This window comes from Mustela nivalis (assembly GCF_964662115.1).
Source record: "Mustela nivalis genome assembly, chromosome: 2".
Classification (NCBI taxonomy): domain Eukaryota; kingdom Metazoa; phylum Chordata; class Mammalia; order Carnivora; family Mustelidae; genus Mustela; species Mustela nivalis.
This window is the reverse complement of record NC_139021.1, coordinates 26,419,849-26,491,937: the sequence shown is the minus strand read 5'-3', so window position 1 is coordinate 26,491,937 and position 72,089 is coordinate 26,419,849. Positions and strand designations below refer to the sequence as shown.

Sequence of the window (72,089 nt, the reverse complement as noted above, 5' to 3'; positions counted from 1 at the left end):
GTTCAACATCTGAAAATCAATGTAATGCATCACATGAAGAAAAGAAAGAACAGAAATCATGTGATCATATCAGTAGATGCAGAAAAAACATTTGACAAAATGTAACTAATTTATGATTTTAAAAACTCTCAATAAAATGGTATAGAAGGAAAATATCTCAACATGATAAAGGCTATAACTGACAACCCTACAGCTAGTATTATATGCAATGATGAAAAGCTGAAAGTTTTTCTTCTAAGATTAGAAACAAGACAAGGATTTCCATTCTTACCACTTTTATTCAACATAGCATTGGGAGTCCTCACTAGAGGAATTACACAAGAAAAATAAACTATATCCAGGTTGGAAAAGAAGAAATAAACTATCTTCATTTATAGATGGCTTGATATTATACATAGAATACCCTAAAGACTCCATTCAAAAACTCTTAGAAAAAACAAATTCAATAAAGGTACAAGATAAAAAATATCAATAGATAAAAATCAGTTGCATTCCTATATAATAACTATGAGAAATTAAGAAAAAAATCCAATTTATAAATTAAACTATGAGAACTATTATAAATTAAGTAAAACAAAATCTAATTTACAAATTCATCAAAAAGAAAGTACCTAAGCACAAATATAACTAAAAATGTGAACCACCCGGACATTGAAAATTGTAAGATACTGAAAGAAATTGAAAAAGGCTCAAATATGGATTGAAAGAACAGTATTAAAATATCCATACTACCAAAGCAATCTACAGATTGAATGCAACTCCTATCAAAATTCCAATGGCATTTTTCACAGAAATGGAACAAAAAAAAATCCTAAAATTTGTATGGAACCATAAAAGGCATGAATTAGCCAAAGTAATTTTGAGATATAAGAACAAAGCTGGAGACATTACATTTCCTGATTTCAAACTATATTGCAAACCTACAGTAATCATGTCAGCATGGTGCTGGCAAAAAAACAGATACATAAAACAATGAAATAGAATAGCGAGTCCAGACACAAACCCACACACACATATGATCAATTAATTTGCAACAAAGAAGCCAAGGATATATAATAAATAAATGTATGATGTTGGTAAAATTAGATAGCCACTTGCAAAGGATGAAACTGGGCCCATCTTACAACTCACACAAGAATAAACTCGAAATGAATTTAAATCTTAATGTAAGACCTATATCCACAAAATTCATCAAATAAAATCGAGCAGTAGGGACTAACATAATAAAAAACACACAAATAAACAAAAAGCCATAGAGAGTAAGCTCCTACATGGTCTTAGCAATTATTATTTTTTTTTAGATTTTATACCAAAACCAAAAGCAATGAAAAAACAAATACAAAGAGGTGGGACTTTATTAAACTAAGAAACTTCTATAGCTAAGGAATTCAGCAACAAAATAAAAAGGTCACTTACAGAATTGGAGAAAATATTTCTAAATCATGTACCTTTCAAAGTATTAGTATCCAAAATATATAATGATCTCACATAACTCAATAGAAAAAAATCCAATGAAAGACAAGAAGCTCTAAATAGACATTTTTCTAAAGAAGACATGCAAGTGGCCAATAGGTAAAGTACTGAACACTACTAATCAGGGAAATGCAAATCAAAAGCACAATGAAATATCACCTCACACCTTTTAAAATGGTTACCACCAAAAAGACAGCAACTAACAAATGTCGGTGAGACTGTCTACTTATGCACTACTGCTAAGAAGGTAAATTGGCAGAGCCACTGTGGAAAACAGTATGAAGATTCCTCAAAAATGAAAAATAGAACTATCATATGATTCAGCATTTATACTTTGGGGATTTTCAGGAAGCAAAATCATTGTCTTGAAAATATATCTGTGTCCTCATGTTCATTTCAGCATTATTTACAGGAATGAGTATCCATCAACAGGTGAATGGATAAAGAAAATGTGAGATATGTATTATATATATGCATATGTACAATGGAATATTATATGTATTATTATACTGTAACATTAAGATATATAATGGACTATTACACAGCAATAAAAAGAAGGAAATTCTGCCATTTGTCACAATGTGGAAGGATTTTGAGGGCAGTATGCTAAGTGAAATAAGTCACACAGGGAGAGATAAGTACTGTAGGATCTCTCTTATATGTAAAAGAGCTCAAATACATAGAGTAGATTTGTGGTTGCAAGAGGTGGGGGCTGGTGGGTGAGCAAAATGTGTGAAGGTGGTCAAAGGTACAAACTTCAAGTTCTAGGATAAACATGTAATGTAATGGGATGTAATGTACAACGTGGTGACTGTAGTTAACAATACTGCATTACATATTTTAAAGTGGTTAAGAATAGTTCTTAAATTCTCATGATAAGAAAAAAGATTTGTATGTGTAATGATGGATATTAGTTAATTTTTGTGGTAATCATTCTGCACCACATTACCTATTGAATTGGTAAGTTATACACCCAAAACTAATATGTTATATGTCAATTATCTCAATAAAAAAGATTATGTGTATTTTCAACATACATATATGTACATATGCATACATATGCATATGTGTGTGTGTGTATAAACACTGTGGGGTTTTTGTGTACACACACACACACCCCAACAGTGAGGTATTGCTATACACATATTGGAATGGCCAAAATCCAGAACACTGACCCCAAACCCTATCAAGGATATGGAGCAACAGCCCAGGGGCACATTGATGTGATTCACTGGTGTTGGGAATGCAAAATGACACAGCATAGCAATTACTTACGAAACTATATTTTTACCATACAATCCACCAATCATGCTTCTTAGTATTTATCCAAGGGAAATGAAAATTTATGTTCACACCAAAACTTTCACACAGATGTTTATAGCAGATTTATAATTTCCAGAACTTGGAATCAACCAAGATGTACTTCAGTAAGTGAATGGGTCAATTGTGGTGCATCCAAACAGTGGAACATTATTCAGGGCTAAAAAGAAATGAGTTATGAAGCCATGGAAAACACGGAGAAAACGTAAATGAGTATCACTAAGTGAAAGAAGCTAGTCTGTAAAGACTACAAACTGTACTATTCTAACTGTGTGACATTCTGGAAAAGATAAAACTATGTAGACAAAAAACCCAGTAGTTGCTAAGGGTTGAGGTGGTGGGGGGTGAATAGGTAGAACATAGACGGTTTTAGAGAAGTCATACACTCTTTGTGATACAATAATAATGTGTGCACATCACTACGTGTTTGTCCAAACCCATGGAAGGTACAATACCAAGAGTTCATAGTAATGGGAAGTATGGACCACTGGGTGATTATGATGTGTCAATATTATCTATCTACCATTTTGATAGGAGACTGATAATGGGAGAGGTTTGTCATGGGAAAGTGAAGGGAGACTATGAGAAGTTTCTATTCCTTTATCTCAAAATTGCTGTGAACTTAAAGCTTCTTTAAAAAAATTGTCCGACTAAAAAATTTAGTAAATAAAAACTAGGTCTATTACTTGTCAAACACTGTTAACAGCCTAAAAGGGTGTTTTCTAAGACTTAAAGATACTTTGGATGGTGGGACATGATACACTTGGCAGTTGAATACCCGGAAAGGACAGCTCCTTGTTACAGCTTTAGGAAAGAGTATGCTGCTGTGGAAGCTCCCACAGTGGTTTGCACCCTGAGACAGGCTAACAGCAAACTAGAGCTGTAGGGCATGGTTTATGTATGCCAAGTAGGGTGGGATTAGCAGCTTGTGCTGGCAGGCTTCCTGTGGATTATTTAATTGGAATAATTTCACAGGCACAGGGTTTAGGGGCTGTCCCTAGTCATTTGACACCTGTCTTGGGGTAATTAGAACAGGTGTGCAGTGTGTCTTACACTAGAGTGTGAAAGCCTGATAAGGAAAGTGGTTGCCATAGTATCCAACCAACAGTTCAAATAGGGGAACTGACCTGCCTGAAGCCAGGGCCTTGAAACTGTATTAGGAGAGCATTTAAGAAATATCAAACTCCATTTAAAAATGCAAACCAGATTTAACAGAAGAAATTCACAAACATATCTGATAAAGGACTCCCATCCAGTGTATAGAATGCTTTTCAACTCAACAAGAAGAAGAACAAAACATCAATAAAAAAAAAAAATCTGCAAACATTTGAATAGACACTTGTACAAAGAAGATCTAAGATTTAGAAATAAGCACATTAAAGGATGTCCATTAGTCATTAGGGAAACACTATGTAAAACTACAATGAACCATCCTCGTTGATATTTAGTAGTATCTAACACCAACATCAAGTATTAGTGATGATCTAATAAAAGAAGAATTCACATTTTGCTAGTGAGAATTCAAAATAGCTTAGACACTTTGCAGAACACTTTATAACAGCTTCTTATAAGATTGTTGAAAATCCTTTCCTAAAAACTACTCAAGGTAAATGAAATTTTTTTTCTCCCACAAAGATTTGTTTCTAATATTCCTAACAGCTTCTGCATAATATCCAGATGCTGGAAACAAACCTCATGCCCATCAATTTATGAAAAAATGAAGAAATTGTGGTCAATCCTTATAATGCAAATGTACACAGAAACAAAAGCAATTGAGCCCTGATTAACTACTGATACCCCTAACAACATGGATCAAACTTAAAGAATGATGCTTAGTGAAAGCAGTCATACACAAGACTATCAACTCTATGGTTAATTTACGTGGTATTTTGGAAAAGGTAAAATTTCAGCATCAGAAAGCAGAGCAGTGGCAACCAGGAGCCTGTGGTAGGGAATAGAATGGTTTGACTGCAAAGGACATGATGCGACATTGAGCAGCAGAGGAAATATTTTCATGCTTCTCAAGCTCAGAGTGGTAGCCTTTTAAAAAACTGGTATTTCTACATGCACATTATACATTGAAAAATGCTGATTAAAAAAATAAGCCAACCACAACTTTTTTTTTCTGCAATGACCACATCCAATTCCTTTACAGAATAAAAAAATTTACTATTTAATTTCTAGTCCTAACTTATAGCATAACTCAGATTTGGCATCTAAAGATGTAACTGTAAGTCATTTAATAACTGTCCAGACCAAATCACTGATCCCTCTTTTGTAACTCTTCGTTTCCTCCCATTTGTAAGAAAGTCAGTTTTGCACATATATTCCTATATATTACTAGATTTTAGACTTTTTGAATAAAATACATAAAAGATTTTGTAAACTACAGAATACAGAACATTATAAAAATTAGTCACCATTATTTAGTATCCTTTAATACAGGAATTTTTCCTACTCTATTGTATGACAGTAGGGATGCATACAACATGGTTTTTTGCTTAATAAATATATGTTGAATTTATTTAAAGAAGTGATTGGGATTCTTATTTTTATATTTGAACTTTTCCCAAGTTGCAACATTTAATTTAGACACAACATGATAGCATTATCTTAGGGACAAAAGCCGAATAGTTACTAACAGTGAGATCCTGTTTTCCTATCGGTTTTAGTCATCATCACATTTCCTCCAAGTGAACTATTTATTGAGTTTCAGCAGCACTGAGTGCCAAAGGACAATTAAATTGATCCTCAACAAATTACTAAGAAACACTTCCTTGATTTTAGTGTTTCCCCTTAATTGTGAAGCCATGGCAGCTCCACAAATAAATGGGTAGCTTAGACTCGATGGCTAATAATGTGAAAAGCTCACATTACCTAATGTTGCTTCCAACATCTCTATTACCACTTTGGATGGAGCCAAAAATAGACGGATAAAGACAAGAATAGTTGCTATATTCTTCACCATAAAGTACATTTAATCCTTTGTAAATGCACACACACATTAAAATATTAAACCTATGCTTTTAAAAAGTTTTGTCCTGTTCAATCACTTTGACAGGAAGGATTTGGTCCTCATAAGCAATTTGGAAAGTAGATGAGAAAATTTCATTTTATAGATAAGAAAACTAAGGCTCAAAGAAAATATGTGTGTGTGTGTGTGTGTGTGTGTGTGTAAATAAAATTTTCCTTGGGGGGTGGTGCCCACAATTCAGCTTTAATTTCAACACAAAACTAATTACTGAAAAATAATGACTTGGTTTTCCAAAATCTAAGGATGAGCTATATGGAAGTAGCTCCATATATAAAATTTCCAGCATTTTATCAGCAATGCCAACCACGTTTCTTAATTCATAACACTGAAAATAAATTAAGTAATAATTACTCATCCTGAAAGCCTATGTCCCAAAAAGCATGTTAAGCAGTTTATATATTCAGTCTCATTAATTCTTACACCAGCTTTGTACAATAGGTACCATTACTCCCCAGTTACCTTCTACTCCATGAGCTCCTTCATTCCATGATAAATAAATTCTATGTGTTAGCTTTCTAAAGCTGTTATGACCAAGTACCACAAACTTAGCAGCTTAAAAGAATACAAATTCATTATCTTACAGTTTCTGAAGGTCAGAAATCCCACTATTAGGGTGTTGGCTGTCCTTCTAGCTTCTCTAAGGAAGAATCTATTTCTTCGTGTTTTCTCTCTGACAGTCTTCCCTAGTCACGTCCCTTGACCACAAGCCAGAAAGTATTTTCTGCCTTTAAGGATTCATAATTAGATAGTCTATCCACCTGGATAGTCCAAGCTGCTCTTTTCCCATCTGTAGACATTTAATCTAACGACATCTTCCAAGTCCCTTTCCCTGTGTAAGGCAACCTATTTACAGGTTCTAAGGATTAAATTGTGGACATCATTTGGAGTCATTATTCTTCTATCACACCTGCATCATCAATTTTGGGGACCACTCCTTAGGTTCTAGCTAAACTGAAACCTAGCTTTTTTCTGAAGGCATTACTTTTCACGAGTAAAATCTTCACAAGGAAAAGCTTCTTCTACTTCTCATACTCTAAAAAAAACCAGAAGTAGAACCTGTGTCCTCTTGGTTCCACACTGCTAATCCCTGACCATTATTTAAAGTATCTATTCTTGGGGTGCCTGAGTGGATCATTCTGTTAAGCACCCGACTCTTGGCTTTGGCTCAGGTAATGATCTCTGGGTCCTAGATTGAGCCTCACATCAGGCTCCACACTGGGCCTGGAGCCTACTCAATACTCTCTCTGACCCTCTCCCTCTGCTCCTTCTTTCTTTCTCTCTCCCTCTTTCTCTTAAAAAAAAAAATAAATAATAATAATAATAATAAAATGAAGAAAACATCCTTATGAGTTTCTCACCATCCAGATATAAAATTACTAGCCCTTTTTGTAATTTTCTTTCCCAGTTATTAGGTTTACTCACCCAGTTATTAGGTTTACTCTCTTTCCCAGTTATTAGGTTTACACCCACAGTAAACTTCTTTTTTCCTTTTTATTTATTACCATGACCTCATTCTCAACCTTGCATGTCAATCTTCGTGGTACTACTGACATGCTGATTCTTTATTTTTCCTTCTTTCCTGTTTGTTTTTGCCTTTTTGTCTGCATTAAAGAGAAAGTATGATTTTCATAGTTATGAGCACCAGTGAGCAGAAAGAATTGGAACATTTTTTCCAATTGCTATTATGTCTTTTCTGATTCCCAAAGACTACAGTCAGGGAAGAATTTATACAATTATCGATGGACACATTCTAAAAAGCAGATAACGACAAATGAGAGAAAGTGCCGACCTAGGGCACTTTGGGGGCGGGAAGCACGGGTCCCCAACTCACCAGGAACACCAGGAATGGTGAGATGAAGGACGGGTGAAGGTGGAATTGGGATCGACGGTATCCAGGCCTCCAAGTGCCGTGGACACCTCCGTGGGGCAACGCACTCGCAAGGAAAGAGAACCATGCCCGCCTCTCCCAGGTGGCTCCTCCCCAGAGGTCACTGGTCCTTCCCCGCAAGAAGGATTTGCATGAGAACCTTCACTGTCCACACACCAGAACTAGCCAGGCCTGCTTTTCACTGCGTGGGGAACCAGAAGTCTCTCCCCCATGGTGAACAAAGCAGAAGCCATGAAGAGTTTAACTATTCTCGCTTTTACATGATTTAACAAATATATATTAAGCAACTTCCACACACACACACAAAAAAAAATAAATAAAAAAAATTGACAAAATATTTCCATCAGAGTTCAAGGAAAGTATCTTTGAAGTTAGTCTTCTCCAACTATTTCCAGGTGAGTGTCACCACGTCTCCTTCCCCGCAGGACCTACCTCTTTCTTTGTCCATGGCTGGGTTCCTATTTTCCAGGTGAATCTTTCAATAAATCTTGCCTTAGAAATCTCCAGCACCTCCAAGGGAAAGCCACTCACATATATAGGAGTGGATCTTGTTGCCTAAATCCATTTCCTCCTTTCCCATCCATTTACACAATTTGAGTATGAATATTTTTGACTTAGCTTTCCAAGTAATGACACCCTTTGTTACTAAAGTCCTGTCAGTTAGCATCAGGTGGAGAATAGGGCTTAGGGTGGTAGTGGAGGAGAAGGTAGTGATAGTGGTGGAATGAATTCTGGGACACTACCATTGAAATAGCTATGAATCCATATTCATTGTTATTCTCATCTGTAAGAGCTTAAATCAGATTTCATTGATTAGTGCCCCTGTTGGCTCAAGCATACACAAGGACAGAAACTCAGGTGAAAGGAGACAAGATTTCATACACATGCATATGGAAGAAGGAAAAGTTTCCTAGTTTGAAAAGTTGTCTACAATTCCCTGTGAAGAGAGTAATTCCCATCGCTGTGTAAGATATTGTTCGGTTTGCTTTCATCCCTATGAAGTCTCTTATATCAGAGCAGGGAATGTAATAAATTACCTCTTATTAGGTTTCTCCTTGGTTACCACAGGAAAGGTCCTGCTATTTTCATTCTAATAAGGACAAGAGAACATATGTTACTATACTCAGTTTTCCTTTGGATGCTGAGGACCGTACGGAGAAAGGACAGTCATATGATCCATATATATGTTAGATTCTAACTTTTCTGCCTAATATTTACATACCATTATGCTGCAAATTGTTAGGGATCTACAGTTTTTCAGTATATCTTTCACCTGCAATTTGAACAACTTCACTGAGTTTTCCACTGATATGTATGTCTGCTCAGTATATTTTACATGAAAATGATTAAAGAAAATCACTAGGGTGCCTGAGTGGCTTAGTCAGTTGAATGTCAGACTCTCGATTTCCACCAGGGTCATGATCTCAGGGTCATGAGATCCAGCCCATATCAACCTTGGTGCTAATTGTTTTATTTCTCATGAGAGTGCTTTCTCTCTCTCCAATAAATAAATAAATCTTAAAGAAAAGAAAAAGAATCATGGATGAACTTCCCTTACTGCAACTACCCCACAGTTGTTTTTTTCTGATTCCTAACTACAATTACAGCCAAAATCATTGACAAAGTTGACCAAACTTTCCACACTGCTTTGCTTACTGATTATTTACTCCGTATGACACTGAAATTGGGCTTATGTCCCCATGATGTACCAAAACACTCTTCCCCACATCACCATTGGTCTCCATGTTTTAAAACCAGTAGACATCTCAGCAGCGTTAAACTTCCCTTTACAATATTATTTTCTTGGGGTGCCTGGGTGGCTCAGTGGGTTAAAGCTTCTGCCTTCGGCTCAGGTCATGATCTCAGGGTCCTGGGATTGAGCCCTGCATCGAGCTCTCTGCTTGGCAGTGAGCCTGCTTCCCTTCCTCTCTCTCTCTGCCTACTTGTAATCTGTCTGTCAAATAAATAAATAAAATCTTTAAAAAAGAATATTATTTTCTTTACATGTCTTAACCTTTTCTCCTTATTGACCTTTCCCCTGGTGATTCCTTCTCAGGGTCTTTTTCAGATTTACTGTCTCCTACCAGTCCTTTAAGTGTTAGTGTTGTACTATAGGCATGTTCTCTCCTCAGTCTACAACTCTTGTAGGATGACTATACCATGTAGATGGCTTCAGTTGCTCTCACTGCTCTAATGATTCCCAATTCAGCGTCTTCTATTCAGACTTCTTGTTAAACTTAATTCTTATATCCAATTCCTTCTGGCTAACATTTACATAGGACCCTCTCAGGAATCTCATTCCTAGCAAGTCAAAAATAACTTATTTCTGTTTCACACCTAAAGCCTATTTTAAAAACAAAACAAAACAGTGTATTCTATATAAAAAGTGATCCAAACTAACAGTAGGCATTATAATATTTTTGGACTTATTTTGAATGTTTAAAGTTGCTAATTGTTTTATTTCTCACAAAAACATACTCTTGAAGTGATTGTCAGTTTGTTAGGGAAACTTCCAACAATAGTATATTTGTAATGCACACATTATTAAAGGAAACTTACAGTTCATGGAGAAAATTGAACAAAATGAAAGATTCTGAATACAGATATTTCTATTAAGTGTAACACAGTGTTGCAAATTAGGTGAATGCATTATCTCAGCTATTACTCTGCAGGACTTGTGACTTCCTTAAGGAAACGTTTATTTTCCAGTACATAGATTTATTCCACACTATGTATTTTATTTCAACCTATCTGAAAATGCTGAGGACTTTGGTAAAGTATCCTGGACTTTGGGGACACACAGCCTTGAGTTCAAGCCCTATTTCTATTACCTGCTAGTCTGTAATCATTAGAATTGTACTTAATTCTTCTTAGCGAGATTCCTCATCCATAAAATGAGGGCACTGATATTTAACTACAAGCTTGATATAAAGATCATGTCGCCTTACTAATCTTGCCATGTATACAGCTAAGTGCATATATATGAAACTCAAAAAAAAAAAGGAGACTGGGGGTGCCTGGGTGGCTCAGTCTATTAGGTCTCTGACTTTAGCTCAGTTCCATGATCCCAGAGTCCTGGGATCAAGCCTTACATCGGGCTCCCTGTGCAGCCAAAAGTCTGCTTGAGTCTGCTTCTACCTCTCTCTCTTCTCCTCCCCCACCCCGTTCCTGCATTTATGCTCTTGCTCTCTCAAATAAATAAATAAAATCTTTTTTTAAAAATGGAAACTGTGGAGGAGTCAAGATGGCGGAGAAGTAGCAAGCTGAGACTGCTTCAGCTAGCCGGAGATCAGCTAGATAGCTTATCTAAAGATTGCAAACACCTGAAAATCCATCGGCAGATCGAAGAGAAGAAGAACAGCAATTCTGGAAACAGAAAAACAACCACTTTCTGAAAGGTAGGACCGGCGGAGAAGTGAATCCAAAGCGACGGGAAGCTAGACCCCGGGGGGAGGGGCCGGCTCCCGGCAAGCGGCGGAGCAACCGCGCACAAAATCAGGACTTTTAAAAGTCTGTTCCGCTGAGGGACATCGCTCCAGAGGCTAAACCGGGGCGAGGCCCACGCGGGGTCAGCGTGGCCTCAGGTCCCGCAGGGTCACAGAAGGATCGGGGGTGTCTGAGTGTCGCAGAGCTTGCGGGTATTGGAACGGGAAAGCCGGCTGCAGAGACAGAGCCGACAGTAAGCTCACAGCTCGGTGTTACCTTGAACCGATCGCAGGCTCGGTGATCTCGGAGCGCGGCCGGAGGTCAGGCAGACGGGACTGACTGGGCGCTGTTCTCTGAGGGCGCACTGAGGAGTGGGGCCCTGGGCTCTCGGCTCCTCCGGGCCGGAGACCAGGAGGCTGCCATTTGTATTCCCGTCCTCCAGAACTCTAGGGAAAGCACTCAGGGAACAAAAGCTCCTGAAAGCAAACCCGAGCGGATTACTCACCCCGGCCCCGGGTAAGGGCGGTGTAATTCCGCCTGGGGCAAAGACACTTGAGAATCACTACAACAGGCCCCTCCCCCAGAAGATCAACAAGAAATCCAGACGAGACCAAGTTCACCTACCAAGGAGTGCGGTTTCAATACCAAGGAGAGCAGCAGAATTCCAGAGGAGGAGAAAGCCAAGCACGGAACTCATGGCTTTTTTCCTGTGATTTTTTTTAGTCTTGCAGTTAATTTAATTTTTTCTTTTTCTTTTTTTTTTTTTTCTTTTTTCTTCTCGCCTTCGGGTAAAATTTTTTTTTTTTAACTGTAACCTTTTTCTTTTTTAACGATTTTTTACTAGTTTATCTAATATATATATTTTTTCTTTTTTACATTTTTCTCAGGTGTTTTCTTTTTAAAAAAATTTTTATTTCTTTTCTTTTTTTTTCTTTTCTTTTTTCTTTTTTTTTCTTTCTTTCTTTTTGAACCTCTTTTTATCCCCTTTCTCCCCACTCATGATTTTGGATCTCTTCTAATTTGGTTAAAGCATATTTTCCTGGGGTTGTTGCCACCCTTTTAGTATTTTACTTGCCCCTTCATTTACTCTTATCTGGACAAAATGACAAGACATAAAAATTCAACACAAAAAAAAGAACAAGAGGCAGTACCAAAGGCTAGGGACCTAATCAATACAGACATCGGTAATATGTCAGATCTAGAGTTCAGAATGACAATTCTCAAGGTTCTAGCCGGGCTCGAAAAAGGCATGGAAGATATTAGAGAAACCCTCTCGAGAGATATAAAAGCCCTTTCTGGAGAAATAAAAGAACTAAAATCTAACCAAGTTGAAATCAAAAAAGCTATTAATGAGGTGCAGTCAAAAATGGAGGCTCTAACTGCTGGGATAAATGAGGCAGAAGAAAGAATTAGTGATTAGAAGACCAAATGACAGAGAATAAAGAAGCTGAGCAAAAGAGGGACAAACAGCTACTGGACCACGAGGGGAGAATTCGAGAGATAAGTGACACCATAAGACGAAACAACATTAGAATAATTGGGATTCCAGAAGAAGAAGAAAGAGAGAGGGGAGCAGAAGGTATACTGGAGAGAATTATTGGGGAGAATTTCCCCAATATGGCAAAGGGAACGAGCATCAAAATTCAGGAGGTTCAGAGAACGCCCCTCAAAATCAATAAGAATAGGCCCACACCCCGTCACCTAATAGTAAAATTTACAAGTCTCAGTGACAAAGAGAAAATCCTGAAAGCAGCCCGGGAAAAGAAGTCTGTAACATACAATGGTAAAAATATTAGATTGGCAGCTGACTTATCCACAGAGACCTGGCAGGCCAGAAAGAGCTGGCATGATATTTTTAGAGCAGTAAACGAGAAAAACATGCAGCCCAGAATACAATATCCAGCTAGGCTATCATTGAAAATAGAAGGAGAGATTAAAAGCTTCCAGGACAAACAAAAACTGAAAGAATTTGCAAATACCAAACCAGCTCTACAGGAAATATTGAAAGGGGTCCTCTAAGCAAAGAGAGAGCCTACAAGTGGTAGATCAGAAAGGAACAGAGACCATATACAGTAACAGTCACCTTACAGGCAATACAATGGCACTAAATTCATATCTCTCAATAGTTACCCTGAATGTGAATGGGCTAAATGCCCCTGTCAAAAGACACAGGGATCAGAATGGACAAAAAAACAAACCCATCTATATGTTGCCTCCAAGAAACTCATTTTAAGCCCGAAGACACCTCCAGATTTAAAGTGAGGGGGTGGAAAAGAATTTACCATGCTAATGGACATCAGAAGAAAGCAGGAGTGGCAATCCTTATATCAGATCAATTAGATTTTAAGCCAAAGACTATAATGAGAGATGAGGAAGGACACTATATCATACTCAAAGGGTCTGTCCAACAAGAAGATTTAACAATTTTAAATATCTATGCCCCCAACGTGGGAGCAGCCAACTATATAAACCAATTAATAACAAAATCAAAGAAACACATCAACAACAATACAATAATAGTAGGGGACTTTAACACTCCCCTCACTGAAATGGACAGATCATCCAAGCAAAAGATCAGCAAGGAAATAAAGGCTTTAAACGACACACTGGACCAGATGGACATCACAGATATATTCAGAACATTTCATCCCAAAGCAACAGAATACACATTCTTTTCGAGTGCACATGGAACATTCTCCAGAATAGATCACATCCTCGGTCCTAAATCAGGACTCAACCTGTATCAAAAGATTGGGATCATTCCCTGCATATTTTCAGACCACAATGCTCTAAAGCTAGAACTCAACCACAAAAGGAAGTTTGGAAAGAACCCAAATACATGGAGACTAAACAGTATCCTTCTAAAGAATGAATGGGTCAACCGGGAAATTAAAGAAGAATTGAAAAAAATCATGGAAACAAATGATAATGAAAATACAACGGTTCAAAATCTGTGGGACACAACAAAGGCAGTCCTGAGAGGAAAATATATAGCGGTACAAGCCTTTCTCAAGAAACAAGAAAGGTCTCAGGTACACAACCTAACCCTACACCTAAAGGAGCTGGAGAAAGAACAAGAAAGAAACCCTAAACCCAGCAGGAGAAGAGAAATCATAAAGATCAGAGCAGAAATCAATGAAATAGAAACCAAAAAAACAATAGAACAAATCAACGAAACTAGGAGCTGGTTCTTTGAAAGAATTAATAAAATTGATAAGCCCCTGGCCCGACTTATCAAAAAGAAAAGGACCCAAATAAATAAAATCATGAATGAAAGAGGAGAGATCACAACTAACACCAAAGAAATACAAACAATTGTAAGAACATACTATAAGCAATTCTACACCAACAAATTTGACAATCTGGAAAAAATGGATGCATTCCTGGAGACATATAAACTACCACAACTGAATCAGGAAGAAATAGAAAACCTGACAAACCCACAACCAGTAAGGAGATTGAAACAGTCATCAAAAATTTCCAAACAAACAAAAGCCCAGGACCAGACGGCTTCCCAGGGGAATTGTACCAAACATTTAAAGAAGAACTAATTCCTATTCTCCTGAAACTGTTCCAAAAAATAGAAATGGAAGGAAAACTTCCAAACTCATTTTATGAGGCCAGCATCACCTTGATCCCAAAACCAGACAAGGATCCCACCAAAAAAGAGAGCTATAGACCGATATCCTTGATGAACACAGAAGCGAAAATACTCAACAAAATACTAGCCAATAGGATTCAACAGTACATTAAAAAGATTATTCACCAAGACCAAGTGGGATTTATTCCAGGGCTGCAAGGTTGGTTCAACATCCGCAAATCAGTCAATGTGATACAACACATCAATAAAAGAAAGAACAAGAACCATATGATACTCTCAATAGATGCTGAAAAAGCATTTGACAAAGTACAGCATCCCTTCCTGATCAAAACTCTTCAAAGTGTAGGGATAGAGGGCACATACCTCAATATCATCAAAGCCATCTATGAAAAACCCACGGCAAATGTCATTCTCAATGGAGAAAAACTGAAAGCTTTTCCACTAAGGTCAGGAACACGGCAGGGATGTCCATTATCACCACTGCTATTCAACATAGTACTAGAGGTCCTAGCCTCAGCAATCAGACAACAAAAGGAAATTAAAGGCATCCAAATCGGCAAAGAAGAAGTCAAATTATCACTCTTCGCAGATGATATGATACTATATGTGGAAAACCCAAAAGACTCCACTCTAAAACTGCTAGAACTTATACAGGAATTCAGTAAAGTGTCAGGATATAAAATCAATGCACAGAAATCAGTTGCATTTCTCTACACCAACAGCAAGACAGAAGAAAGAGATATTAAGGAATCAATCCCATTTACAATTGCATCCAAAACCATAAGATACCTAGGAATAAACCTAACCAAAGTGACACAGAATCTATACTCAGAAAACTATAAAGTACTCATGAAAGAAATTGAGGAAGACACAAAGAAATGGAAAAATGTTCCATGCTCCTGGATTGGAAGAATAAATATTGTGAAAATGTCTATGCTACCTAAAGCAATCTACACATTTAATGCAATTCCTATCAAAGTACCATCCATCTTTTTCAAAGAAATGGAACAAATAATGCTAAAATTTATATGGAACCAGAAAAGACCTCGAATAGCCAAAGGGATATTGAAAAAGAAAGCCAACGTTGGTGGCATCACAATTCCGGACTTCAAGCTCTATTACAAAGCTGTCATCATCAAGACAGCATGGTACTGGCACAAAAACAGACACATAGATCAATGGAACAGAATAGAGAGCCCAGAAATAGACCCTCAAATCTATGGTCAACTCATCTTCGACAAAGCAGGAAAGAATGTCCAATGGAAAAAAGACAGCCTCTTCAATAAATGGTGCTGGGAAAATTGAACAGCCACATGCAGAAAAATGAAATTGGACCATTTCCTTACACCACGCACAAAAATAGACTCAAAATGGATGAAGGACCTCAATGTACGAAAGGAATCCATCAAAATCCTTGAGGAGAACACGGGCAGCAACCTCTTCGACCTCTGCCGCAGCAACATCTTCCTAGGAACAACGCAAAAGGCAAGGGAAGCAAGGGAAAAAATGAACTATTGGGATTTTATCAAGATCAAAAGCTTTTGCACAGCAAAGGAAACAGTTAACAAAATCAAAAGACAACTGACAGAATGGGAGAAGATATTTGCAAACGACATATCAGATAAAGGACTAGTGTCCAGAATCTATAAAGAACTTAGCAAACTCAACACCCAAAGAACAAATAATCCAATCAAGAAATGGGCAGAGGACATGAACAGACATTTCTGCAAAGGAGACATCCAGATGGCCAACAGACACATGAAAAAGTGCTCCATATCACTCGGCATCAGGGAAATACAAATCAAAACCACAATGCGATATCACCTCACACCAGTCAGAATGGCTAAAATCAACAAGTCAGGAAATGACAGATGCTGGCGAGGATGTGGAGAAAGGGGAACCCTCCTACACTGTTGGTGGGAATGCAAGCTGGTGCAGCCACTCTGGAAAACAGCATGGAGGTTCCTCAGAATGTTGAAAATAGAACTGCCCTATGACCCAGCAATTGCACTATTGAGTATTTACCCTAAAGATACAAATGTAGTGATCCAAAGGGGCACATGCACCTGAATGTTTATAGCAGCAATGTCCACAATAGCCAAACTATGGAAAGAACCTAGATGTCCATCAACAGATGAATGGATCAAGAAGATGTGGTATATATACACAATGGAATACTATGCAGCCATCAAAAGAAATGAAATCTTGCCATTTGCGACAACATGGATGGAACTAGAGCGTATCATGCTTAGCGAAATAAGTCAAGCAGAGAAAGACAACTATCATATGATCTCCCTGATATGAGGAATTGGAGATGCAACATGGAGGCTTAAGTGGGTAGGAGAAGAATAAATGAAACAAGATGGGATTGGGAGGAAGACAAACCATAAGTGACTCTTAAGCTCACAAAACAAACTGAGGGTTGCTGGGGGGAGGTGGTTTGGGAGAAGGGGGTGGGATTATGGACATTGGGGAGGGTATGTGCTTTGGTGAGTGCTGTGAAGTGTGTAAACCTGGTGATTCACAGACCTGTACCCCTGGGGATAAAAATATATGTTTATAAAAAATAAAAAATATATAAAAAAAAATGGAAACTGTTATAAGGTTAGTATTAACAATTTTGTTTTACTTGATTTTTCATGCATATATTGGTATAAGGATAGAAGAAATAAACAGCAAATATAAAATCTGATTCCTAAGTTTTATTTATAGTTTTAATTCTATACAAATATATTTGTGATCATTTGTATCTTTTGAGTTTGTATAGTGTCTAATAGATACTCCTGATTACTCAATACAGGATATACTAAAAAAAGAGAAGAAAAAAAAAAAAGAAAAATTTAGTATAGAAACTTACAGAAATGAACCCCAAATCAAATCAGTATATTATCCCTGAGGAATGTGGATTGATGACATTGAGTTATTATCCTGATTGTACTTGACTAAGCACCATCAACTTTTTCTCTAATGGGAGTATCTCTTCTTTCCCATTGTAACTACTCTTTCTGAGAGTTACATTGTATGTGGTATATTTGTTACACAATGATTTTCTACAGTCAGATGTAGCAAACATTTTAAGTTACTCTTTTGCCTTTTATTCTTTAATTTTTGTTTTCTTTTTTTCTTACCCTAATTAAGAAAAAGTAAAGACATGTCTGATATTTATTTAAAATAGCAATGAAGTAGGCTGGATAAACAATAAAAATCATATTCTTAAAAAGACTCTTGATGGTTTTCTATTATAATTGTCTAATTTTTCTTTTAATTTTATAAGTATTATTTTAGAGATCTATCCTTGAATATATTTAATAGTGTAACACTATAATAGAGAGGTAATTTCTCAGAAGGATTTTTATATAACTATACCAAATAAAATATGTATAAAATACTTGTAATCATTTAAACACAATTACTAATGATTATCAATTTCATGACAGATAATTTGGCATATTTGATCCTTACAAAATAAAAATTCCAGGCATCAATTCACTTTAAGTAATAATTGAACTAATTATTTTAATTAGCAAGATATGTTGACCATCAAGTCAGTTTTATTGGAATTCATTCACAGATTATTTTATCTTCACATTATTCTGTATGGACATAAATTCTATAATTGTTATTTTAAAATAGTCTATGCTACTCATTTCATGTAGCTTAAAAATTATGAGAACATATCCACTTCTCTGGACAGTATCATCACAACAGTTACATTAATTAGCATTTGGTAAACAGCTTTTCTATACTGAAAGTTAATTTAAATATTTTTTTTCTCAGATTCTTTACTTGTTTAAAATGAAGCTGATTAATTTGTGTTAGCATTTATAGGATTAGAAATCATTTAACAGAGTAATTTATCATTTTGCTCCTCTATTTTTTTCAAAACTAGTTGTCAGGGTAGTTTTTTTGTTTTTGTTTTTGTTTTTTTTTTATTAGTACTCACAGTTATAACATAGCAGCATCTTTTCATAAAATATGAGAAGATATATTAAAAGGATGAAAATCAATGTAATTATTTATAATGGTGATAAAGGTATTATATTAAAAGCATTTCAATAATAAAAATAATCTAGCTAAATATTTTAAAATAAAAAATTCTAAAGAAACATGACTATTTTTATTAATTGTTCAATTTAAAACTTGTTTAAAAAACAAGTCTTCATGCTGTCACTAATATATTCAACAAATGTTTTAAATTCTATTTGTCAGGCATTATGCTAGACAAATAGTAGGAGCAATTGAAAGCCAAATCCCCTCCCTCAAAGAGATGACAGACAGCTCTTTTTATCATCAAAGATTTTTTTCATCAGAGAAGTTATTGATCAGAATTCATGTAAGTCAAACATTTTTTCCATTTTGATGTTCATGGTGTCCTTTACATAATTGTTAACTTAAATTGTAACATGAACTATCCATGATAAAATATAAATAATACTCAAAAAATATGTTTAGTTTCTTGCTGTCAACCCGTGTAACCAAACTTTCGAACAAATCCAAAATAAGATTGTTAAATAAGGAGTGATGACTGATTTTGATCATACATTATAGCCAAACAAATTATATTACCTGGCTGAGTTTTTTAATACCTACATATAACAGTCTGCACTGTAGATGAGGCAAAAAAAAAAAAAAAAAAAAAAAAAACGAAAAAAACCATTCTGTTAGAGTTTTGGCCTCAAAAGCTGACCTACCATTGCTTATGCTTGCAGAACTTAAACAACCAACTTCTCCACTTCCAGGTTGATATTTCCATTTAAACAGGGAGAATGGTGTGTTTACAAATTGAGGTACTGAAAATTCTTTGTATTCTAAAGACTCTTCCTTCATCTTAATGGGGTATGCACACACATACTTGTCTACAAATCTTGAAAGCCCTTTTTCTTATGTATTTCCTGGTTGAGAAAGGGGCTCAGAAAGTCTGATAATCATTTGAAATGGCATTCCTTGTATGATTCCTCATTTACTAATATGCATTATTTTATTTGAAGTCTAAGGTCTAATACCCTGATTGTTTTTTTCCTATATCAAAAGCACTGTTTATAATTTTATGGTATCCTTACTTGGTAATGCGTATTATTTCATCCTGAGTCTCTCATCTTCTGATGGTTCCTTTCTCCAGGTGCTATTCCTGATTTGCATAAAGATACCCCACTATGTTTATCATGATTTCAGTTTATTACTCCAAGAAATGAGCAGAGGCTGAAAACTAGAATTGCTTCGACTCCTCACTATATTTACAATAATCTACAGTGGTGATCATACTGTGTCTGCTTAGACTTCCACTAACTGGCATCCATCTACTCTATTAAGGGCAGTTCTGAGATGAGGAATGTTCTTATACACAGCCAAAGCCTACTTCCTTATGATACCAATGATTCATTTATTTATTTATCCAATACATAATGAGCACCTTATTATGCCCTGGACTCTATGAATAAAACAAAACAAGATACATATCTGCCTTGAAAGCAATTTATTTATCACCTAATGGGAAAAGGCTAGAATAGGATCTTGCTCTAATGAGGTAGTTGTGTAACCACACCTTCTTTCCTTTGTGATTCTTTCCAATTAATCCTTTGAATCTCTCATTAAACATCACTACATGACTCCTGAACCTAGGAGCAGTCCTTTGTTAGGCCCAGGTGAAAATTCATGTGCTGTTATTTTTGAGCCCATATCTCAGTGTTATAATTGTAGCTATATAATTTATCTCTCTACTTTGTTACACTCTAAGCCTCATGAGATTAGAGACTGGACTGTATACATTTTTGCTTAGTCCTATTTTTTCACCACATTGTAACATATTATTGGTTTATTTTATTTTAGAGAGAAAGAGAGAGAGAGAGCAGCAGAGAAGGACAGAGGGAGAGAGAAAGAGAAAATCTTAAGCAGGCTCTATGCCCAGCATGGAGTTGGACAAGGGGATCAATCTCATGACCTGGAGATCATGACCTGGTCCAAAATCAAGAGTTGGATGCTTAACTGACAACCACCCAGGTGCCCCAACTATATTATTTATTGTTGCATAACAAATAACTGCAAAATTAGAGGTTCAAACACCCTATATTTATCTCACAGTTTCCATGGATCAGGAGTCTGGACATGACTTAGCTGGGGTATAATCATTTTGGAGCTCGTCTGCAAGCAAGGTGTCAACCAGGTCTCCAATTTCATGTAAGGCTTGATGTCATCTTTTGAGTCAGAATCTAGTTCCTTGTAGTTTGTAGCTTCTAGAGGTTGCCCACCATTCTCTATCGTATGACCCCTTCAACTGCCATGGCAGTTAGTTTCTTCAAGGCCAAAAGGAAAGTGTCATCTCTGGTACTTCTTTTGACCTCTAGATTCTCTTTTAAAGGGTCGTCCAGAGCTTAGTTAAGTTACTTCATTGTATTGCTGCTTTGGGACCTATTGTGTTTGGCCAAGTAGCCTGCAGTGACCTCACATAGACACTAGTCTCTTCAGCAAGCAGAAATAAGTTCTTAATATAACTTCCCCAACAGCTCCTGTTACAACAGTACCTCTTGCTTCCCACTGCCTTCCACTTATGTGTCCTTAGATAAGAACTTTGTGTGACTTACCAAAACATAACTCTTTTGATTTGCATTTAATGAAACCAACCTTAGCTTAGGAACCCCAAAGCACTCCATCCATTGACCCTAAAAAGGAATGCATCCCAGGTCCTGTTTCTCTCTGCCTGTACTCTTCCTTGACCTCTCCATGTGGCCCCTTGAGGCTTACTGGGTATTTCAACTAGGACCTGAGAGTAATAAACTCTTTTATTTCAGTCCCTTGCTTGGTCTGTTTTTGAACCAAAGCTCATCATTCGGCACCTTGTGCTCCACTGAATAAGTGTTAACTTGACAAATTCATAATAAGTGCTCAACTTATTCAGTTAGGCCCATCCAATTTCCTCTTTGATTAACTTAAAAACAACTTATTAGTAATCCTAATTATATCTATAGTCACTTCACCTTTGTGGATAATCTCATATGACAATATGGAAACTGTATTTCTATGTATAGAGCAAATTTTACATTATTTTTATAAATTATACCATAACCTAGGCTTAGAATAAACCAAAGTCTTGAATCCCATTCCTGGAAATTTCTTCAAGCTCGGTTTTTGTGTTTATATTTGAGTAATTGGAATTCGTGAATTATATATAAGAAATTTTATTATTTTCTTAAAAATCTCTTTTCATGTGTGTTTTTAGTTTGTATGCTATCCCTTTAAAATATTCTATCAGTTAAAACCGACTTCAGTATTTTCTCAAGGCACAGATTTTATTTTTCCCCACTATTTCTGTGTTTCTTTATTTGGGGAGTTGTGACTTGCATAAGGTTAAGGTCAATTTCTTTTTAAAAGTCACATTAAAATGTTTTGGGAGAAATATTAAGAAAACAGAACTATATTAAGCCCTTAGGAACTTCCCTCCATGTGAACAAGGAGTCATAATACTGCATGTCCTTATACCACAAGTGGAAAACAAGTTTTTCTACCTCTTTTCTAGTGCAACATGACAATATTACCAAATTCTTTGTTGGGTGAATGTGTATTTCTTTTTTTTTTTTAAGTTTTTATTTATTTATTTGACAGACAGATCACAAGTAGGCAAAGAGGCAGGCAGAGAGAGAGGAAGAGGCAGGCAGAGAGAGAGGAGGAAGCAGGCTCCCTGCCGAGCAGAGAGCCCCAATGCAGGACTTGATCCCAGGACCTTGGGATCATGACCTGATCTGAAGGCAGAGACTTTAACCCACTGAGCCACCCAGGCACCCCTGAATGTGTATTTCTAATGTATTACTTAGAGCTAAAAACTTTCATCAGGACTTTAATGTAATTAGTTTAACATGATTTTTTCTAAGTAGTGTTGCCCAAATTATTCTCCACAACAACAAATGGAGTGCAGAGAGATCACTAAGCATATTTCTAGAATACCTATTCAAGAAAATAGTCAAGAAAATACCTATTCAAGAAAACTGCTTTATCATTGATAATTTTTTAAAACAAGTTTCCATGCCTAATGTTGAGCCTAACATGGGGCTTTAACTCACAACCCTAAGATCAAGACCTGAGCTCAGATCGAGAGTCAGACTTTCAAAGGATAGAACCACCCAGACACTCCTATCAGTGATGGCTTTAATCATGCTAGAAGGAATTCTTATGATTCTATACAGTTTCCAGAGGATTAAGAGAATTAAAGTAATGGGAAAGGGAGTAAAGTAGTCAAGTAAACAAAATAACATTTAAAAAAAAAAAAAAAGTTTTCATGTTCATTGTGAGCCCTCTTCTTTTGCTGTAGCTTATTCTGCATTTGAGCAGTGAAATAAACGTAAGAGTGGTTTATAAAGGAGAGTTTACTTCATATACCTAACAGAAGACAGACCCAAGGTTGGTTTAGCAACATCATAATTCTCTTAAGGACTCAGACTGTCTCTTCACTTCACTCTCCCTAAAGACTCACCTTTAGAAGTAGTGCAAGTCATCAGAGAGGTAGAAAAACCATGAGAGACTTTTAACTCTAGGAAACAAACTAAGGGTTGCTGGAGGGGAGGTGGGTGGAGAGAAGGGGTGATTGGGTGATAGGCATTACGGGGGACCTGTGATGTGATGAGCACTGAGTTTTATACCGAACTGATGAATTATTGAACACTACATCTGAAACTAATGATGTACAATACATAGGCTCACTGTATCTAAATTGAAAAAAAAATTCCTGGAAGTATCAGAAAAAAAAAAAAAGAAGTAATGCAAGAAGGAGTGTCTGCCTAATCTTTCTTTTAACTTACATAAATTACAGTGGACATTGATAATGGTTATTTACATTATAGTCTATCCCTTCCAACACACTGTGATTTTATTCTTATTATATAAATGGAATTGTACCATGTATCACATCTTCCAGATTCATTTTTCTATTTTTCTACTGGATTCCCATCCACCACATGAAATACCAATATCTTAATAGTTCTCTCATTTTTAGACATAAAAACTATTCCAAATTTTTTAGTTATTAGTACACTATTATTACATTACCACTTTCAACTTATTGTATATTGCTTCTCTAATAATACTAGAGATATTGGGTAGAGCCCTATAGGTAGGTATATTGATACATTTAAAAATGTTGGTAATTTTAAGTATCCTTCCTGTTCTTATTTTGTTTATATGTACAGTAACTTTTTTCCTTCTATATGTAAACCTTAATAATTTTTATAAGCACTATACCCTGTCTCAAGCCTGCTTTTTTTTTTAATTATTTTTTTTGTAAAGGTTTTATTTGACAGAGAGAGACAGTGAGAGAGAGAACACAAGCAGGGGAAGCAGGAGAGGGAAAAGCAGACTCCCCACTGAGCAAGGAGCGTGATGTGGAGCTCGATCCCAGGAGCCTGGGATAATGACCTGAGCTGAAGGCAGCTACTTAACCAACTGAGCCACGCAGGTGCCCCTGGAGCCTGCTTTTATAAAACAACTTTGATTTATCTTTGATATTTAAAAATTATGTTTAAGGTGTACAACTTGATGCTTTGATTATATGTACACATTGTGAAAAGATGACCACAATCAAGCTAAATAACTTATACATCACCTCTACATACCTACCATTGTGTGTTTATATATATGCTGAGACATTTAATTCACAATCTATCTTCTTGACAAGTTTCAGCCATATATTACAGCATTATTAACTACTGTCACCATACTGTATATTAGACCTCCAGAACGCATCCATCTCACATAACTGAATTTTTGTATCCTTTGAGCAACATGTCTCAATTTCCCTCTCCCTCATGCCCATTCTACTCTCTACTTCTATGAATCCGACTATGTTAGATTCCACATATAACTGAGATCATGCAGTATTTATCTTTCTGTGTCTGGCTTATTTAGTTTTCATAATGTGCTCTAGGTTTAACCATGTGGTTGAAAATGGCAGAATTTCTATCTTAGAACTGAATAACATTTCTTTATTCATTTGTCCACCACATGTTCTTTACCCATTTATCTATCAAGGAATACTTAAGTTGTTTCCATATTTGACTATTGTGAATAAAGATGCAGTGAACACAGAAGTGCAGATATCTCTTTGAGATCCAGATTTTATTTCCTTTGTATATATACCCAGAAGTAGGATTGCTGGATCATACAGTAGTTCTATTTTTAATTTCTTGTGGAACTGCCATACTGTTTTTCCATAGTGGCTGAGACAGTTTTCATTCCCACCAACAGTATAGAAGGGTTCCTTTTCTCCATATCCTTTTTTATTTCTTGTCTTTATGTAATATTTTATTTCTTGTCTTTGGGTAATAGTACTCCTGACATGTGTGAGGTAATATTTTACTTTGATTTTGACTTATATTTCCCTGATTAGTGGTGTTGAGCACTCTTTCATGTACCTGCTTGCCATTTGTATGTTTGTTTTGTGTGTGTTTTTTTGAGAAATATCTATTCAGAAACTTTGTCCTTTTTTAAAAAAATCAGTTTATTTGTTGTTGTTGTTGTTGTTGTCATTGTTATTTTGCTATTGAGTTGTACAAATTTCTTATATATTTTGGATATTAACCCCTTATCAGATAGAGTTTACAGATTTTCTTCCTTTCTGTGGGTTACTTTTCTGGTCAAGTTATGGGAGAAGTAGATGGAATGTACATATCTTCATTTAAAAATTACATATTACATATATGAAGATGTAGAACACATGAAACTCTAATACATTGTTGGTAGGAATAATACAAAATAGCACAGACATTTCAGAAAACCTTTTGCCAGTGTCTAATTAAGTTAAACATAAATTTACCAAAAAACCTAGCAATCCCACTTCTAAATATTCATCCAAGAGAACTATTCAGATAAATATCTGTACAAGAATATTTATAGCAGCCTTATTCACAGTCCCTGGAACTATAAAAATCCCCAAAGTCCACTAACTGGTGAATATGTAGAAAAATTATGTTATAACCATCAATAAGATACTATATGGTAACAGAAAGGAAAAACTACTTATAATTGCAAAACCATGTGTGAATTTTATAAGAATTGGCCCTAATAAAAGAAGCCAGATCACATGCAACTTACTCTATGTTTCATTTACATGATGTTCTAAGGAAAGACTAGTCATAACAACAGAAATCAGATCAGTGGTTGTCAAGAAGTAGGCATAAAGAAAGAGATTGTATCCAAAGGGATACTAAGAAATTTGGGGGAATGATGGAAATATTTTATAATTTGATTGTTTTAGTGACTATATACATTTGCCAAACTCTTGGAACTACATATAAGTTGGTGAATTTCACTACGTGTAAATTTAACTCAATGAATCTGATCCCCAAAATTTAAAAAAAGTGTTTTAACTTATATTCAATAAGAATTTACTTAAAATATCAAGCTGATACAATCTAAACAATACGATCAGATTAATATGCACAAAACTGTTTTCTGATGCTTACCATGAAAGCTATGTAGAAAGACCATGGAGTTTAAAAGTGACAATTCATTCACCAATCTGTTTGCAAATTAAAAAGCAGAGCATTCTTTTGAAGATGACAGAGCACTCTTTTGTCTCACTCAATATTATCAAAGTTAATTAACATAATTACATTACCTTGAGTCATATAAAAGTGAGATGTAAGTACATAACATATTTTTGCAACCATGAAAAGTGACAAACTAAAATTAGAATGTATGTACTTTAAAGTTCCAATGAGATTTAGATAATTAATGTTGTCCTCTTTGTGTGAATAGATGAAGTTATAAGGAAGAATTGAAGTTTATTTAAAATTTTGTCAAGAATTATATATTATTAATGAGTCTTATATTTAAACATGGAGTACCTATTTCAATAATTTATTTTCTTTTCATTTGTTTTCAATCTAAAAATTTTTAATCTTGCAGTTGAAGAGTCTGACAAGACCAAGAATTTTTGTTTTCTTGAACAGGTCAACATGTTAAAGAAAATATAAAACTTGTTTATAACATAATATTATAATTTGAAGAAGCAACTAAAATATTAACAGATGACTTAAGTAGGTAATTTTGTTTTATTTTTTTATTTTTCATAAACATATATTTTTATCCCCAGGGGTACAGGTCTGTGAATCACCAGGTTTACACACTTCACAGCACTCACCAAAGCACATACCCTCCCCAATGTCCATAACTCCACCCCCCTTCTCACAACCTCCCTCTCCCAAGCAACCCTCAGTTTGTTTTGTGAGATTAAGAGACACTTATGGTTTGTTTCCCTCCCAATCCCATCTTGTTTCATGGATTCTTCTCCTACCCACTTAAGCCCCCATGTTGCATCATCACTTCCTCATATCAGGGAGACCATATGATAGTTGTCTTTCTCTGCTTGACTTATTTCGCTAAGCATGATACGCTCTAGTTCCATCCATGTTGTCGCAAATGGCAAGATTTCATTTCTTTTGATGGCTGCATAGTATTCCATTGTGTACATATACCACATCTTCTTTAAGTAGGTAATTTTATTGTAGTATTTTGAGCTACATATACATATATATTATGTACATATAAAAGAATTCATATGAGTGATATTTGGAAGAGAAACAATAGGAAGATGTCAGTTTTATTCATGGAAAGCTCAAAGCCAAATTTTACTTTTATTATTTCGAGAGAAGTGCAGAGATTCTTACTATATTATGGATTTCCTCTTGACTTTCAATAATAGTGAAGAGCACTTTTTTCATTAAAAAATAATGGCCAGGGGCGCCTGGGTGGCTCAGTGGGTTAAAGCCTCTGCCTTCGGCTCAGGTCATGATCCCACGGTTCTGGGATCGAGCCCCGCATCGGGCTCTCTGCTCGGCGGGGAGCCTGCTTCCTCCTCTCTCTAAACATGCTTCTCTGCCTACCTGTGATCTGTCTGTCAAATAAATAAATAAAATCTTTAAAAAAAAAATTATGGCCAGCTGCCAAAGCATTCTGTTGACAATTTATAAAGAAAGACCAAATTTATCTGGAAAAAAATGTTGTCTGGAGTCTTTTCCAAAGAATATATCACATGAATGTGGCAGAACTTCCGGTAAATAACACTAAACAAAGGAAGCTTTCATTGGCTCTTACTCTCAGATTGAATTGGGATGTTATGTGTACAACAACCAAAGTAAACATGTAACAAATATTCAGCACATTAAGCAGGAAGAAGACATCCACTCCTAATAGAGATCCCGAAGTCCACATGCACCAAATTCAGAGAACCAGGAAAGAAAATCATTTTTAAAGATATAAAGAAAAAGAATATGAAAGAGTAGAAGGTGGCAATGGGTATTGTAATACTTTTGAAGTTGTAATACTAAGATCATACTCCTGGGATACCAGGAGCCATGATTCAAGATTGCAAATGATAATTCAAATATTACCCCCACTGCCAAGGACCAACCTATTTTAGCCTTTATTTTTAAAGGATGGAGTTCAATATACGTTTTTATTTTTCCACTTGTAATTTTTTTTTCCAATCTGTATCTTCTTACGTGCTTCATTCTGTTCTGTTAAAAAAATCCCCTTCTCACTTTACCATGAGTGATTGAAACGATCTCTGGGATTTAGTCTTTTTGGTTCAATGTTGGTATCATTTCATGGGCCACAGCAAGGACATATTTTCCTGTACTGTCTGTATCAATCAGAATCCTGGCAGGAAACAGTTTATTTTGGGAAACATGAAGAAAGTTTATTTAATGGATTAATTCCTAAACTGTAAGGAGGGTATTATAATGTGGTTCTCATTCTAGAAGAAGGTGATTACAAGAATAAGCACACCTAGGTCTATAGAAGCAAGGGGAAAGAGCAACTCTTAGAACCCAAAAGATAGTTACATGCAAAAGGTGACCTAGTCAGGAGTTTAGATTGAGGGATTTAGTCAATACAGGGGAACCCCAAGGGAGGGAAGTAGATGAATATATATGCCAACCTTGCTCTACGCATATCCATTCTCTTGCTGGGCTTCTCCATCAGCTATTATCAAACCTGAAGGCAGAGAACAAGGGAATTTTCTTGATGTAAGTGCCACAGGTCAGACGCATGGGAACTCAGAGCATGGTGAAGAAGGATAGAAAATGTAGAACCTAGATATAATAAGATAAATGGTACACATCTTCGAAATACTTGGAGACAGGGATATTATAGATGGTAGTCCTTATTGATGGGTTTGAGTAATTAAGGGTATTATAATATAGACAGGAAAATGAGATTATATGTAAATGTGACTGCTTCCAAGTTCTTGGTGAAAGCCTTAGATAAACCCCTTCAACAAGGGTTTCCTTTTGTCAGTGCCCCCAACTTTTTTTTATAAATAAAGGTTATTTACCTATTCATGGTTTCACTCATATCTAAGAATATATATTTTCTAACATACTCCTTGAACTCACAGATTTTGTTCTTATCATATGATTCATCTTCTGTTCCCACAATTATATCTCTCAGTCAGAATGAATATTTCTGAAATAGCACAGAGAAGACTATAGTAGAATTGTGCATAAGGCATGCAGGCACTCAAGTAGAGACCACATAGAGGTCTTCCCACCAGATATACTTCTGTATTAATCCACTTGTCCATAGGTAACTATAGCATACATCACACATACACATGGGCAAGTATGCACCTTCACCCAGTACACACACATACATACAAACACCCACAAGAAGAAAACAATTATTTATCTAGGATAGTACAGTCTATCCTCCACAAGGAGGAAAGTAAGCATTTTTTTCACCTGGGATATTTTCAGAGTCCATAATTATTAAAGTTAGTTCTCTTACAATGGAATTATTGTTTTATGTTACTAATCAGAGCTGCTTTTGAAGAGTCAGACCTGTCTATAATTTTTAAATAATTGCTTTATACTTAGATTAGGTAGTTAGATGACTTGCTGACTTTCTGTGGTCTCTGTGAAGAGCGAAAATAATTCTTTTTTTTTTAAACAAAAAATAAATACATAGAGAAGATGGAACACAAGCCATATATGGAGGTTCATTTATTTGTTGAAAAGCTTAATTTACCTACATTGAGGTCTAGTACTTAAATCAATTATCACTTTTCTTTTCTCTGGGTAATAAAAAGCAATAATGGCTGAGAAGGAAAAAAATATATGAAAATAAGCACTACATGTTGAATCTATCACATGTTAATCATATTCTATTGGAAAACTATTTAAGTTCTCTGAGATTCAGTAACAATCATTTATTAACAAACGTGGAAGATATAGCAGTGTTCAGGATTTAATTTTTTAGGGAAGGAGACATTATGCAATTAATTATAAACTTAGTAATTTAATTAAAATTAAATTAAGTGCTGTGAAAAGCAGGTATTGGATAGTAAGAGGGAATACAATGAAAGAACCCTATTTAGAGAATTTTAGCATGGTGTCCATAAAGAGGTAACTTTTAAGCTATCTTTGAAGATAGTGTAGGATGGACTTTTACAAAAGGTTTCTTGTTGGAGAACATCTAAAGTCACCTAAAAGTCAAGCAATTTTATATGAATATGTCCTAAAGTGAGGAGAAAGAAAATCTGTTGAATGCATGAAAAGAAATCTAGAGACAAAAGTGCAACAAAAATTAACTAAAACATTGTAGCTTAGCACTGTCTCATTTTTTCCTCTGAAATCAATGTAAAAAGCACAAATTTTAAGTGTTTATCATGTATAGTTTCATGATTACTTCCTTTTTTCTCCAAGTTTAAATGCATTATTTAAAAATAAATTAATAAACTAGAAAGCTTTTGTTACAGTATCACTCTTTTTTAATTTCACTTGGTATTTCTTATTTTTTCTTATTTTATCACACTGGTAAAATAAGATGATGAGATCATCTTCAAAATTATTCAAAATCAGTATAAGAGATACAATATTTAATAGAATATAATGTTAATTTTAGGACTCAGCTTCTGTTTTTCATTAAAAAAGCATGAATTGGAATGTACTGCAGAAATAGCAACCTCCATTTTTTTGTGATAGTGTGTTATTCTATTTGATATTGAAAGAATTTAAATATTAAAGCATCCACAAAGGAAGTTTTACATCAGGTTTTATTTATAATAACCAATTGAAAATGCTGGTCTGATTTTAAAAGGGTGAGAACTAACTGTTGTCTTTTTGTTCCATACTCATAACTACAGAGTGACTGGGACTTCCTAGAAGGCCTAATACATTTCAGATCATAAGAACAAGAGGATTTGAGTTAAATGAGGTTTGGATTAGTCTATTATTATATAGATAATAAATATCTAATAAATAAAAGAAGAAGAAATTAGATATAGAGTGATGTTATAATTAATATGCCATTCTTCTCTCCCTGATAATTACACATGTGAAGTGTCTTTAATCCTGTAAAACTTGTTTGCTACTGACATCCTTTCAGAATTTATGCCCAGTGTACTAAAATGATCTGTTGCTTTGTAAGTTAAGAATTTTTTTTATTTATGATGGTTTACCCTGCCATATGATTTACAAATTTTATAGACTAACACCAAGTGATTGATTTAAGAAAAGTTCTCTCAGGATTACTAGCAGAATGCCTGGCACATTAATTGATGGATTAATAAATGTTATAGAAGAATTTCTATTATACCAGGAGAGTTTATTTCCATCCCCATGTGTTAGAAATTGGGCTCAGAAAGACATGCTTCTCCAAGGTAGGGAGAGAAAATTTAAGAGACTCATAACTCAAACAAGTGAGAGCAAAAGAGCCTGCTTCCCTGCCTGCCTTCTTTCCTTCCTTCCTTCCTCCATCTCTCCCTCTCTCCCCCCTTCTTCTTCCCTTGCTCCTACCTTTGCTTTCTCTTTTAATTTTATCCTTTAATTAACTAAGCAATTTTATCTTTTATTCATATATCTATTCAGTGTTCATTTAGCAGAGAATCAGATGTTACTCTTGTCCCATCCAGAGTGAGAATATAGGATTGTCTTTTTCCTATACATCCTAAAAGTTATAAGGAATAGGTACCTTTGTGAAAAGGGAAAACGAAATATTTTTGGTGGTTTTTTGTTTGTTTGTTTGCTTCTATTTTTCCAATTCATTTTTAAGAGCAAATGCAGTGATTAGAACTACATGAGTGAAAATCTTTCATATTTTTAAACATTTCAAAGCTAGAGGCTGAAACAGAGTGCTGGATCTCTCATGAGATAATGCATTCTCACATGTTTCCTAGCCTTATTTCTTCATCAAAGAAAGTTCAGAAGAGGAAAAGAAACTCAACCTCCCAAAGCTTTGTGATTCACCTATCACTAATTTAAAACAGCATTACTCATTCTGTTTTATAGGCTACACCAAGGAGATGTTTTACTGCATGTCTTTTAATCAGTGAATGTGAGGTGAGGCCCTCCCAAGAGGTCAGAAGTGAATGCAGAGAAAAAGAATATATGATTTTTCAGATTCATGAGTCCTCATATTTGTTAGAAGCTTAACTACTCATTACAAAGGATTATCCCAAATTTAACTTCCTATGGTTTTTCTTGGTGAAAGTAACTCTTTGCAAATCCTAAATGTATATTTTATTGCACTCCTGAAAGCAAGTTGTTTTCATACAAGTGATTGATTCAGGTTGCATACTTTAAGAGAGACATTTTCCCAAAATATTCTTGGTGCTTAATTTAGTTTAAGAAAATTATTTCCTTATTTGGGAAACCTGAAAAAGCGAGGGAACTTTCTTGGATAGAGAGTCCATGCTAAGGTGATAGTTAGTACCAAGCTTTTGAAGTAAGGTTGAGATGAAGTAAAGATTTATGGAAGGAACTTCTTGCCTACTTTTGAGTTATGCCACTCGCACTATATTAATTTGGAATCTAACTAAGCTAAATACAATGATGTATGCAACCTAAACTCATAAAGTTATTTATTTTCATACCTGTATATTTTAATTAATTCTTTAATTCTTCACGATTGGATTATCTTAATCTTTAATGGCAATGATTCAAAAATCTTCCCAGAGTATTTTCTTGAAAAACAGTCTCTTACTTTGTCTTTGCTCATTATTCTTTTCCTCTGGTTCTCAACAATAAACTTGTTTTAAATCTTTCACCTACACCTATTCTAACTGCTCCTTTACTTTTGTTCATCTATAATGAGGATAGCTATTGTTTTATTCCATTTTATCTCTTCCAACTGGAGAGTAAAGCCCAAAGACTCTAAAGTCACATTAACTTGAATTTAAATTCTGTTTCTACACCTTAGGAGTCATATAGAAGTGAATAAGTCATTAGCCTTGGTGAAATATAGCTTCTTCATCTAGAAAAGGGAGATATAAATATCTACCTCAAAAAAAGAAAAATGAATATTTCTTACTAGAGTGCTCCATATGTATCTTTTACTTTGGTGCAGATTTATATGGCACACATTATTTACAATGAGGGAACTGACATTTAAATAGATTGATTATAGTTGTGGAGCTGTATAAAGCCAACCTCTTTGACCTTAAGTTTAATTTCTTTTCTACTTATCATTATGATGATATATCTGAAGAGACCTTAAGTTTACTTTCTTTTCTACTTATCACTATGATACTATATGGGAAGAGATAACTTCATTATAAATTGATTTATAACACAGAAATATTTGAATGGACAAAAAAATCCTGCAAAAATTCCATTTGCTCTAAACCCACATACTCAGACACTATAAACAGAATGTTTTGATATATATTCTTGGATAATCCTTTCTATACTTACTTTAAAAAAAATAAAACTCCAATAAAGATCTGAGCAGAAATCAATGAAATAGAAACCAAAAACCAAAACACAAAACTCAATAGAACAAATCAATGAAACTAGGAGCTGGTTCTTTGAAAGAATTAATAAGATTGATAAACCCCTGGCCAGACTTATCAAAAAAGAAAAAAGAAAGGACCCAAATAAATAAAATCATGAATGAAAGAGGAGAGATCACAACCAACACCAAAGAAATACAAACAATTATAAGAGCATACTATGAGCAACTCTACACCATCAAATTTGACAATCGAAGAAATGGATGCATTCCTAGAAACATATAAACTACCACAACTGAACCAGGAAGAAATAGAAAACCTGAACAGACCCATAATCAGTAAGAAGATTGAAACAGTCATCAAAAATCTCCAAACAAACAAAAGCCCAGGATCAGATGGCTTCCCAGGGGATTTCTACCAAACATTTAAAGAATTAATTTCTATTTTCCTGAAACTGTTCCAAAAAATAGAAATGGAAGGAAAACTTACAAACTCATTTTGTGAGGCCAGCATCACCTTGATTCCCAAACCAGAGAAAGGATCCCATCAAAAAAGAGAATTACAGAACAATAACCTTAATAAACACAGATGCGAAAATTCTCACCAAAATACTAGCCAGTAGGATCCAACAGTACATTAAAAGGATTATTCACCACGACCAAGTGGGATTTATTCCAGGGCTGCAAGGCTGGTTCAACATCCACAAATCAATCAATGTGATAAAATACATTAATAAAAGAAAAAACAAGAACCATATGATATTCTCAATAGATTCTGAAAAAGCATTTGACAAAGTACAGCATCCCTTCCTGATCAAAACTCTTCAAAGTGTAGGGATAGAGGGCACATACCTCAATCAAAGCCGTCTATGAAAAACCCACCACAAATATCATTCTCAATGGAGAAAAACTGAGAGCTTTTCTCTAAATGTCAGGAACATGACAGGGATGTCCATTATCATCACTGCTATTCAACATAGTACTAGAAGTCCTAGCCTCAGCTATCAGACAACAAAAAGAAATTAAAGGCATCCAAATCATCAAAGAAGTCAAACTATCACTCTTTGAGGATGATATGATACTATGTGTGGAAAACCCAAAAGACTCCAATCCAAAACTGCTAGAACTTGTACAGGAATTCAGTAAAGTGTCAGGATATATAATCAATGCACAGAAATCTATTGCACTTCTTTACACCAACAACAAGACAGTAGAAAGAGAAATTAAGGAGTCAATCCCATTTACAATTGCACCCCAAACCATAAGATACCTAGGAATAAACCTAACCAAAGAGGCAAAGAATCTACACTTAGAAAACTATGAAGTACTCATGAAAGAAATTGAGGAAGATGCAAAGAAATGGAAAAATATTCCATGCTTGTGGATTGGAAGAACAAATATTGTGAAAATGTCTATGCTACCTAAAGCAATCTACACATTTAATGCAATCGCTATCAATATACCATCCATTTTTTTTCAAAGAAATGGGACAAATAATCCTAAAATTGATATGGAACCAGAAAAGACCTCAAATAGCCAAAGGAATATTGAAAAAGAAAGCCACCTTTGGTGGCATCACAATTCCAGATTTCAAGCTCTATTACAAAGCTGTCACCATCAAGACAGTATGGTACTGGCACAAAAACAGACACAGAGATCAATGGGAACAGAATAGAGAGCCCAGAAATAGACCCTCAACTCTATGGTCAACTAATCTTCGACAAAGAATGTCCAGTGGAAAAAAGACGGCCTCTTCAACAAATGGTGCTGAGAAAATTGGACAGCCACATGCAGAAAAATGAAATTGGATCATTCCCTTATATCACACATGAAAATAGACTCATAATGGATGAAGAACCTCAATGTGAGAAAGGAATCCAACAAAACTTTGAGGAGAACACAGCAGAAACCTCTTTGACCTCAGCTGCAGCAATTTCTTCCTAGGAACATCGCCAAAGGCAAGAGAAGCAAGGGCAAAAATGAACTATTGGGATTTCATCAAGATCAAAAGCTTTTGCACAGCAAAGGAAATAGTTAACAAAGCCAAAAGATGACAGAATGGGAGAAGATATTTGCAAACAACATATCAGATAAAGGGCTAGTATCCAAAATTTTTAAAGAGCTTAGCAAACTCAACACCCAAAGAACAAATAATCCAATCAAGAAATGGGCAGAAGACACGAAGAGACATTTCTGCAAAGAAGACATCCAGATAGCCAACAGACAAATGAAAAAAATGTTCCACATCACTCGGCATCAGGGAAATACAAATAAAAACCACAATGAGATACCACCTCATACAGTCAGAATGGTTAAATTAACAAGTCAGGAAATGACAGATGCTGGCGAGGATGCGGAAAAAGGGGAACCCTCCTACACTGTTGGTGGGAATGCAAGCTGGTGCAACCACTCTGGAAAACAGCATGAAGGTTCCTCAAAAAGTTGAAAATAGAGCTACCCTATGACCCAGCAATTGCACTACGGGGTAATTACTTTAAAGATATAAACATAGTGATCCAAAGGGGCATGTGCACCCGAATGTTTATAGCAGCAATGTCCACAAAGCCAAACTATGGAAAGAACCTAGATGTCCATCAACAGATGAATGGATCAAGAAGATGTGGTATATATACACACAATGGAATACTATGCAGCCATCAAAAGAAATGAAATCTTGCCATTTGCAATGACATGGATGGAACTAGAGGGTATTATGCTTAGTGAAATAAGTCAATCAGAGAAAGACAACTATCGTATGATCTCCCTGATATGAGGAAGAGGAGATGAAACGTGGGGGGTTTGGGAGGGTAGGAAAAGAATAAATGAAACAAGATAGGATCAGAAGTGAGACAAACCATAAGAGACTTTAATCTCACAAAACAAACTGAGGGTTGCTGGGGGTCAGGAGAGGGTGGTGGGGTTATGTACATTGGGGAGGGTATGTGCTATGGTGAGTGCTGTGAAGTATGTAAACCTGGCGATTCACAGACCTGTACCCCTGGGGCTAATGATCCATTATATGTTTATAATTTTTTTTTAAATATTTAAAAAATAAAACTCCAAAACCAAACAGTTTGCCTTAATATTTTCATCATATGTATGTTGAATATGTGTCTTTCCATGATACATTAGGTATGTTTCTACAAAATCAATTTAATTACATATATATCAATCTGTAATGTGGATAAAACATTTTCAAAGTCCCATAGAACTTTCAAAAATTTCCTGAAAGTGTGCTGTGGCAAAAATTCTTGTAGGTACCAAACACAGATTCCTTAAGTTAAGCTCCAAAAAAGTGTTTATGGATAATTTCAGAGGGTTTTTAAGGCTCATTATTTAAATTTCATTCAAGAAAGATGCCTTTAAAAAATTTCTTTTAAAATTTTTTTCCACAAGTGGATTGAAGTATTTGAATTTTAAAATTTCATTAATAGATAAATTCTGGATTTCTTTTCCTGGAAAATAACAAGTGCACAGTAGAGTAAAAATGCCATTTTATTTTATTTTAATTTATACTCACTTTAATTTTTATTTGATGTAGTCAAATATAATTCTCCCTTACCTCATTCTCCTACTCAAGAGATCATCCTGAGATATATATGTGTAGATAATGTTTTCTTTAACATAAGAGCAAATGTATAAACTTCTGATCCTTTGTGTTTTCTGTTTTTAAACTATATATATTTTTAGTGATTTGCTGAATAGCTTGTGTTTCCCATAAAGACACATTTTATAATAATTTCAATCACCCCAAGCATGATTTTCTTTCCTTCATTTCTGCCATAATATCAAAAAATAAAGTAATGATAGAATTAGTATCTTATAGAGAAAATAATTTTTGACCATCACTGGCAAAACTTTTATTTATTTATTTATTTATTTATTTATTTATTTATTTATTTATTTTTACTTTAGGTTAGATTATAATCATCTGAAGCACAGGATAACCAAGAAGTGAAACTCCATTCTGGTACAACCACCCAGTTTCTAGAAAAGAAAAAGGAAAGAAAGGAAGCAATACAATAGGAGCTTTTTTGATCCCAGACTCGATTAAAGAAGAGGGTGGTGATGCGAACCCACGTGATTTTTCAAGACTTCCTTCTGTAGTCATGAGGATGACCAGGTTTGTGCTGCAAACGAGCCAGCACCATGTGGCTACTGCTCTGATTGTTCTCAGATGAATGTGTATACAAAATAATATCTTCATTTAGTTTATAAACATACACAGTGCTGTCCCTTTCAAATTAAGATAAACACACACACACACACACACAAATACTGCAAAGCAGCAAAATACAAGGCGGAAAAATAGCTACTTTTGGTTTCGGCGACATTAAAAAATATATATATATAAAGCAATGTGGGATTGGTCCCTGTTTATTAAAAAAAAAAAAAAAAGGTACTTGGGCACGACACTGAATCAGAATTGGTTGGTTTTCTAAAATTCAGAGTATCTGGGATTTTAAAAGTAGCACTTTTGTCTTTTAAAAGTTCGACAAGTCATAGAACACTTAAAACATCAAAAAAGCTTTCTGATAAAAAGCTCAGCTTTTAAATCACATTTTGTTTCTGCAAATTTGGGAGACGAATTGAGTTCTTACTGGAATGTGGCCTATCGCTGGTTGACAAATGTGACACGGAATGTCTCCGAATGGCAGTGCCTCCCTTTCGCCCTCCCTGGGACCACGCCAACAACCCGCTACCAAGCACAAGTTCCTGCTCCCATTTGGGGGGTTAGGGGTGGACCTTCAGGCTGCGATCTTCACCATCTGCTGTCCTAACTTGGAAATGTGCTCATCTTGATTGCAGATACTGTGTCTTTTATAGATTTGATCTCTTTTAAAATCTCATCCAGCTTGGCTTCGTTTTGCACACTAGCCGTGTCTGGGGTTTTCTTGGGGACACTGATCAGGTGGCACTTCTTATTTGCAGTGGGCTTGCTATCCAGAATGTTCTTCTCGACCACCTTGAGATCCCGGTTTTTGCCAGGAATGTATCCATGCTTTAAGGAGATGAGGACTGGATCCGCATTTCTCCCCTCAAACCACTCCTCTGCCTCCAGTGCTGCTTCAGGCCCTGCTGTGTCAGGATACAGGTCATCTTGGAAAAGGTCAGACTTCCTGGGAATAGTCATGATAATAGGCTCACACTTCCACTCATGAGTTTGAAGAATCTGGCAATCTCACATTTGTTAACATCGAGTCCCCTCTTGGGCATGTAGCCCATCCCTCTCTGAGGCTCCTTGCTGCTGAATGTGTTGAGGTAGTGGACATACCGGGATTCATCTGGGATCTCAAAATAGCGGATACTGTCGTCACCCGTTCCACATAAGTAAATGATACTGGTGTCGGGGTCATAGAAGGGCAGCAATACCCCATTGCTAGTGTCCATTTCTTGAAGAGCAATTGGTTCCTGCATATTTTTCGGGTTCCAGAGAGCCAGCTGCCACTCACTCATGCGGCTGAAACCAGTGGTGAAGACATTCCCGTCAGCCAGAAAGATGGCTCTCATAGGTCTTGCTCCTTCATGTGCTTTCTCCTTCTCAGCAACGATCTTTTGTCTCCCAGGATCGATTACTCTCACTTTCTTGTCTTTGGAAGCTGTGCAGATCAGACTGCCAATCCGGTCCCAGCTCATGTTGTAAATCATATCTGAATGCATATCATCCAAGTTTATAAGGACTTCCCCTGTCCCCACATTCCAGATGATGATGGCATTATCACAGTCTGCACTAAGAAGGACATTGTGGGCAGTCGAATGCCAGGCCACGATGCCAACTCTCTTCCAGTGGCCTTCTAAAATCACCACAGGTCTGGTCAGGGAAAGGGTAAGTCCATTTTCTGGAATCTGCCACACCATCACCGTGCTGTCTTCTGAGTCACTGGCAATCACCTGATCGTTATGTGGGCACCAGTCTATGTCGAGCACCAGTCCTGTGTGGCCACATAATGTAAGGTAGGATTTGTCGATTCGACCAGTCTTGTGCAAAGGGAGCACAAGGAACGCTCCTCCCCCACTCGCTTCTATGATAATGGCAACAAATCTGGGATTGACAGCGCAAAAGGAACTATCCCAGGTCACTCGAGAAACCTGGATGTCATCATAACACTGGTCGTTTTTTACCGCTTGTCCAAATACAGGCCGAAACTTGCTCTGTCTTACCACTCGCCTCATTGTATCGGGGCCAAGATGCCTGAGGCGCCGCCGCCGCCACTGAAGTCCCCTGGCAAAACCTTTTTTACTGTGTTTTGTTAACCAAGAAATTCTGTTTCATAAGCAGCCTGTGTAGCAGGGTAGTTAATATTTAAGAAAGTGTCCAGCTTTCATGGATATTTATCTGAATGAAAATGTGACCACAGCTAATCTTATGTTTTCCCTCAAACTTTCTCATCATTAGTGTTCATCTTCTCAGCATATCTGTTTATCTAATTTCTGAGGCCAAATAACTTGTGATGTCCTTAAATTAGATTTATTTTGCAACCCTTACCCAAACCATCAGGGAATTCTGTTAGAATGGGTTTTGTCTTTCTTTGTCCTACTTATCTCACTTAGCATAATGCCCTCACGGTCCATCTATGTTGTCACAAATTGCAGGGTTTTCTTTTTTCTCATGACTGAAGAATAATGCGTTTTATGTATAGATTCCACATCTCCTTTACCCATTCATCTATTAATGGCCACTTAGGTTGTGTCTGTATATTGATTATTATGATTAGTGGCACAATGAACATGGTAGTCTTACAATTGCGCTTCTAGTTTAGGAGCTTAATTATTAATCTGAAAATAAAATGAATTTTACTGATGGCTACTGTGATATTATTAATAAGACTAAGCAATTCCCACTGATAAATAGGTTCCTAGAAGCCCCCCACCCCCACCTTAAAAATAGGATTTGCCTTTAAGACATATTCCCACCTTCTATGGGTGGATAGCCTAGACTGACAATTTGCCTTTTTGTAATATTTTCCTCAGATGCTTTGGATGAGTTTCTCCCACTTAAAAGCAAACAAACAAACAAACAAACAAACAAACTTGTATTCTTTGGATGAAGTTACTTTATAGAGTTAATATAGTTCAGCTCAACCTTCACTCAAATCAATTTTTTAGTATATGAAAAATATAGAGAGACTGACATTAGCTTTATTATTCTTGTCAATCTTGGACTACTGACCGCAATTAGTCTTTTTCAAATCACAGATAGCTTTTACTAACATAATTATAAAACACCTTACTAGTAGTAAAACTAGTGACAGTTTTATTTCATTCACTAAAATTCATTCCAATTAGCAAATACAATAATATAACTCAGTATTATACTCAGAACTAGTATTTTGATTGAATAATATATAATTGCATTGGGAATGACTGAAGGTGGCTACTTAAATACATTGGGCCTATACTTTTATACTTAAATTGAGATCATGTTTATCTAACCTCCTACTTCTTAAATCCCATGGTATTTGTTTAGTTTTATTTTGTTGAGGTCCAGTATGATCCTTATTATACATCCTTGATTTACTCTAATAGCTGTGTGTGACAGATTTTCATTTCTCATATAGTTATTTCATATTTTTCACCTAATTTAATATGAAGTTTTTTGTCCCTTCCCAGAAGATATGCACCTTGAACAAGGAAAGCATACCATGATTGCTAATTATCTGTTAAAAGATTATACATGCATTAAAAATTATATGTATTAAAAATATAAAGGAGGGAAGATTTAAGATAGTGGAGGAGTAGGGGTACTCTATGTTTCTCTTGTCCCTTGAATACAACTAGATCCTTATCAAATCATTCTGAACACCCAAGTAATCACTTGGAGACCTGAGAAAATAAATGTTGCAAATCTACAAGTAGAAAAGTGATCACCATTTGGAAACTAGATGTGGAGACTTGAATCCCATGTGACATAGCTGAAGATATGGTGCATAGAAGAAAGCCTGCTTAAGGAGGCTACATCCAAGTATTATAAGCAGTGGAGCACAAATGGGAACTTTCAGAAGTCTGCTGTGGTGGGGGACATGTCTGGCTTAAAGGTGCCCAGGCAGTGAAATGGGGTGGAATCCCAGGTGTGACAGTGTGGTCTGAGGATCCCTGGGGTCATAAGAGTAACTGGTGGTGGCTATGTGTAGCAGAATTCCCAGGCATAGGAAAGGGGAGGCCAGCTGAGAACAGCAAGTCTACGTACCAGCTTTCTGCTCTTTGTTGCCATAAACTGTGAATCACTGCACAGTCATGTCACCACTTTCCTGAGAGTAATCTAGCAAAAAGCAGAAGTGTGTCAAGAACTGCCCCCACCCCAACACTCAGTATATATAAAATATATACAGCACGGGTCCACATCACAGGAGTCCCTATAATTTAGAGTTTTGCAATAAGTCATGTGCCTGAGATAAAAATATTCAGTCATGGGTGGGTAAACCCGGAAGACAAGAGTTACTGACTGTTTTTCTGTGAGGGCTCAATGAAGAATGCAAGGCAGGGCATGAATTTTCAGCTCTAGGGCTAGAGAGCAAGGCATAGCCATATTCATCCCACCCATCAGTGCTGAAAACCTTCAGGGAGCAAAACAGCACCACCTGGTGGAGTCAGGAACCACTTACACTGAGCCCTACTTCCCTATGCACTGGAGGCACATTTGCAATGGGGCTAGTCCACCTGAGAATCAGCACAACAGGCCACTTCCCCAGAAGGGCCAAACAACTCACTCTCACCAAGTTTACTGACCATAGAGAGCTGTAAAGCTTTAGAAATTAGGGGAAACAGTATATAACCTTCTTTGTATGTTTATTCTTTATACTTTTAGTATTATTTTTTCAATTTTTATTTTTATATATACTTTATATATATTTGTATTTGTTGGTTTCTTTCATTTCATTACACAACAAGGATCTAGGTTTGTTGATGTTGTTGTTAATATTTTTTCTTGTTGTTGCTATTTTCTTTCTCCTTTTCTTTACTTGAAAAAAATGATAAGATGGAGAAATTCACACCAAAAGAAAGAATAGAAGATAGTACTCACATCCAGGGATGTTTTAAAACAACGATTATATAGATACTAGCTGGGCTTGAAAAAAGCATAGAAGAGATGACAGAATCCCTTATTGTAGAGATAAAAGTACTAAAATCTAGTCAGGCTGAAATTAAAAATGCTATTACCAAGGTACAGTCCTAATGGAGGCCATAAAAACAAGAATGAATAAACAGAAAAGTGATTCAGTGATATGGAAGTTAAAAGTATGGAAAATAAAAAAGCTGAAAGAGGGAAATAAAACTATTAGATTACAAAAGTAGACCTAGAGAATTCAGGTTGCGGAGGGTTGCTGGAAGGATGGTGGGTGGGGAGATGGGGTAAATGGGTAATGGACGTTAAGGAGGACATGTGATGTAATGAGCACTGGGTATAATATGGAACTGATGAATAAAAATCACCCTATTGTTCCATTAAATGAAACAATATCCATATTATAAGAGTCCCAGAAGATGAAGATCAGGAAAAATGGGGAGAAGGTTTATTTGAACAAATTGTAGCTGAGAACTTCCCTAATTTGGGGAAGGAAATAGGCATTCAGTCCAAGAAGCACAGAGAACTCCCCTCAAAATCAACAAAAATAGGCCAACACCTAGATATATTACAGTAAAGCTTGCAAATTACAAAAATAAAGAGAAAATCCTGAAAGCAGCTTGAGACAAAAGGTCTTTAACCTATAAGAGTAGATGCATAAGGTAAGCAGCAGACCTGTCCACAGAGACCTGGCAGGCCAGAAAGGACTGGAATAATATATTCAATATGCTAAGTAAGAAAAATATGCAGCCAAGAGTACTTTATATAGCAAGACTCATTCAGAATAGAATGAGAGAAGCACCTGGGTGGCTCAGAAATTTAAGTGGGCTGCCTTTGGCTCAGATTATGATCCCAGGTTCCTGGAATCAAGTCCCATGTTGGACTTCTTTGCTCAGCAGGGATTATGCTTCTCCCTCTCCTTCTGCTTCTCCCCCAACTTGTGCTTTCTTTCTATACTCTCATTCTTAAATAAATAAAATCTTTAAATCAAAGCAAAATAAAAGAAAAAACAGAATAGGAGGAAAGATCAAAAGTTTCTCAAAAAACTAAAATGAAAGGAATATGTGAACACTAAACCAGCACTGCAAGAAATATTAAAGGGAACACTTTGGACAGAAAGAGAAAAGTAACAAAGACCAGAAAGTATCAGAGACAATCTATAGGAACAGTGACATTTCAGATAATGGCACTATGACACTAAATTCGTATCTTTCAATAATTACTCTGAATATAAATGGACTAAATGCTCCAATCAAAAGATATAGGGTATCAGAATGGAGAAAAAAAATAAGACCTATTAATATGCTGTTTAGACTCATTTTAGACCCAAAGTCACCTTCAGATTGAAAGGGAGAGGGTGGAGAACAATTTATCATTGCTAATGGAAATCAAAAGAAAGCTGGAGTAGCCATCCTTATATCAGACAAACTATATTTTAAACCAAGACTGTAATAAGAGATGAAGGACACTATATCATAATAAAGGGGACTGTCTAACAAGAATATCTAACAATTGTAAATGTTTATGTCTGTGACTTGGGAGCACTCAAATATATAAATCAATAAATAACAAAAATTCATTGACAATAATACAAAAATAGTATGGAACTTTAACTTCCCATTCACAGTACTGGACAGAAGTACTAAGCAGAAGATCAATAAGGAAAGAAGGGCCTTGAATAACACACTGGACCAGATGAATTTAGCAGATATATTCAGAGCATTTCATCCTAAAGCAACAGAATACACATTCATTTTGAATACACATGGAATATTTTCCAGAATAGGTCACATACTGGTCACATATTTTCCAGAATAGGTCATAAATCAGTTCTCAAATGATACAAATGGATTGAAATCATACCATGCATGTTTTCAGACCACAACATTATGATACTTGAAATCAACAATAGAAATAAATTTGGAAGGACCATGAATACATGGATGTTAAAGAACATACTACTAAAGAATTCATGGTTCAACAGGAAATTAAATAAAAAATTTAAAAAATAGATGGAAGCAAATGAAAATGAAAACATGACAGCTCAAAACCTTTGGGATGCAGCAAATGCTGTCCTAAGAAGGAAGTATATAACAATACAGACCTTCCTCAAGAGGCAAGAAAAGTGGGGCATCTGGGTGGCCCAGTCAGTTAGCATTTGTTTTTGTCACAGGTTATGATCCCAAGGTCCTGGGATCTAGCCCTGCATTGGGATCCCTGCTCAGCAGGGAGTCTGCTTCTCCCTATCCTCCCATCCCCACTTGTGTTCTGTTCTCTCACTCTCTCTCTCTCTCTCTCACACACTCAAATAAATAAAAAAATCTTAAAAAAAAAAAAAGCAAGAGAAATCTAAAAATTACAACCTAACATTTCACCAAAAGAAATTAGAAGAACAGCAAATAAACCTAAATCTAGCAGGAGAAAAAGAATAATAAAGATTAGAATGCAAATCAATGATATAGAAATAAAAAGAACAACAACAATAACAGTAGAATAGAGCAATGAAACTTGGAGCTGGTTCTTTGAAATATGTGACAAGATTTACAAGCCCCTAGTCACACATAAGGACCCACATAAATAAAATCATGAATGAAAAAGGAGAGATCACATCCAACTTTGAGGAAATACAACTATAAGAGAATATTATGAGCAATTATAAGCCAAAAAATTAGGCAATCTGGAAGAAATGAATAAATTCTGAGAAACATATATTCTACCAAAACTGAAACAAGAAGGAATAGAAAACCTGAACAGACCCATTACCAGCAAGGAAATTGAATCAGCAATCAAAATGTTTTGCATTTCTAAACACCAAAAGCAAAGTGCCAGAAAAAGAAATAAAGGAATTAATACCATTTACAATTGCACCAAAAACCATAAGATAGCTAAGAATAAACCTAACCAAAGAGGTGAAAGACCAGTGCTCTGAAATGAATGCAAGAAATTAAACATGATACAAAGAATGGAAAAACATTCCATGCTCATGGATTAGAAGAACAAATATTTTTAAAATATCCATAGTACCCAAAGCAATCGACACATTTAATGCAATCCCTATCAAAATACCAAGAGCATTTTTCACAGAGCTAGAACATACAATTCTAAAATTTGTATGGAACCACAAAGGACCCCAAATAGCCAAAGCAATTTTGAAAAAGAAAAGCAAACCTGGAGGCATGACAATTCTGGACTTCAGGGTAATTTACAAAGCTTTAGTCATCAAGACAGTATAATACTGACACAAAACAGACACATATATCAATGAGGCAGAACAGAAAACCAGAAATAAACCCGTAACTATATGGTCAGCTATCTTCAACAAAGCAGGAAAGGGGCACCTGGGTGGCTCAGTGAGTTAAGCCTCTGCCTTTTGCTTGGGTCATGATCTCAGGGTCCTGGGATTGAACCCCCACATTGGGCTCTCAGCTCAGCAGGAAGCCTGCTTCCCCCTCTTTCTCTCTGCCTCTGCCTTCCTCTCTGCCTGCTTGTGGTCTCTGTATGTCAAATAGATAAATAAAATCTTTACCAAAAAAAAAAAAAAAAAAAAAAAAGCAGGAAAGATATGCAACGGAAATAAAAAAAAAAGGAAGAAAGAAAGAACAGCCTCTTCAACAAACGGTGCTGGGAAAACCGGATAGCGTCATGCAGTAGAATGAAACTGGACCACTTTCATACATCATACACAAAAATAAATTCAAGATGGATGAAAGACCTAAACGTGAGACAGGAATCTATCAAATTCCTAGAGGAGAACATAGGCAGCAACCTCTGTGACTTACTTCAGCTGCAACCTCAGCTGCAGAAACTCTTGCTAGACATGTCTCCAAAAGCAAGGGAAACAAAAGCAAAAATGAAACATTGGGTCTCCATCAGGATAAAAAGCTTTTGCCCAGCAAAGGAAACAATCAACAAAACTAAAAAGCATCCTACAGAGTTGCAGAAGATATTCACAAATGACATCAGATAAAGGGCAAGTATCTAAAACTATAAAGAACGTATCAAACTCAACACCAATAAAACAAATAAACAAAAAGAGTTGAGAAATGGTCAGAAGACATTAAAAGACAAAAGAAGACATACAAATGACCAATAGGCACATCAAAAAATGCTCAACATCACTCAGCATCAAGGAAATGCAAATCAAAACCATCTCACACCATTCAGAATGGCTACAATTAATTCAGGAAACAAAAGATGTTGGTGAGGATGAGGAGAATGGGGAATCCCCTGACACTGTTGGTGGGAATGCAAGCTCCTGTAGCTCTCTGGGAAACAGTGTGGAGATTCCTCAAAAAGTTAAATGTAGAACTACCTTAAGACCCAGCAATTACACTACTAGGTATTTATCCAAAGGATACAAAAACAGTGATTTGAAGGGACACATGTACCTCAATGTTTACAATGTTTATAGCAGCAATGTCAACAATAATCAAACTATGGAAAGATCCCAGATGTTCTTCAGCAAATGAATAGATATAGAAAATGTGGTATATACACATTGGAATATTACTCAGCCATCACAAAAAGAAATCTTGCTATTTACAGCAATGTGGATGGAACTAGATGGTATTATAATAAATTAAATGTCAGTGAAAGAAAAATACAATACGATTTCACTCATATGTGTAATATAAGAATCAACAGATGAGCATGGGGGGAAAAGAAGAGGCAAATCATAAAAGAGACTTTTAAGTATAGGAAACCAATTGAGGGTTGCTGGAAGGATGGTGGGTGGGGAGATGGGGTAAATGGGTAATGGACGTTAAGGAGGACATGTGATGTAATGAGCACTGGGTATAATATGGAACTGATGAATCACTAAATTCTATCCCTGAAACTAAAACGAAATGATTAGAAAATAATTTTCCTAAAATATTCATTACATCTAAAAAGAATCAAAGCAAGACCTAATCCAAGAAAAAGTAACATTTTTAATTTTGGCAAATTTTAAAATGACTTATTATTATACTCTCACTTGCCTATTCCAAAACTCCAGAAAAGCCAAATGCTTTTCTGTAACAAAATACACTCATTGCTGAGCATATTTCTCTAAAGGCTGTCCTAGATGACATGTTTATAAAATCCAGGTGTGCCTTTCTCCTCTTTTAACATAGCTGAGTAGGAGGTTTAAACCCACTCGTGTATTCCTGGGGACGTGATATGAGCCAAATGAGGGAATAATCCCATTTCAAAACAATTTTAAGAGTTTAAATTTCAATGATAAATTTATACTAGACTGAGAACCCAAATGTTAACTGCACCTGTTGTTCAAAGACCTTCTTTAATTATATGTTTGTAAATGTAGGCTTTTTTATATTACCTAGAGTATATACCTGTAGATTCACATAGCTGTACACAAAAACTTAGAAGTCAATTTTTCTTATATGCAAGTAATGTCATAATCTTTTATACTTCTTTTAACTTTATGAATACTTTGATGAACACTGTGTATAATTTATATTTCCATTGACCCTGTGTTCATAATGACCCTGTGAGATAATTAGGGAAATCATTTTATTCCTCACTTCTTAGTTGTTAAATTGAGATACAACATCATTAAATTTTTACTTGAGGTTACATAGTCAGGAATAAAGCCATTAGCCTTTCAACCCAATTCCTGACTTGAAATGTTGCTTGTATCATAGTGGTTGTTCTCAAACACTGATTTGCATAAAAATCACCCTAGAGCTTGTTAAAATGGGGATTACCTTGGTCACTCAGAGGTTTTAACTCATAGTCTGGGTGGGGGCATAAATATAAATTTTCATTAAGAATTGAACCACATTTTGAGAAGTGCTGTATTATGCCATGTGACTATCAAAATGTATGCCATGTGATTTATGTTTTCATGTCCCTTGAAACTGAGCCAAATATAACAGAGCTTGAGACTACAAATTTCATAAGGGCATAGCTAGGAACAATTAATCTCATTATTTTATCCCAGACATCTAGGCATCTAGCAAATAGTCTCACCTTCATCATTTATACAATGAATGAATATACAGTATGCATAACCCTAAGTGTAAATGATTAATTTTGTTTCATATGAATTAATTCTGCATTTTTCTCCATATTAAGTATATTGAATATAAATTTCTTTCCAAGAGTTCCATAGGTGGCTTCAAAATGTCAGTCTGCTATCATATGAATATTTGCGCACTTCAGCCCTAAGGACTTTGATTTCTCTTTCCTCTAACAGAGTGGTTTTTTTTGTTGTTGTTTTGTTTTCCTCTTGAATAGCCACATATCACTCTTTCCATTCAGCCAGTTCTTTTTTTTTCCCCCAATATCTTATTTTGAAAATTTTCAAACCACAGTTGAGCTGAAGAGTAAAAACTCATATACCACTACCTAGAATCTGAAATTCACATTTTATTTTACTTGTTTAACATATATCTGATAATTTATCCATCTATCCAGTCAACAATCCATTTTATTTTATTTGCATTTTAAACTAAGTTGTAGATATCAGTACACTTTTTCCTAAATATTTTAGAAGGCATTAAGATCGACTAGAATTCAGTATTTTTTATGCTTATTTTTTCTTGAACATAAATTTTTCATACAATGAAAAGTTCATATGCTAAGTAAATCATTACAAGTGTTTGATAATCACCTAAAACTCCCATGGAAACCAAATACCTATCAAAAAACAGTATATTTCCATCAACCCAGAAAGTCCCCACATAACTTGACTAGTCAATACAGCCTGTACAATTCCCTCTAAATCATGCATCAAACTAACTTCTTTATGTCACATATTTGTTTCTCTAAAACTTCTTATAATTTGAATGATAGTATATTTTCATATATTATTGGTTTTTTTTTTTTTCACTAAGCAAAATATTTTTGAGACCAATCTATGCAGTTGCATGTATCAGGGGTTTATTTCTTTTGTATTGTTCAGTATTCTTTTGTTTTCCCTTTCTCTTCTTGATGAACAACTGAAAGACTTTTAGTTTTATCTATAGTGAAGAAAGCTGCTATGAATTTTCTTTATGTGAACAAATTTTATGAATGTTATCAATTCTGATCAGTTGTACCATTTGGATTGTACACTTTTACATGAGGATCAAATTAGGAACTCCAGTTGCTTCATATTCTCAAAATATTTGGTGTGATTACTCATGTTAGTTTTAGTCATTTTTTTGAGGTGATAATTTGAATTTCCATCAGGACTACTAATGTCAATCTCTTTTTCATGTCCATATTGATTGTATACTTAAATGTATATATTGTAAATTTATTGTAAATAAATTAGAAATACTTAATTTGTGAAGTGGCTTTTCAAATCTTATGGTATTCCAAATACTTTAATGTTAGAGGTTTTAAAAATATTTTATTTGTTTATTTGAGAGAGGGAGAGAGTGAGCTGGGGGAGGAGAAGAGGAGGAGGGAAAAGCAGACTCTGTATTGAGCACAGAACCTAATGCAGGGCTAGGTCTCACAGTCCTGAGATCATAAGCTGATACCAAATCAAGAGTCAGACGTTCAACTGACTAAGCCATGGAGGCACCCCCAGATGTTAGAAATTTTTATTACTATTGCATAGATACCAAAAGCTCTACATTAATTTTTTTTCAAAATGTAATTTACAAACAAATTTCTTTTCATTGATTTTTTTTTACCAGTCTGCTTTTTAAGCTTATCCAGTGATTTTTTTTTTAAAGATTTTATTTATTTATTTGACAGACAGAGATCACAAGTAGGCAGAGAGGCAGGCAGAGAGAGAGAGAGAGAGAGAGAGAGGGAAGCAGGCTTCCTACGGAGCAGAGAGCCTGATGCGGGGCTCAATCCCAGGACCCTGATATCATGACCCGAGCCGAAGGCAGCAGCCCAAACCACTGAGCCACCCAGGCGCCCCTCCAGTAATTTTTGTATGTCAATTATTATTTTACGAATCTAGATTTTTTTTTAATGGTTCATTTTATGATTTTTATTTCTGAGCTTAAAGCTTTCTATGAAATCATTATACTTTTTTGTCCATTCAGGTTTCTATCTTCTTTTAAATATTAGTATGCTAATCCCAACATTCAGGTCATTCATCTCAGATTTCTTTTTTTTTTTTTTTAATTCAAATTCAATTAACCAACATATAGTATTTCATTAGTTTCAGATGTGCAGTTCTATAATTCATCAATTGCAATCAACAATCAGTTCTCATTACATCATGTGCCTTCCTTAATGTGCATTACTCAGTTAATCCATCCCCCCACTCACCTCCCCTCTAGTAACCTTCAGTTTGTTTCCTATAGTTAAGAGTCAGGAGAGAGAGAATCTTAAGCAGGCTCCACACCCAGTGCAGAGCCTGTTGCAGGGCTCGATCTCACAACTCTGAGATCATGACCTAAGCTGAAATCAAGAGTTGGTTCCTTAACCAACTGAGCCATCCAGGTGCCCCTTGGAATTCTGTTGATTTTATTTTCTCTTAGGAAGTAGTAGTTTTCCTGTTTTTGTTTTTGTTTTTAACATAATAAGTGATTTTGAATTGGGTCCTGGACAATATAAGTGATATTAGAAATTCTTGGTTTTGTCATATCCCTGTGAATATAGATTCTTCTTTGTTTTAATTTAGCAGGAACTTAACTGACTCAAACTATAAACTCTCCTCTGTAGTTTGTGGTAGCCGATTCCATTCACTTTATTTATTTATTTATTTACTATTTTTTCATGATTTAATGTATTTATTTGTAAGAGAGAGAGAGAGAACACAAAGAGCGAGCAGCAGTCAGAAGCAGAAGCAGGCTCCCTGCTGAACAAGGAGCTGATGTGGGGCTTGATCCCAGGACTCTGGGGTCATGAACTGAGCCAAGGCAGACACTTAAACAACTGAGCCACCCTGGCGCCTCCCTTTGAATTTATTTTAATCTATTTCCATGGGTTCTGGTTCCATGCATGTATGGTTCAGGCATCTGTAAGAGATTTAGGCAAAGTAATTCACAGGAATTTTGAGTTCATCTTTCAGGACTCTTATTCAGGATTCCCCACCCCCATGTTACTTTGTCAGTGTCTGTGGTTGTCTTGAACTCTGAATCTTAGACTAGAAAGGTTGGAGATTTTCTCTTACAGTTTTATCTATACACCATACCCCTTCCTGGATCAGCTCTCTGAAAGATGCAAAAACAAGAAATCTATGCAGTGCCATTTCCTTATTCTAAGTGTCCACACCCCTCCACTAACTGATTACCGTTTTTGTTCTGTTTTGTTGTTGCTCTCCAATGTTCTCATGCCATTGATATTTTATAAATCATCCAGTTATCTTTGAGGGTTGGTCTCAGAAGCTGTTGGAAATGTCAGTAGCAGAAATCCAGACTGCTTTTTAAATACCATTTATCATTTTAAATCTTTCTTGACTGTGATATATAAAATAGCATACCCTGACTTACTTGACAAATGATCAAGAATTACCAAAAAGCTAACATAATCAACATGTGATTTTTGTCTTAGAAAAGGATATATTGACCTGTAAAATAGAGAACCCCTAAATATTCAGTCTTATATGGAAACAATTTATTATGAGGTGGCAATAAAATGCTTTCCCCAGTTCTACTGCCCTTGCATACTATTTTTATAAGCAAGGGCCCTGCATGGCTAAAATCTGATATTCAAGTATGTATGTAACAAATATATTTATTTTTGTTTATGTATTTTTGTAACATGACATTAATACAAAAGTCAGAATTTATGCTATTATTTAAATAAATATTTTTATATATTTTTTATTTATTTTAGAAAAATGTTTTGAAAATAGTTTTTGAAGGGCACCTGGATGGCTCAGTCACCATTAAGTGTCTGCCTTTGGCTTGGGTCATGGTCCTAGGTTCCAGGAGCCCGCATCGAACTCCCTGTTCAGTGAAAAGCCTCCTTTTTTTCCTCTCCCACTTCCCCTGCTTGTATTCCCTCTATCGTGTCTCTTCCTCTCTGTTAAATAAATAAATAAAATCTAAAAAAATAAAAGTTTTTGAATAGAACAATTTTATAAGTCAATGCTCTTATAAGTAAATACCTGATAATTTTTATGTTCCTATTATTTTATCATTCCCTTTTATTCTTAAATGTGTCCTGGTGTGGGTGATAAATAATATGATAACCATATACTTGAACATATGAAAATAATATAATCTTTCTAATTTAGTAAAATTTAAAATAAATCCATCATGAAGTAGCATTTCACACACACAAAAAGAAAAATTTAAGAAAGTGAATAATACTAAGAATCTGTGAAAAAAGTATGTGGAGATGTTCCTCATTACCAAAGGCAGAATAGATTGGCACAGTTTCTTGGAAAAACAACTTAGCATTATTTACAAATGCTGAACATATACATATTGAACTCACAACTACCATTCTAAAAAATGTATATACTCATTAAAATTTCATATATGAATGAACAAGTAGCAGTGTTAGAATATTACAGGTTTTGTTCATGATACAAACAAAAACAAAAACAATACCCTAAAACCTGCAAGTCTCACTAGGAATGAATTATTGAATAGTCATTTAATGGAATACTATACAGTTATGAGAATGAATGTATTACTGCTATACACATTAACATGACTAAATCTCAAAATATGATATTGAATAAAATACTACAGTCATTCAAAGAAAATCATAAGCAGTATTGTTCCATTTATAGAAAAAAATTTAAGTAATTTTTTTTTCTCTTTAGAGGAATTCAGGACTATGGTTTCCTCTTTAGGAGAAAGAGGAGGATAGATTTAGAAAGAGGTATATTTGGGGATTCTGGGACACTTTGAATTAGCCTTTAACCTAGATGTACTGGGCATATGAGCTTGTTTTATTTTTGTATTATATACTATACATATATATTTCCAAAATTGTGTTTTAGGAATGCTATGATTCAAAATAAAATAATGACAACAACAAAAAGAAAAGATGAATGTAAAATAAAAACTCCCATCAACATCTGTTAACTTAGCCCAGATTCTTCATTTCCATTACCTTTATTAACAACTCATATACTTTATATTCATAAATTTGTATATTTGCTTTTCTCTCCCCCATCAGAACAAAAACTCCTGTAGAAATAACATTTTTATGTTTTTTTAATTGTTATAACCTCAACCTTAGCATTGTTGATCCCTAGCACCCTAGCAATAAATGTTCAATAAGTGAGTAAATTAATATATAAATATTAAATATATAAATAAATGTAGTCTCTTTAATAGTTGCAGCAAAGTGTCGAGTAAATAGAACATCTTTTTGCAACTTGCCCAGATATCATTGTTATTAAATATTTTATGTGCCCTTATCACTTCTATATTTATGAAACTTGCAAAATTGTATATATATAAGCAAAGTCATATAAAATTTTAAGCTTTCATAAGATTACAATTTTAAAATAGCAATACTCATGAGGCCATGGTGCAAATTCAATTTAAAATGTTATCCTCTGTGAAAACATTAAGCTCAGTTAAAATTTGAAGTCATAGATTTTTATATAAACTTGTTGACAAATATTCTGTGCAGATGGCAGACTATAATCTGGTCTACTTAAATTGGAAAATCTACTAAACACATCCTTATTATATCTACTTAATGTATTTCATCATACATACAGTCATTAACATTTGAGTTGGAGAACTCTAAAGGAAACAGGTAAGAATGAGAATACTTGTTACAACCTTTCAGTGTGAAAGTTAAAACTAGCATGCCCTTATCACTTCTCTAAGATTTTCTTTTTCATGTAAGTAAAGATCTACATTCTGATGCATAATTCACAATTCACCAACCTAAATGAAAAGATACAGTTAGAAATGTGGGGGGGGGCACCTGGGTGGCTCAGTGGGTTAAAGCCTCTGCCTTCGGCTCGGGTCATGATTCCAGGGTCCTGGGATCAAGCCCCGCATTGGGCTCTCTGCTCAGCGGGGATCCTGCTTCCTCCTCTCTCTCTACCTGCCTCTCTGTCTACTTGTGATCTCTGTCTGTCAAAAAAATAAAATCTAAAAAAAAAAAAAAAAAGTGTGTGTGTGTGTGTGTGTGTGTGTTCATTAAGATTCTCTTTGACTATAGGAACATTCCAAATAGCATGAAGCCATAGCTAATGCACTTATTACAATGACATGTTCTTAGCTTATAGAATTTTGAGAAAAATTATAAACATTGCCTTTATATATAGAATTAAAGGTGATATTTAAAGCGTATTACAGGCACAGTTGTTTTCAACCTTTCTCTGCACAGCATTATTGGTTATATACCCAACAACCTCTTCTCCATGTTCTTCCTTGCCAGGAGAACCCCATTTTTGAGTGCATGTCAATGTGCCCAGAGAACAACTAAATCAAGGATTAGTTGATCATGGAAATTCCTTTCCTCTCCAGTTAATTGTGGTCATTTATCTCAATTCTCAGTAATAAATTGTAAAGGAGAGACTTCTTGGAGAGCCTACTTCTTTGGGCTTTGTCATTTCAATGAGAGGGATATGTCTACATTGGTCTACTGGTCCCTCCCCAGGAGGGAGAACAAAGCAGAAACACTGGACAAATGAGTGAGACCAGGCGAGATCAACAAAACTCTGTGTATATCAGCTGAATATTGCAGACACACAAGAAATAAGTTTTATCATTGTTTTCCAGTGACTTTTGGAATGGACATAGCAAAAGCTAATTGATACAATAGATAAAGCATGATATAAAGCAAGTTGAGTAAAATTGATGCAATTATGTACACAAATTTTTTAAATTAAAAATTAAATCATTTCTACATTTCAGTACTTAATTATTAATGGCAAAATAATTGTGACTTACCTTAAAATTCAGTTATTTTGATGTTGATAATTGGAGAAAGCACTCTCCTACACTCACAATTTTGCATATGTATCTATATATGTCTTGGAAGTATTAATTGCCTTATTTTCCAAAATGTAAGCCAGTTTATGTTTTTCTTTTCATTTTCTTGTCCAGAGGGTCTACACTTAAGTTTATAGTTTCTCGTAATATCTTTCAGTTCATAGTCCTCTCACTGAACATCTACTGTGCAATCCTACATAAACTAAAAATAAGACTTGAAATATTAGAGATTGGATCTTATAATTTACTAAGAGCTATAATAATTACATTATAAATGACTAATTTTATAAAATATTAATAAGAAATTAATATAACCCCTTGGGTATTCTAATGTTCTGTATTTACGTCAATATCTCTTACCCTGAAAAACTATAGAAATGTTTTGATGGTTTTTTCCTCTCACTAAAGTATCAAAATTCATGTCCCATTTCAGAATTTCATATAGCACTGGAAAACCTAAGATCTTATCTACTCACTTACACACCTTGCACACTATTGCTTAGTTTAAATGGGATTTTGGAGCTTACAAAACAATTCTTTAAAAACGACTTTAGTAAGAAATATAGAAGAAGTACATGCATTCCCTTGGATTGAAAGACCCTAAATAATAAGATCAGTGATAAATGGAGCAATCTGCTTTTATTGCAGGATTGGGAACTGAAGTGTTGAATCGATGCATACTCCTGGAAGAATTTTTTCTCTATTAATGATATTTCAATTTCCTCTGATCTAAGAGACTCTCCGTTCAAGTTACTGTGCAGAATATGTGTGTCTCTAGAGACCTCTTTCAAAATTAGAACTTTGTCACTCTCAATATGTGAGAAATAGAGGCAAGTTTTAAAAGCACTTATTCATTACTTTTGTACCTGCCCTACCATGCCACTATTTTACCCAAAAATACATGTATTTATTTCCTTCTAAAAGGAGTTAATACAAAATTTTATAAGAAGATCATGTGTCATATTATAGACCATGTAGAGATCTTACATAATACAAAGGCAGCGTAAATTCTATGAAAAGCATAATTTAACTCATACTAAGGTTATTGAGATCTGTATGGTCTTAATAACTTAAAACACTTCACTCTTCAATACAATACTTTAATGCATGCATTAAGTATCTATAACTATTATTTTTGGCATATATTTAATTTTGTATTTTGGGAAAAAATATATTCTTTATTCCCAAAGGAAGAAATGTATCATCTTTCAGAATCTTGATCATTCTTTTACAAATCTCTCCCCAACAAACATGCACACACACCAAAACTGAAATTTAAAGGAGTGTTGTTTCTAGTAATCATGTTTTGCCTATCAAAATTTGTTTTAAAACTCAAGAATCTTAAATTTGTAGATGACAATATATGTTATCTTTCTGTTGTCTAGCTCAGAAGTGGGTGAAAGTTTTCAACCAGAGATCCCCCAACACCACCGCACATGTATGTAATGATGCTTTGCCCAAATGCAAATACACCTTTCCTAATGCAGTTAGCACATATTTGTATAGTTAGATGGCAATCATGCTGCAGATGACAGTAATTTGTTTTGCAGAAAGGGTGTTTTATCCAGATATCCACAAAAATTATTTTGGGCTTATAGTGGGAAATCTGTGATTTGGTAGAAAAATATTACCTTTGTTTCTCTTTCATGTAACAAAGGCAAAAATAATAATGATGTTAATAATAAGAACTTAAACTGGTTTATATTTAAATGATAATTTTTATCAAACATTATTTTCATTCACTCATTCAACAAAAATTTACTATACTAAGTGTCCATACTAAAAATTTACTATACTAAGTGTCTATAGTATTTACTATACTTTAGTGTAATGCTAAAAAACAAAAAAGACCTTGCTCTTTCTATATTACTATATATCAGATAGTAATAAGTGCTATGAAGAAAAATAAATCAAGGAAAACACAGTAGCCCTCCACACTTTATCCATAAGGGATATGTTGCAAGACTCATTACGGATGTCTAAAACTACAGGTAGTACTATATATACCATATATTCGTGTATATACCATGTTTTTTCTTATATGTAAATATCTATGATAAAATTTAATTTATAAATTAGGCACAGTGATTGACAGCAATAACTAATAATTATGTAGAAAAATTATAACAATATTCTGTAATAAGAGTTATGTGAATGTGGTCTCTTTCAAATCATTTTGTTGACCTTTTTTCTTCTAGTGATAATGTGAGATGACAAAATACCCAGGTGGTAAGATGAAGTGAAGTGAATGACATAGGCATTGTGATGTAGGGTTAGGCTATTATTATTGACCTTTTGATGATATGTCAGAAGGAGGATCATCTCTTTCTAGACCCTGGTTGATTGGGGTAACTGAAACCATGGGTGGTGGAACCACAGATGTATGGTTCCCACTCTATGACACTGCACTGAATGGTAAGTTGTACTCAGCATGGGGAAAGGTACAAAATACCTTGAGGGAAGACCTTGCGCAAAAGGTGACATATGGCAGGCACTGAAAAAGTGAAGGAATCAGGCATGAGGAACATCAGAGGCAGAAAAAAGTGCAAACACAAATTCCCTGGGGGCAGAAGTGAGTTTGATGGGTACAGAACCTTCAAGAGAGCCAGTGATAGAAGTGAAGTTAGTGGGGACAAGAGTGATAGAAAGTGAAGACAGAAAGACAGAAGGTGTCAGATCTTTCAGAACTTGAAAGCTGTCTCATATAACATGCAGTGAAGCCTGGGAATGGAAAGAATTTCAGAATTCCAGCGGCTGGCCTTTCAGAAAGAATGTTCTCTAAGTTTACAGAGCAGAGGCACAAGTTGGATTGGTGAATTTCATCCAAAATCTGTCAGACTGGTTCCCAGCAGGGCACCAGTCTCTATTCAGTACCAAAATTTATTTTCCTCAAAAACTTTATCCTTTTTGAATATTAATAAGAATTAATTAAAATTATCCCCAAAGTAATGTTCTTGTGTGAAACAGAGAACTGAGAAAGAAAATGAGGAGTACGTGGAAGAAAGAAAATGACTTGAAGCTGAGATAATTATTAATTTCATTATTTTAATCATGAACTCTATGATATGTAATAAACTTAAATGAGTCAAAAGCTTATATATCTATATATATCTGATAATAGGTAGATAGATAGATGACTGATAGGTGATTGAAAGATGATAGATAGATGATAGGTAGATGAAAGATAGATGATAGATAATTCGATGATAGATACTCAGAGGAAAAAACATAAACTGTCTTCTCAAATACCGCTCGTGTTATGAACTGAGATGGAGAAGAGTCATTATTTTGCTGAGTTACCATATACTATTGCTGGCCTCTAGAAGGCATAGTTTACTTCAGATATGAATTCCAAGATACTAATAAAATGCTACAATTTCTAGCTATCTTTTTCAATGACAATAAAGATGCCCTTATGTAAATTCTACATCTCTTCTATGACTAGAGGTGTTCCAGTAGGCGACAAATGAAAGCAACATGCTGAGATATTACCAAAACAATCGACAGAAATAATCTTTTACCTATTTTACCTCACCTATAAAATTTAAATCATTCTTGGCATTCTTTTTGGTTCATTCTGAAGAACTGCCCATTTTCGATAAAAGCCAAGTACTCTGCTCTTCATTCTATCATCTTGTTTACACTGAAATTTAACTCTGTCAGTGGTTCTCCATTGTTCTTTGATCTTTTCCTGCCCCTTTTTATCATCTTCTGATCAACGTGTAAATATGTTCAAACTCCTCCAAACAAGATAAAAAATATTTTAAAGTCTGGTACAGTATTACTCATGGCTACCATATTTGCTATTTTTAGTATCAAAGATTAGACATTCTCAGTTTCCATTTTTCATTTTTCTTCTGCTTCAGTTATCAGGTAAAATTTCTCTGGCAATGAAACCCATGATTCTAAACTCAATGGAAAATTTTTGTTCCTATTTTTCTTGCTCTCTAAATATTTTGAGTTGCATATTATTTCTACTACATATGGGTTTATATGAACCTAACTATTGTTTCAAAACTACTCCCTTCTTCATGAAACTTCTAACATCTTTGGATCTCATAAGAACTTTTTCTTGAGTTTCCTACTATCTTTTCGAGCACCCTCAAACCTATCAGCAGAAATTTCTTTCTTCTCTCATCCCTTAAATATTAGCATTCATCATGGCTCTATAAAATGTCCCTGCCCTACTGACTTTTCAGATATGATCTCCAGATAATCTCATCCACTTTCAAAAGTTTAACAGTGCACTTTATGATGATGTCTCCCTTATTTAATCTCTGAAACTGGCTTATTTCATGGGTTTTAGATACAAAACCCCAGAAGGTATCTTTATTGAAATAAAGAGAAATATGAGAAGGCTGAATAGAAGGAAGAGTAAAGAAAAATAGCTGAACTTTATTAACATGTAAGGCTTTATTTAATGATTAGTCTAACATACATTACCATATTTCTCACAAACCCTTGATTCAAGCATATATATATATATATATATATATATATATATATATATATATGTAAAATCTCACATATGAGGATACTAAGTTCTAGAGAGGTGACATAATATTCCCATGGTCCTCTAGCCAACAAAGAACAGAGAAAAGGATGAGAATTCATGTAAGCATAATAAAATCAGTGTTCCAGATTCTATATAATAGTTGCTTCTACAAGTATGCCATACTCATCATGTCCAAATCATTTCTACTTTCTATTCCTGTATTGTCTCTTTCTGTGTATGTCAATTAGATTGATGCATTTGCATCAACTCAAGCCATGAAACCTTGCGTTCTTCCAAATCTCTAATGACCAGTCTGCCAGTCTCCTTCACTTCAGCTCTCATTGCTCCCTAATATGTGCTCTGAGCTGTAATAATATGAAACAGCTTGTAGGTCCTCAGTATTGGATGGTGTTTTAATTCTCTGTGATCTTGCTTATTTTGTATCCTTTGCTATGATACACTCCATTCCCTTTTCATCTAATTCCTAAATATCCCTCATGACTCTGTTCAAACTTTCCACTCCACATATGCTTTCCTGAAACCAAAGCTACTATAACACCAAAAGGTACCATTCACTTGTACATAGAGTAGATATGTTGTTGCAACAAACTCTTAGTAGATGGTCATATAATATAACCAAACTTAATTAAGAAAGATAACTTTTCCCCTAATTTGTACAAAATCTTACAAATTGTCCTACATAAACTTTAAAATTTGGGTAAATGCCCCAAATTATGTAAGTCCTCTAACTTACATAAATGATTAGTTGCCAACCCAACTACAAAGTTTAGCCTCTTAATTTCTGTCAGAAAGATGTCATGTCACTTTCTAGGGGCCTTAATACCAAAGGTGTACATAGACAGTCTCTTTTGCTACATCTAGACAATAGGCATATGACTCAGTATTAGCTGTAAAGACCTGAGAGAATGTCTGCTGAGAGTCACTGAAAAAGATTTTACTTCTCAGTAAAAGGAGAGAGAAACATAAGGAAGCCACTTTCTCCAAAGGAAGCTCTCTGCATTAGTTTGCCAGTATTGACGTAACAATATACAGAGACTGGGTAGCTTTAATAAGAGAATCTTATTTTCTTATTCTTCTGGAGGCTAGAAGTTCCAGATCAAGATGCTAACAGGTTTGGTGTCCTCTGAGGCCACTCACACAGTGTTATAGATGGCTACCCTCTTGCTGTCATTTCACAAGATTGCTAGAAGCAAGACCTTCTATCTTCATCTTATCTTGAACAAACTTTAAAGAGAGGAAACATCAATTCCCTGAAGTCATGAGTGTTTGTTTTCATTGCATAGCCAAGAACAAAAACAAAACAAAACAAAGGCTATATGCATGTATACTCTGATGTCCTTGGGTCCAAATTCCATCTTTTTCTATGGAGACCAGTCAGGTTGAATTAGGACCCACTCTAATAATCTCAGGCTAATGGCCAATCTCCAAAACACAGTCACATTCTAAAGTACTGAAGTTCAGGTCTTCAACATATACATTTTTTTCATGGGGGGGGGGACACAATTTAGCCCATTATATCCCCCAACCACTTATCATCTTGTACCTTAACCATGTAATGTGATATTTTATACAGTAACAGCCATCTGTGAGGAAAGACAAAAATATCCATAAGAAGACAACCCAGAGCCCTAATATCATTGATCTTTTGTATAAACCACATTTAGAACCCTTTGGGTTCTAAACTTTTCTGATTAAGAAAGGTACTTATATTTTAAAATAATTTCAGTTTTGTATATTTCAACTTGAACCCTAAAATATTTAACTGATATATTAATGTAGCATTTATATACTATAATAATCAATAAAATTGATTCTAACTCCAGTAGTATTGCATCTGTTATCATCTTTCTGCTACACATCACAGTCCCTAACATTTAATAAAAATTTATGAAACTGGGGTGCCTGGGTGGCTCAGTGGGTTAAAGCCTCTCCCTTTGGCTCAGGTCATGATCTCGGGGTGCTGGAATAGAGCCCCACATTGGGCTCTCTGCTCAGCAGGGAGCCTGCTTTCTCCTCTCTCTCTGCCTGCCTCTCTGCCTACATGTGATCTCTGTCAAATAAATAAATAAAATATTAAATAAAAAAATTTATGGAGCTGAATGAACGCTAAGCTTCTACTCTCACATTTTCCCACAAATGCATGCACCCACAATCACACACAAAATTCCTTCCCTTAACCTTGGATATCTCTGGGAAAGTCTTCATTGAATCACTTTTCCCTGTAACCACTAAAAAAATTCCTTTCAAATTTCTTCTCCAACTGGACTGGTATCTCTGTCTTTCTTCTCCAACCCTACTGGTATTTGTCTTCACTTTCCTTTGCTCCCTAATTATTTGTACCTCCCAACAATCATGGATAAATAGTGATTTTATATTTTAATAATATTTATTAGTTGTTACTTGATTATATAAAATATATGATCCCATTGGTAGTTCTATAGTTACTATTTTTTTTCATTCAAAAGTTCAAAGTTAAAATAAAATTCAAGAATCTAAGAGACATAACCTAATACAAATACAATTTGTGGAATTTCATGGATCCTGATTCACATTAACAAATGGTATATTTTTTGAGATCGGAAAAATTTGATTATTGATTCAGTATCAGTTCATATCAAGGAAACACTTGGTAATTTTGTTTGAATAATACTGGTTTTACTATGATAGAAGAATATACATTTTTTCAGAGAGTTGTAAAATGATGTGCAGAATTTGTTTAAATGCTTTAGGGCAAAGAAAAGTATATATATAAATGACATATAACAAAATCTTGAAAATTTGGGCTATAAGAGGGTACACTGTACTTACATATATGCTTTAAATATATTTCTTAAAATATATAGTAATTTTGTTAAGCATGATGTTTTCAATGACAGAAACAAAATGGAAAACCTTGTTTGGAGGAAAATAAATAGTAACTTAAACATGATTTGACTTTATTTATTCTTCCTCTTCAACTCCTTTTTGTAACTAAATTAACAGATCATATAATGGAAGCATGATGTAATATGTTATTTGTTGATTAAATACTAGTATTGTCTCAGATAATGAAATTTTTTTTCATAAAAACAGTTCAAAGTTGAAAAACTAATAATTCCTTAGATTCAATAAGCACCTCTATTGCATTCATCTGTATTCTGACAGCAGGCTCAGTTCTTCTTATTTAACTAAATTTTACTTGTTCAATAATTTTTTTCAGATCAACAGCTATATTCACTTTAATATTAACTTTTATGGCTTTCAAATCTGAATTATAGCTGCACTGACTATTGCACATATGTAATACATCATAAATTTTGACAATGACCTATAATTTGAACCCTCAATTTTGAAAATATTCTCAATTTTTTAAAAGGATGTACAGAAATATGGGTAGCTTCATGAAATGAGAACCAATACTGCTTATTCCTTTAGTTTCACAGGAAAAAAAATTCTTTGAGTTTAACAGTATTTCATGTTTCTCTGATTCATTACTATAGGACCTCAAATTCCCTGTGTATTCATAGAAGCTCTGAATTGATGTATATTTCTGGTAGAACTATGTCTTTTTTGCTACTTTCTTTTGACAGGTGTGATAATGACTAGTTTCAGTTATCCACAGCTGAAGAGAAACTAGAGCCATTCAACAATACTAAACAAAACTGCTTACTCTCATTCTTATATTGTCTTATTATTTGAAAACTCCAACTTTTCCAAATCATTTTGAGGACTTGAGGTTTGAATTAAATGGAAATTAAAAAAAAACAAAAAAAAAAGAAACCCTGTCAGATGCCTCCATGTAAAGTACAAGGGTCTTACATATATCTGTTGCTACAGTGAAATAGAACTATTGGCATTAAACTCCTGTATGGGCTGCCAATTTGCACATGGTGCTCTTTTAGTCAGTTAAAGCACAGGTTCATTATGAACCCTATCTTCTAGAAGTATAAGAACCCAAGATAACAATAAGAGAGATATTAAGACTACATGAATAACCAAACAAATAAGGAGCTAAGGGAGTTGTTGTTGGAAAGAAATGAGTATCCTGCTTCTAATTAGTCATTATGTTAACTAGAAAGTGTGGAAATCAGGTGTTAAAATTGTATTTTCAGAATATTTTCAATGATTTTTTTAAAGAGAGTTCTTAAAATGTTCTTCTGATGATAGGTAATTTTTCTCTAGGGTAATGACAGCTATTTCCAAAAGTTCTAATATACTTTGTAAGTTTCTTGATAGGAGACTGTTTCTGGATTCTCTATTACATCTTTGTGCAAATGGGCCTGTTCTTTATTGTATTTATTTATGGCTTACTGCATATGGCTAAGCAGTAGGATCAATTTTTCTTATAAATCAAGGCAAGTAAAGTATCATCCCTAAGGTAGAGTTTTTCCAAGTTATTACACTGAATTGAACTCAGAGAGATAATAGGTAATGTTCTCCATGAAAGATTTTATATACTTTTAGATTCTTTTTTTTTTTTGAGATTTTATTTATTTGAGGGAAGGAGAAAGAGAGAGAGAGAGAGAGAGAGAGAGAGAGAGAGAGAGAGAGAGATAATGAGAGCATGAGTAGTGAGAAGAGGAAGAAGCAGGCATCCGGCTGAGTGGGAGCCCAATGTGGGGCTTGATCCCAGGACTTTAGGATAATGACCTGAGGCAAAGGCAACCACTTAACTGACCGAGTCACCCAGGCACCCCTTTAGTTAGATTCTAAGGCTATATATGTTTGGCAGATATGCTAAGTAGAAGGAACAATGTTCAGTTTAAAGGTGAGAACTTTGATACAATTTATATTTACCAACAACTGTCCCAAAGGAAAAAAAAAAAGGGTTTTGTTCTAAATATAGGAAAATGGACAGCCATTCCAATACCTTTCCAAGAAGTGGGGCCCATTTATTTCCAGAAGTCAAGAATAAATAAATTCTGGAGATCGCTGTTCATGGGATCTAGAGGATGATCTCTGGTACTGTTGAAAATTCAAACCTCTACAGAGTTTTTGTGGGGTGACATCATAATTAGTGAAGTATCTCACACAGATCTTAAGACAGTAGAAATACATAAAATTTGAAATAATAATCCAGAAAGGTAATTGTATTTAAAAAAAAAAAATTCTGATTTGGGAAAATATGGATCCTGAAGGCCATTTAGTTCTTAGTTTCTAGAGTCTAGAGGATTCTAAAAATAGCTACTGACCCTACTTGTTTGCTTTGACAAAGCAATCTACAGTATAAAAACTAACAGCAGACTCACAGTATTTTATAAAACTATAATAAGTGGCTATGGACATTGCGGAGGGTATGTGATATGGTGAGTGCTGCGAAGTGTGTAAATCTAGCAATTCCCAGACTTGTACCCCTGGGGCTAATAATACATTAAATGTTTATAAAAAATAAATTTAAAAAGTATAATAAGTGAACAGATATGCATAATGTGTCATTTAAAACAAGGAGAAAGATTCAGGATGGGGAAGATGAGTGGCATAGTAACAGTAGCTACATTTGCCATACTGAGAATAAGCAGGAGCAAAATGAAAGGGAAAAAGGAGAGGAAGAAAGTGAATCCTTAACTCTCATTTATTGTACATAATAATCAATATAGATGATTAAGTAGTCATATGGCTGTAAAAGGGAAATGAATCGGTCCTATTTGTAAGGTTTATTTAATCCAAATGATCTATTTTCCTCACATGCAACATTTTCCTTCAATGTCATATCTACCTATCCCCCTAAAGTATCCTTAGGGAAAACCACCCAGGTTTTATGAAATTTTGATGCTACTGAGAATGGTCTTTTTTTTTTTTTTTTAAGGAAAACTGAAAATCGGTTTAATTTTGATCTTGGGAACCTTTTGAAATGTGATAGACATAACACTTAAATGCCTAATAGTTAAACTATATCTCTAAATAAATAAAAAAATAATGTGCAACTTTTGATCAGACATGTATCTAATAACAATATATACACAATGATAAATGATATAGTCTATGTATCCTTAGAATGAAAGGAAACTCACTGATTCCTTTAGGCAGGTAATCATGATAACTTCATCAATGAAATGTGTGGCTAAACATTAGGATATGATAACCATTAAGATATGGATCGGGGCGGGGACTAAGATGGTAGAGTAGTATAAGGACCCTAGACTTGCCTTATCCCTTGACACAGTTAGGTAAATACCAAATCCTTCTGAACACCTGAGAAATTGATCTGAGAACTGACAGAACAAACTTCACAACTAAAGGGAAAGAAGATGCCACATGTGGAAGGTAAGAGGTGTAGAGATGTGATTTGGGGGACAAAAGGATCATAGATGCTGTGGAGGTGAGGGAGCCCTGATCATCAGAGAGGTCAGTGGGAGAGAAATAGAGAGAGAGACAGAGAGACAGAGAGAAGGACACAGAGGATAGCACAAGGGAAACAATCAAAATCATTGCTGGGAAACAGAGGGACTAAATATCATGAGTTTTTATAACCAGCATAGCTAAAAGACTGGAGTTTTAGAGGTCCACGCAATGTCAGTTGAGGATACTGGTGGGCATTACAGTGCTCCTGTGGAGAAGGATAGAAGCCTGGGTGTAGATAACATGACCTGAGGGTCCCTGGGATGCACTGGTAGGCAGTTGTCCCTTGTTAGAGCACATCTGGGAGTGGTGGCACTGCCTCTCTAGAGACTAAAGAGTGGATGGGTGAAATTATGCTCTTCCACCCCTTAGCATAGTTGTAGAGACACCTGCTAAGGACAGCTAACCTGGACACTGGCTTTTTCTTATGCTTTACTCCAAACTCTAAGTTCCTGTGCATTGGTACAGCTGTCCCCCTGGGACAACCTGCACCAGTCCCAGGATGGCAAGACCCCCCCCACCCCAGCAGACCAGTGCAGGTATTCCCCATGCCAGGTCCCTACAGTTTGGAGTTTTAAAACTCAGACAAACTGCCTGAGATAAAACAGAGGTGCAGTGCATTGCCAGGTGGGAAGACAGCAGGACACAGACAGGAGAAAGGAAGGCAGGGATTTGAGGGATTCCTGGGACACATGAGGGGAGATTGTTTGCTCTTCTATGAGGGCTTCCTAGAGAACAGAAGGTGGGAACTTCTCTCTCCTGGATGAGGGAGAGGGCTGTACCACTTCCCTCTCCCACCCCTCAGCATAAATAAACTTTAGTAAGCAGGACAGTGCCAACAGTGACAGCATAAACCACTAACATCAAGCCTCCAACCAAGCTCCTCCCCCACCAACTGTGCTCTACAGATGATTCTTCACCAGGATAAGAGTGCCTGAGAACCAGAGTAGCAGGAGAATAATAGCACAACTCCCTTAAACACACCTAGTCTATTGACCACCAACTGCTACAAAATGCCAGGTGTAGTGGAAATCGCATCATGTCTCTTAACAAGCAGATCAGAGTGCGCCGAGTTAAAACTTGCCATATCCTGGCCAAAGTCCAAACACTCCACACTGTAGGTAAGGAGAAACTCTGGAGAGGACTGACTTGAGAGAAAGAATAACCAAAACATAGTAGCGGAGTGCAAACAACCTACACAAGAAACACTTCTTGTTGTTCTTTTTTTTTTTTTTTCTTTTTCTAAAGATTTTATTTTTTTGTCTGTCAGAGAAAGAGAGTACAAGTACAATCAAGGGGAGACACATGCAGAGGGAGAAGCAGACTCCCCGCTGAGCAAGGAGCCTGATGTGGGGACTCGATTCCATGACCCTGAGATAATGACCTGAGCCAAAGGCAGACACTTAACTGACTGAGCCACCCACGCATCTCTAGAAACACTTCTTGAAGCACCAGGTCTTACACAGTATATGACCTTTTTATAAAAATATATATTCAGTTAGTCACTGTATAGTACATAATTAGTTCTTGATGCAGTGTTCAATGGTTCCTTAGTTAAGTATAACACCCAGTGCTCATCACCATACATGACCTCCTCAATACCCATCACCTTTTTACCCCCTCCCCTCTGAAACCCCCAGATTTTTTCTCAGAGTCCATAGTTTCTCATGGTTCATCTCTCTATATTATTTTTCCCCTTCTCTTTGTTTGTAAAGATTTTATTTATTTATTTGACAGACAAAGATCACAAGTAGGCAGAGAGACAGGCGGGGGTGAAGGGGGAAGCAGGCTCCCCGCAGAGCAGAGATCCTGATGTAGGGCTCGATCACAGGACTCTGGGATCATGACCTCAGCCAAAGGCAGAGGTTTTAACCCACTGAGCCACCCAGATGCCCCGATTTTTCCCCTTCTTAATAAAGCCAGTAATCTCAGGAGCAGGAATCAAAACAGCCTTTCCTAACACAGAGAAGAATATAGAGACCAAGATATAATATTGAGACAGACAAATTAATCGCAAAAGAAAATGTCATGGCCAGGGATTTAACCAAAATAGGTATAAGTACCAGAATTAATAAGTAATTGAACCAGAATTTAAAACAATAAACATAAAAATACTAGTTAGGCTTGAGAAAAACATAGAAGACACCAGGAAGTCCCTTATTACAGAGATAAAGAGACCTAAAAATTAGTCAGGCTGAAAAAAATATACTATAACTGAGATGCATAATCAACTGGATGTAATGATCTCAAGAATGGAAGAAGTAGATGAATGAATAAGTGTTATAGAAGATAAAATTATGGTAAATAATGAAGCTGAAAAATAAGAGAGAAAGAAAAATACTGGATATGAAAATAGCCTTAGGGAACTCAGAAACCACATAAAGCATAATGACATTTGTATCATAGGAGCTCAAAAAGAAGAGAGGGAAGAAGATGCAGAAAGTCTGAAGAAATTATAGCTAAAAATGTCCTTAATCTAAGGAAGGAAAGAACCATCCAAATCCAGGAAGCACAGAAAACTCCCATCAAAATCAACAAAAGCAGCCCAATACCAAGACATATCATAGTAAAATTTGCAAAATATAAAGATAAGGAAAACATCTTAAAAGTAGCAAGAGGAAAGCCGTGACTAACTTATAGGGTAAGACAAATAAATTTAGAAGCAGATCTTTCTACAAAAACTTGGAAGGCCAATAGAAAGTGTCATTTTATATATACATATGTGTGTGTATATATATATACTGTATATATATATATACACAGTTATATATATATATATATATATATATATATATATATAATTTTGAATGGGAAGCATAAGCAGCCAAGAACACTTTATCCAGAAAGGCTATCATTAAGAATAGAAAGAGAGAGAGAGTCTCCTAGATAAAAGCTAAAGAAGTTTAAGGAAGGAGTCAAATGGCAGAGAAGCAGCAGGCTGAGATGACATCAGATAGCAGGAGATCAGCTAGATAGCTTATCAAAACACTGCAAACACCTACAAATCCAACGGGAGATTGAAAAGAAGAAGAGTAGCAATTCTAGAAACAGAAAATCAACCACTTTCTAAAAGGTAGGCCTGGCAGAGAAGTGAATCCAAAGTGACAGGAAGATAGACCACAGGGGGAGGGGCCAGCTCCCGGCAAGCAGCGGAGCGGCAGAGCACAAAATCAGGACTTTTAAAAGTCTACTCCACTGAGGGATATTGCTCCAGAGGCTAAAACGGGGTGAAGCCCACACGGGGTCAGAGTGGCCCCACGTCCCCCAGGGTCACAGAATGATCTGCCGGTGTCTGAGTGTCGCAGAGCTTGCGGGTATTAGAGCAGGGAAGCTGGCTACAGAGACAGAGCCGAGGAGTGAGCTCTCAGCTCAGGGTTACCATGAACAAGTCGCAGGCTGGGTGAGCTCGGAGTGCGGCTGGAGGCCGGGAGACGTGAGTGATTGGGCGCTTTTCTCTGAGGGCGCACTGTGGAGTGGGGCCCAGAGCTCTTGGCTCCTCTGAACTGGAGATTGGGAGGCCACCATTTTCCCGTACTCGAGAACTCCATGGAAAGCTTTCAGGGAACAAAAGCTCCCAAAAGTGATCCCGAGCAGATTACTTAGCCTGGCCCCTGGTAAAGATGGTGCGATTCCGCCTCAGACAAAGACACTTGAGAATCAATACAACAGGTCCCTCCCCGAGAAGATCAACAAGAAATCCAGCCAAGGCCAAGTTCACTTACCAAGGAGAAGAGCGGAATTCCAGAGGAGGAGAAAGAAAAGCATGGAACTCATGGCTTTCTCCCCATGATTCTTTAGTCTTGCAGTTAATTTAATTTTTTTAATTCAATTTTTTTCTTTTTCTTCTGCTAAATGTTTTTAACTTTTACCCTTTCCCTTTTTAATGTTTTTAATTAGTTTTCTTAACAATACCTTTCATAAAAAGATAATAATATTTTTTGAACCTTCATTATTATAGTCATATTTTATGCTTCATTGTATCTCTTTATTTTTTGTATACACATAGGGTTTTTCTTCTAAAAAATTTGGGATACAACTTCTTCTAATAGATCAAAATATACCCTAAATCTAGTTCTGGGTTTGTTCTAGTCTCCGGCCCAAGCAACATCTCTCCACTTTCTCTTTCTTTATTCTCCCAAACAACATACTTTATCAACTCCTTTTTTAGAAATTAAAAAAAAATTTTTTTTCACCTTTATAGGCGTATTCCATCCCTTCAGTGTGTTTACCCTTATATATGTTTTTCATTCTTTAAAATTTGGGGAGGTAGTTTATTCTAAGAGACCAAAATACTCCCAGAATTAAGTGGGTGACCCAGTTCTGGTCACCAGTCTAATATATATATATATATATATATATATATATATATATAATATTCTTTTTTATACTTTTTATTTGTTTTCTTTTTTAAATTTTTTTCTGAACTTTTTATCCCCTTTCTCCCGCCCCCCCCACAATTTGGGGTCTCTTCTGATTTGGTTAGAGTGCATTTTCTTGGGGTCTTTGTCACCCTTTTAGTATTTTATTTGCTCCTTCATATATTCTTATCTGGACAAAATGACAAGGTGGAAAAACTCACCACAAAAAAAAGAACAAGAGGCAGTACTGAAGGCTAGGGACTAATCAATATGGATATTGGTAATATGTCAGATCTAGAGTTCAGAATGACAATTCACAAGGTTCTAGCTGGGCTCGAAAAAGGCATGGAAGATATTAGAGAAACCCTCTCTGGAGAGATATAAGCTCTTTCTGGAGAAATAAAAGAACTAAAATCTAACCAAATTGAAATTTTAAAAAAAAGTATTAATGAGGTGCAATAAAAAATGGAGACTCTTACTTCTAGGATAAATGAGGCAGAAGAAAGAATTAGTGATACAGAAGACCAAATGACAGAGAAAAAAGAAGCTGAGCAAAAGAGAGACAAACAGCTACTGACCACAAGGGGAGAATTCGAGAGATAAGTGACACCATAAGATGAAACAACATTAGAATACTTGGGATTCCAGAAGAAGAAAGAAAAAGGGGAGCAGAAGGTATATTGGAGAGAATTATTGTAGAGAATTTCCCTAAAATGGCAAAGGGAACAAGCATCAAAATCCAGGAGGTGCAGAGAACCTCCCTCAAAGTCAACAAAAATAGGTCCACACCCCGTCACCTAATACTAAAATTTGCAAGCCTTAGCGACAAGGAGAAAATCCTGAAAGCAGCCCAGGAAAAGAAGTCTGTAACATACAATGGTAAAAATATTAGATTGGCAGTGGACTTATCCACAGAGACCTGGCAGGCCAGAAAGAACTGGCATGATATATTCAGAGCATTAAATGAGTAAAACATGCAGCTAAGAATACTATATCCAGCTAGGCTATCATTGAAAATAGAAGGAGAGATAAAAAGCTTCCAGGACAAACAAAAACTGAAAGAATTTGCAAACACCAAACCAGCTCTACAGGAAATATTGAAAGGGGTCCTCTAAGCAAAGAGAGACCCTAGAAGTAGTAGATCAGAAAGGTACAAAAACAATATACAGTAACAGTTACCTTACAGGCAATACAATGGCACTAAATTCATATCTCTCAATAGTTACCCTGAATATTAATGGGCTAAATGCCCCAATCAAAAGACACAGGGTATCAGATCAGATAAAAAAACAAAACCCATCAATATTCTGCCTACAAGACACTCATTTTAGACCTGAAGACACCTCCAGATTTAAAGTGAGGGGGTGGAAAATAATTTACCATGCTAATGGACATCAGAAGAAAGCTGGGGTGGCAATCCTTATATTAGATCAATTTGATTTTAAATCAAGACCATAATAAGTGATGAGGAAGGACACTATATACCAGGGGTCTGTACAATAAGAAGATTTAACAATTTTAAATATCGATGCCCTGAACATGAGAGCAGCCAACTATATAAACCAATT

General features: G+C 35.4%; 1 pseudogene across 1 annotated transcript; it reads right to left on the bottom strand.

Moving 5' to 3' along the window:
• Positions 1–37,847: 37,847 nt before the first annotated feature.
• Positions 37,848–39,659, bottom strand: LOC309858074 (coronin-1C pseudogene; annotated as a pseudogene). Its single transcript has one exon. The product of its transcript is annotated as a coronin-1C pseudogene (transcript).
• Positions 39,660–72,089: the final 32,430 nt, after the last annotated feature.